The following is a 71,844-nucleotide window of genomic DNA, read 5'->3' as shown; positions in this document are numbered from 1 at the left end:
GCTATGAAGAAGCGTGAGTTTCGTAACCTACGCCAAGGAGGACGCGCCGTAGGCCAGTATGTGGAGGAATTCAGTAAGTTAGCACGTTATGCACCAGATGACGTTGCTACAGATGCTACCAAGCAGGAGAAATTTTGGGAAGGATTGAATGATGAACTGAGTATGCAGTTGATGGTAGCAACCTTCAACAACTACCAGGAGCTGGTAGATAGAGCTCTCATGATTGAAGGGAAGCAACAGCAGATTGAAACCGTAAGAGGAAGTATGGACAAGGGAAGTACAATTCTGGAGCCCAGCAGAAGCCACGATTTACCCCGAAGCCGGGAGGACAGTTTCAGCATACCCATGGAGGAGGTAGTTCGCACAACCATAATGGCTCCAAGAATGGTAATGGGAATGGAGGAGGAAACGGACAGAACCGCACCAACCCATCTACCCCAACCAAGAGAGATCTAAGTCACATTACTTGTTTCAAGTGCCAGAAGACGGGACATTATGCTACTGATTGTCCCGAAGCCCAAAATGGAAATGGCAATGGAAGCTCTGGGAAGAAGCCGAACCCGTTCAACAAAGGACATGTGAACCACGTGAGCGTGGAGGAGGTTGAAGCTCAGCCTGATGCAGTAATAGGTAAGTTTTTGGTTAAGTCATTTACTGCAACCGTTCTTTTCGATACTGGTGCATCGCATTCATACATATCAAGGGGATTCGTAAACAAGTTTAAGATGTCCACCCAAGTTCTCAAAACCCCTATGTTAGTAACCTCGCCAGGAGCAGAGTATATGGCCACCCAAGGATGTTTTCAGATACCGTTGGCCATTGGTAGGCATGTTTTCCCCTCAGATCTCATTGTTTTGGAATCGCAAGGTTTGGATGTGATTTTGGGAATGGATTGGCTATCGTTGTATGGAGGAAACATCGATTGTGCCAGCAAGACGATTTTGCTTACCACCCCGGAAGGAAAAAGGATCAAGTATGTATCCCGGCATATGCCGAAGAGGACTCAAGTAAATTCCTTATCAGGAGTAGTACAGGAGGAAGTACCAGTTGTGAAAGATTATCCGGATGTATTTCCAGAAGAGTTGCCAGGCATGCCACCAGATAGAGACATTGAGTTTTGATTGAACTTTTGCCAGGCACAGGGCCAATATCTAAGAGACCTTACAGGATGCCCGCAAAGGATTTGGAAGAAATTAAGAAGCAGATCAAGGAGTTACTGGATAAAGGCTATATTCGCCCAAGTTCGTCACCTTGGGGATCACCAGTACTTCTAGTGGAGAAGAAAGATGGATCGCTGAGGATGGTTGTTGATTACCGAGGATTGAATGAAGTGACCATCAAAAACAAGTACCCACTGCCGATGATCAATGATTTGTTTGACCGCTTGCAAGGAGCTAAAGTATTTTCCAAGATCGATCTACGATCAGGATACCATCAGTTAAAGATTCGAGAGCAGGATATACCCAAGACGGCATTTACCACCAGATATGGATTGTATGAGTATACCGTTATGTCATTTGGACTGACTAACGCACCTGCTTATTTCATGAACCTGATGAACAAAGTGTTTATGGAGTTTTTGGATAAGTTCGTCGTGGTGTTCATTGATGATATTTTAATCTTTTCCAAGGATGAAGAAGAGCATGAGGAGCATTTACGATTGGTACTTGAGAAGCTCAGAGAACATCAGTTATATGCAAGTTCAGCAAATGTGAGTTTTGGCTGAAGGAAGTTGGATTCCTTGGACATGTTATTTCTGGAGAAGGAATAGCAGTAGACCCTGCCAAGGTTGACACAGTGACAAGTTGGGAATCACCCACGACAGTTGGAGATATCCGGAGTTTTCTTGGACTTCTCAAGGATTGCTAAGCCCATGACTGAGCTATTGAAGAAGGACACCAAATTCAATTGGACTGAGGAATGTGAAGCTAGTTTCCAAGAGCTGAAGAAACGATTGGTTACCTCACCAGTGTTGATTCTGCCAGATCAACGCAAGGACTATGAAGTTTATTGCGACGCTTCTCGTCGAGGACTTGGAGCAGTGCTTATGCAGGAAGGAAGAGTTGTGTCGTATGCTTCACGACAACTTAAACCCCATGAGAAGAATTATGCTACGCATGATTTGGAATTAGCAGCCGTGGTGCATGCATTGAAAACATGGAGACATTTCCTCATCGGAAATCATTGTGAGGTGTACACGGATCACAAGAGTTTGAAGTACATTTTCACGCAGAAGGAGTTAAATCTCAGACAGAGAAGATGGTTGGAGCTCATTAAAGATTATGATATGAGATTGCATTATCACCCTGGAAAGGCTAACGTAGTAGCAGACGCGTTGAGCCGCAAGAGTCATGTCAACACCCTCATGACAGGAGAATTACCTCAGGAGTTAGCCGAGGACCTTCGCGAGCTATGTTTGGAGATAGTCCCTAGAGGCTATTTAGCGACATTGGAGATTCAGTCTACCTTGATGGAAAGGATCAGAGAAGCTCAGAAGACAGACAAGGAGATTGAAGAGATAAAGGAGAAGATGAGCAAAGGAAAAGCCAAGGGATTTCATGAGGATGAGCACGATACCTTATGGTTCGAGGACCATGTATATGTGCCAAATTTTCCGGAGATCAGGAAGTTGATTTTGCAAGAAGCCCATGATTCACCATACTCGATTCACCCAGGGAATACCAAGATGTATTTGGATTTGAAGAATACTTACTGGTGGACCGGAATGAAGAAGGATATTGCGGAGTTTTCTTATAACAACAGTTATCAAACCAGTTTGAAGATGGCCCCTTTCGAAGCCTTGTACGGAAGGAGGTGTAGAACACCGTTGTTATGGGACGAAGTTGGAGACCGTCAGTTGTTTGGACCAGATTTGATTAAGGAGTCTGAACAGAAAGTAAGGTTGATTCGCGATAGACTCAAGGTAGCCCAGTCCAGACAGAAGAGTTATGCCGATTCTAAACGAAAGGAGACAGTTCATGAAGTCGGAGACAGAGTGTATCTTCGAGTATCACCACTTCGAGGAGTGAAGCGCTTTGGAGTTAAGGGAAAGTTAGCGCCCCATTTTATCGGACCATACAGAGTTTTGGAACGTATGGGAGAAGTTGCTTACAAATTGGAATTGCCCGAAGGATTGTCTGGAGTACATGATGTATTTCACGTTTCGCAGTTGAAGAAGTGCCACGCAGAAATGGCTGAGATACCACTAAGAGATACTGTGCCACTGGAAGCGATTCAGCTGGAAAGTGATTTGACTTATGAGGAGAAGCCAGTTAAGATTCTCGAATATGCCAGCCGAGTTACCCGCAGCAAGGTTATCAAGTTTTGCAAAATTCAGTGGAGTCACCACACAGAGGATGAAGCCACCTGGGAGCGAGAGGAAGATCTACGGAAATACCACTCCCACCTGTTTTCTAGCCAACCCGAATCTCGAGGGCGAGATTCATCTTAAGGGGGGTAGGTTTGTAACATCCCAAATTTTCAATTTGGTATGTTATACATAGATCATCATTGCATATCATGTTTTATTGCATTTTACAAATCCTCGATAAATCGTAAGCAACTCAAGGACCCTCGGAGAGAGTTGGGGATTTTCTCGAATTTTCAAATTTGATTTTCAAACGAGGATTGTGGTTTTAATTATTTTTCTCTCCGGAAAAATATTTCATTTTAAATAAACGAGAGGAGAAAATATGACTTCTCCAAAACAATTGAAATACTGGAGAAAAAATGTTAAAATCATTATTTGGAATTTATTTGGATTTTATTTGCAATTTTTATTAAATTAAAAATATTGCATGTTTTAATATATTTATTTTGGATTATAAAAATGTTCACCCTATTCTAGATTTTCTAACTAGACGGGGAAAATTTATTTCATATTTTTCTGATTTTTATTTATTTTTCTACGAATTATTTTCCGTGGAACTTATTTAAAAAAAACGCGCGACGCCCGCTGGGCCGAAGCCCAGCCGAGCGCCGGCCCGTCCGCGCCCTCTCCTCTTCCCGCACGGGATCGCCGCCGTCGCCGTGTCCGCCATGGACACGAGCCGCCGCCGCCTCGGGTTGCCCCTTCCCCAAGCCGCCGGACCCCCCCCCCCTCTTTATATACCCCCCCCCCTCTCCTTTTTCCTCTCACCGCCGCCGCCGGAGTAGCCCCGCCGCCGCCCGCATCTAGCCTCGCCGCCGCCGCCGTTTGCCTCGCCGCCGCCGCCGCCGGGAGTCGCCAGAGCAGCCGCCCCCCCCCCCCTCCCCGATCCCCGAGCCCCGCCGCCAAGCCCCGCGCCCGCCGGAGCCCGCCCGTCGAGGTACTGCCGCCGCCCGTTTCCGTCGTTGCCGGTTTTCTGTATAAAAAAAAGAAAACCCTTCGCTTTAAAAAAACCTATATCGGTTTTTTTCGGTTTTATTATTTTGCGAGCGTTTACCGAACCGTTCGTTTTAACGAACGCGTTCGTCGGTTTTTCTCTGTTAACGAACGTCCGTTATTTAACCGTTCGTCCGTTTTTCTTTTTCGTCGGATTTTCTCGTTATTTTCTCAGATTCGATTTCTGATCGAATCTTCGATTCTGTTTAACTTCTCGCTCGTTTATCGGAATCAGGCAATTCAAGCGCCTAGAGTTTCGTCTTGAAATTCTCTTTCCGTTTAACCTACTTAAACAAGTTTTTGCTACAGTGAAATTTGACATAGATCCAGATTAGCAAACGAAGTTTCTTTCTTTCACTGTTTGACTTTCGTTGCTTCTTTCGAGTTGATTCTTTTTGCAAACCGGAGTTCTTAAGTTGAACTGTCTGGTTGGATCTTTCATTCGAATTTTACCTGTGCATTAGATGAGTACTGATTGTATGCTTGTTTGTTTGCGATAGAGTACCCGGAGTGTGCCGCTTGTTACTTCGAATCGCTAGGTTTTGCGGATCATCAGCAAGGCAAGTAACACTTTGATCATACCCCGTTCATACCCAGTTTTAATTGCATTAGATCTATTTCCTCAAACACTTGCACGATTAGGATCTAATTAAATTTTGGGAACTGGGAAGTAGTTGAGGTAGTACCTATTACCTGTTTTCTTATCAAACCCTTGGGAGTTACTTCTACGTTGCTATAATATTGCCATGCTATGCTCGTAGACGTGGATTGGGTTTGAGAGATATTCATGATAGATGTGAGATGTTATTAAATGGTTCAACTTAAGGTGGCAACTAAAACTCACATCTGGGTGGATTGAGGCACCTGGAGAACCAGTGTTGTCTGTATGTATAAGGTCCGCCACCCAGGCTCAAAGGGATCATAAGATTATTCATGCTAGAAACTTTCGTGTGCAGCCACAAGCTATTATGGGCTCTAGCATAGCTGAGTAGGTTACAGGATCTCTTGAAGAGGTGGACTAGCAGATGTAGGGGAAAGTAGGTGTACCGGTCCATCCAGAGTAAAGAGTGATTGTTTCTGAAAGACTGTGTCTCGGTCATCCGTTTCTCAAACATCATGCAGTGCAAGAATCAAGCGGAGGCGATCGAGTCTTGTGGGGAAAAGTGCGCAAACCTCTGCAGAGTGTACAAACTAATCATGGTTAGCCGTGTCCCCGGTTACGGACAACTTGAGTATCTAGTACCTGGATTATCATTTGAATCTCATCACCGTGATACTTATAATTAATTTTGTTGGGTTAATGATGACACTTAATTGGGATTGAGTTGGAGGTACCTTCTCAATGTTTCAACCACCATGATAGTTAAATAAAATTTATTCCTTTGAAGTAGGATAAAATTGGCTTTTCGCAAAACTGTAACCATAGAGCTTTCCACCAGCCATACATGCATATAGTATAGCATTATTATTGTTCATTGCTCTCTATGTGTTACATTGCCAGCATATTCTATGTGCTGACCCGTTTTCGGGCTGCAACGTTTCATGTTGCAGACTTTTCAGACGACGAGTAAGGTGCCTTAGGTCGTGGTCTTATACTCAGTGATGCCGCTGGAGTGATGGACTCACTTATCTTCCAAGTCTTCCGCTGTTATCGTTATTAGATGGCCTTAAGCCATGCTTATCATACTTAATCTCTTTGGAGATATTCGATGTAATAAGTGTGTGATTGCTACTCTGCTATAAATCCTCCATTTGTACTGTGCGTGTCAGCATTACTGATCCAGGGATGACATTGGTGCACAGCAGCACAGGCCATTTGAGGTCTGGTCGCTACACTGACAGGGAAGCTTCGGGAGCTAGTTGATGCAGTGGCGAGGAGAGGTGTTGGTATCATTTGCGTTCAAGAATTCAAATGGAGGGGACAGAAGGCGAAGGAGGTGGAGGATACCGGCTTCAAGCTGTGGTACATGGGGACGGCTGCAAACAGAAATGGCGTAGGCATCTTGATCAATAAGAGTCTCAAGTATGGAGTGGTAGACGTCAAGAGACGTGGGGACTGAATTATCCTAGTCAAGCTGGTAGTTGGGGACTTAGTTCTCAATGTTATCAGCACGTATGCCCTGCAAGTAGGCCACAATGAGAACACCAAGAGGGAGTTCTGGGAAGGCCTAAAGGACATGGTTAGGAATGTACCGATTGGTGAGAAGCTCTTCATAGGAGGAGAACTCAATGGCCACGTGAGTACATCTACCACAGGTTTTGAAGGGTGCATGGGGGCTTTGGCTATGGCATCAGGAATCAAGAAGGAGAAGATGTCTTAAGCTTTGCTCTAGCCTAGGACATGATTATAGCTAACATCCTTTAGAAAGATAGAATCACATTTGGTGACTTTTAGTAGTGGCCAACACTCTAGCCAGATTTATTTCATCCTCTCGAGAAGAGAAGATAGGCGTGCGTGCCTAGATTGTAAGGTGATACCTGGAGAGAGTGTTGTCCCTCAGCATAAGCTGGTGGCTGCTGACTTCTGCTTTTGGATTTGTGTCCAGCGGTATAAGCGTGCCAAAGTCACTAGAATAAAGTGGTGGAAGCTCTAGGGGGAGGTAGCTCAGGTGTTCAAGGAGAGGGTCATTAAGGAGGGCCCTTGGGAGGAAGGAGGGGATGCGGACAAATTGTGGATGAAGATGGGGACTTGCATTCGTAAGGTGACCTCAGAGGAGTTTGGAGTGTCCTCGGGAAGGAGAAGCAAAGATAAGGATACCTGGTGGTGGAATGATGATGTCCATGTATGAGATTATGATTGCACGATGTATTGCTTTTGGTGCATAGGCACGTATATATGATGTACAAAGGTGGGCCACGGACCTCAACTATACAAGGAGCTAGGAGGCGGGCCCAATACACAATAGGCACATACCACGTATACTCAACACCCCCCCCCCCCCCCCGCAGTCGAAGCGGCACCGCGGCTGACGCAAAGACTGGATCGGAACTCCTCAAATGACGCCGTAGGCAAGCCCTTGGTCATGATATCGGCAAATTGTTCGGAAGTAGGGACGTGTAAAACACGAATATGGCCAATGGCAACCTGTTCCCAAACAAAATGAATATCCAACTCAATATGCTTGGTCCGTCGATGATGCACTGGGTTAGCGGAGAGGTAGACCGCCGAGACGTTGTCGCAGTTGACCATCGTGGCACGGTCAACAGGACAAGAGAGCTCCTGAAGCAGCTGGCGAAGCCACGAACACTTGGCGACGGCGTTGGCCACCGCACGATACTCAGCCTCAGCACTGGAACGAGAGACCGTAGGCTGCTGCTTGGACGACCACGAGATAAGTGAGTGTCCAAGGTAGACACAATAGCCCGAAAGTGGAGCGATGAGTGTCAGGGCAGCCCGCCCAGTCTGCATCGAAGTAGGCGGTGAGGGTGGTGTCGGCGGAGGCGTGAAGCGTGACGCCAAGATCCATAGTGCCACAGATATAGTGGAGAATCCGCTTGACGGCAGCCCAGTGAACGTCTTGAGGGGCATGCATATGAAGACACACCTGCTGCATGGCATACTGGATCTCCGGTCGAGTCAGAGTGACATACTGGAGAGCACCAATGATGGACCGATAGAAAGCAGCATCCAAAGCAGGAGAACCATCCGTGGTAGAAAGCTTGGCCTTCGTATCAACAGGCGTAGCGGCGGGCTTGCAATTAAGCATGCCGGCGCGCTCCAAGAGCTCGTGAGCGTACTTCCGCTGATGAAGGAAGAAGCCATCCGGACGGTGCACCACCTCGACACCGAGGAAGTAGTGCAAAGGACCCAAGTCCTTGATGGCGAACTCAGCGCGAAGACGAGCCGTGAGCTGACTGAGGAGACCAGCCGTACATGCTGTCAGTATGATGTCGTCGACATAGAGCAGCAAGTAGGCCGTGTCAGAGCCCTGATGATAGACGAAGAGCGAGGTGTCCGAGCGGGTAGAGCGGAACCCAAGCTGGTGGAGAAACGCCGCGATGCACTTGTACCAAGCGCGCGGAGCCTACTTGAGTCCGTACAAGGACCGCGAAAGCAGGCACACGTGGTCGGGAAGCGCCGGGTCAACAAACCCGGTGGGCTGCTGGCAGAAGACCTGCTCCTCCAGGTGACCATGGAGGAAGGCGTTGGAGACGTCCATCTAGTGCACCGGCCAAGCACGGGAGACCGCAAGGTGGAGAACCGTGTGTATCGTGCCGGGCTTGACGACCGGAGCGAAGGTGTCGGTCAAGTCGATGCCAGCACGTTGTCGGCAGCCACGAATGACCCAGCGCGCTTTGTAGCGATCAAGGGTAACATCAGGACGGAGCTTGTGTTTAAAGACCCACTTCCCGGTAACCACGTTGGCGTGCCGAGGACGGGGAACAAGCTGCCATGTCCGGTTGCGCAACAGAGCATCAAACTTCTCTTGCATCGCAGCCATCCAGAGCGGGTCACAAAAACCGGCTCGAACGGAGGACGGCAACGGCGACGGCTCAGAGGTGGACGCCGCATGGACATAGTCATCCGAGGCGTAGCGCGAGCTCGGGCAAAAAACGCCCGTACAGGCGCGGGTGACCGGACCGGCCACAGGCGCCGGGGGCGCCAAGGGGGCCGCGGGCTCCCGCGGGGGCCGGGAGCGCCGGGGGGGGGGGGGGCGCGGGCGCCTGGAACACCGGGGGCGCCAAGGGGGCCAAGGGTGCTGGGGGGCCGCGGGCGTCGGGGGCGCCGGGGGCGCCGAGGGGGCCGCCGGCACCGGGGGGCCACGGGGGCCACGGGCGCCAACGTCGGGGGCGCCAGCGCCGCGGCTGGAGGAGGCGCCGCATGCAGGGGGCGCGCCTCAAAGCCAAGGGCGGGCCAAGAGAGGCGCGCAAGCGCCCTGGGAGAGGCGTCGAGGAGCCCGCGTCACCGTTGGCGGGAGGAACAGCCAGGGGTACCTGGTGAAACGGAAACACATGCTCATCAAAGTAAACGTGCCGGGAAGTGAACACACGGTGGGAGACGGGATCGTAGCACCGATATCCCTTGGAGTTGGAGGGATAGCCGATGAAGATGCAAGCGACTGAACGAGGTGCGAGTTTGTGAGGAGCGGAGTCGGTAGTGCTAGGATAGCAAAGGCACCCGAAAATACGCAAGCCATCATAAGAGGGGGGCGTACTGAAGAGAAGATGGTGAGGTGCATAGTTCCACCGTGGGTGGCAAGGGCGAAGGTTAAGGAGAAGAGAAGCAGTAGCGAGTGCGTCCGGCCATAAACGAGGCGGCATGTTAGCATGGAACAGAAGTGTGCGAACGCAGTCGTTCAGAGTGCAAAGGACACGTTCGGCTGGGAAGTATACAGGCATGTGAGACGAAAAACTGTGCTGTGGTGCGACAGAAAAGTGCGGAAAGCAAGGTTGTCGAACTCTTTGCCATTGTCAGTCTGAAGTGCAAGGATGGGACGCCCAAACTGTGTGCTGACATAGGAGTAAAAAGCCGTCAAAGTGGAGAGTGCATCTGACTTTCTGCGCAAAGGAAAAGTCCACACATAATGAGAATAATCATCAAGGATAACCAGATAATATAAATAGCCCAAATTACTAGGAACCGGAGAGGTCCACACATCGCTATGAATCAACTGAAAAGGAAAAGAAGCTATGGTGGTGGAGTTATTAAACGGGAGACGAACATGTTTGCCAACACGACAGGCATGAAAGGTGTGATCCTCTATCTTATGGCAACTGAAACTGAAACTCCTAAGAATATGACGAAGTGTGACGGGGTTGGGATGACCCAAACGAGCGTGCCAGAGATCGACGCCGGCGGAGAGAGCAACCGGTGCGGTGGTGGAGGTGGACGGCGAATGCACCGGATAGAGCTCGTCGAGGTTGTCACATCGGTGAAGTACCATCCAGGTTCGAGCGTCCTTGACACAAAACCCAAGCTCGTCAAATCCAACAGTAACAGGATTTTCACGAGTTAAACGACGAACGGAAACAAGGTTCTTAATAAGATGAGGTGACACAAGTATGTTGGACAAAGTCATAGGCATGGAATTGGAAGGAAAAGAAGTGTGCCCGACATGTGTGATAGGGAGTGTGGAACTGTCGCCGACAATGATGCGGCGGTCGGTGGTCACGGGAGTGAAGGAAGCAAGATTACCAGGATGAGCAAACATGTGAGCCGTAGCCCCGGTGTCCATGTACCAATCATCACCTCCGGTGTAGTTTTTCGACGTAGGAGCGTCATGCAGTACCGGAAGGAGCACCAGGTCCCAGGGCGCCGGCGGCAGGGCCGGCGAGGGGGACGGAGACGCCATTGGGAGGCCGTAGCCACCGCTCAGCAGCGGCGGTGGGTACTCTCCAAATGGTATGGGAAGTAGCCCTAGCTGCGACTGCAGTGCAGGGTAGGCCGGATGGCCCACCGGAAAAACATGCTGGCCCACTGAAAGATGCTGCAGGTGCGGGGCGCCGTCTGGCTGTAGCCTAGCGGGCGAGTGCTGGCCTGCTGATGACCCCCACCAGTACCCGGGAGCCCCGTACACGGGCGCGTCGAACGCCCCGCGCAACAGCAAGGGGTCGACGGGCAGAGTCGGCGCCGGCGATGGGGCGGTGACATACGCCAGCGGGTGCAGCGGAGCTGAGCCGGGCGGCAAGTCGGCATGGGCCGGCGGGGCGACGCCGGACGCGCCGGAGGTGGCGGCCACGCGGTCCAGCAGCGGGGCCACGCCGTAGGGCGCTGGCGGCGCAGCCGCGCCAGCGGCGGGATGGCAGAGGACGCCATCAGGTCTGGCGGGCGGCCGGAGTGGAGCGCGCGGGGGAGATGCCGCCTGGCGGGCGATACACACGATAGCAGCGACCTAGCAATGCGCGTGGCTAGCGAGGCGCGAGGGGCCGGCGATGGATGGGAGCTGCAGATGGGATGGCTCGGGCTGAAGTGCTCGGGCGGCTTGAGGCAGGCAGCTGCACGTGGACCTGCGGATATGTGTTATGTGCATGGACGACCAAGACGGGAACAAAAGCGGGTTTCCAGATCTTGAGACGAGGCTTCAATAGATCAAGTGGAACTCATAATAAAGGAATCAACAAATCCACGTGATTCTGATCACCGGCGGACCAGCGGATAGCAGCAGCACGCGGACCTGTGGATGAGAAGGGACAGCCGCGGCACAAGAGCAGGACCTGCTGTGGTGAAGGCACCGGAGAGCAGCGCCGGCCAAGAGAAGAAGCGCGGCGGCCGGCGGCTGGAGACTGTGGGCCGGCGGATGGATCAGGTAGAAGCGGCGGCCAGCGCGGAGGGCTCGCGAGCGGCGGCGGGGGGGTGGCGGCGCGGAGGAGACGCGCGGCGGCGGCGTGGAGGAGACGCGCGGCGGCGGCGACGACGGAAGCGAGAAAGAGACCTAGGAAACTGATATCATGTATGAGATTATGATTGCACGGTGTATTGCCCTTCGTGCATAGGCACGTATATATGATGTATAAAGGTGGGCCACGGACCTCAACTATACAAGGAACTAGGAGGCGGGCCCAATACACAATAGGCACATACCACATATACTCAACAGTCCAGAAGGCGATTAAAGAGAAGAAAGATTCTTTCAGACGCCTATACCTGGATAGGAGTGCAGACAACATAGAGAAGTACAGGATGGCGAAGAAGGTCGCAAGTTGAGCTGTCAGTGAAGCAAGGGGTCAGGCGTATGAGGACCTCTACCAACGGTTAGGCCTGAAGGAAAGCGAAAGGGACATCTATAAGATGGCCAAGATCCGAGAGAGGAAGACGAGGGATATATATTGGCCAAGTCAAATGCATCAGGGACGGAGCAGACCAACTCCTAGTGAAGGACGAGGAGATTAAGCATAGATGGCAGGAGTACACATCGACAAGTTGTTCAATGGGGAGAACGAGAGTTCTACCATTGAACTGGACGACTCCTTTGATAAGACCAGCATGCGTTTTGTGCGGCGAATCCAAGAGTCTGAGTTCAAGGAGGCTTTAAAAAGGATGAAAGGAAGCAAGGCGATCCGCCTGTTTGTATCCCCATTGAGGTGTGGAAAGGCCTCGGGGACATAGCGATAGTATGGCTAACCAAGCTTTCCAACCTCATTTTTCTGGAAAACAAGATGCCAGAAGAATGGAGACGGAGTATATTAGTACCAATCTTCAAGAACAAGGGGGGTGTTCAGAGTTGTACTAATTACTATGCAATTAAGCTGATGATCCATACAATGAAGCTATGGGAGAGAGTCATTGAGCACCGCTTAAGAAGAATGACAAGCGTGACAAAAAATCAGTTTGGTTTCATGCCTGGGAGGTCGACCATGGAAGCCATTTTCTCGGTACGACAACTTATGAAGAGATAAAGGGAGCAAAAGGACTTGCATATGATGTTCATTGACTTGGAGAAGTCCTATGATAAGATACCGCGGAATGTCATGTCGTGGGCCTTGGAGAAACACAAAGTCCTAGCAAAGTACATTACCCACATCAAGGACATGTACGATAATGTTGTGATGAGTGTTCGAACAAGTGATGTCGAGACCGATGACTTCCCGATTAAGATAGGACTGCATCATGGGTTAGCTTTGAGCCCTTATCATTTTTCCTTGGTGATGGATGAGGTCACAAGGGATATACAAGGAGATATCCCATGATGTATGCTCTTTGCGGATGATGTGGTGCTAGTTGACGATAGTCCGATGGGGGTAATAGTAAGTTAGAGTTATGGAGACAAACCTTGGAATCGAAAGGGTTTAGGCTTAGTAGAACTAAAACTGAGTACATGATTGCGGTTTCAGTACTACTAGGTGGAGAGGAGAAGGTTAGCCTTGATGAGCAGGTGGTGCCTCAGAAGGACACCTTTCCATATTTAGGGTCAATGCTGCAGGGGGATGGGGGTATTGATGAAGACGTGAACCATCGAATAAAAGCCGGATGGATGAAGTGGCGACAAGCTCCTGGCATTCTCTGTGACAAGAGAGTGCCACAACAGTTAAAAGGCAAGTTCTACAGGACGGCAGTTCGACCCACAATGTTGTATGGCGATGAGTGTTGGTCGACTAAAAGGCGACATGTTCAATAGTTAGGTGTGGAGGAGATGCATATGTTGAGATGGATGTGTGGCCACACGAGGAAGGATCGAGTCCAGATTGATGATATACGAGAAAGAATTGGGGTAGCACCAATTGAAGAGAAGTTTGTCCAACATCGTCTGAGATGGTTTGGGCATATTCAGTGTAGGTCCCGAGAAGCTCCAGTGCATAGCGGACGACTAAAGCATGCGAAGAATGTCAAGAGAGGTCAGGTAGACCGAATTCGACATGGGATGAGTGTTGGGGAACGTAGCAGTTCAAAAAAATTCCTACGATCACGCAAGATCTATCTAGGAGATGCATAGCAACGAGACGGAGAGAGTGTGTCCACGTACCCTCATAGACCAAAAGCGGAAGCGTTATGTTAACGCGGTTGATGTAGTTGAACGTCTTCACGATCCAACCGATCCAAGTACTGAACGTACGGCACCTTCATGTTCAGCACACGTTCAGCTTGATGACGTCCCTCGAGCTCTTGATCCAGTAGAGGGTCGAGGGAGAGTTCCGTCAGTCCGACGGTGTAGTGACAGTGTTGGTGATGTGATCCGCGCAGGGCTTCGCCTAAGCACTACGACGCAATGACCGGAGGAGTAAACTGTGGAGGGGGGCACCGCACACGGCTAAGAAACAACTGTTGTGCCTTTGGGGTGCCCCCCTGCCCACGTACATAAAGGGGGGAGGAGGAGGCCGGCGACCTAGGAGGGGCACGCCAAGGCAGGAGTCCTACTTGGACTCCTAGTCCAGGTAGGATTCGCCCCCCCCCCCCACCTTTTCCTTCCAACGGAGGGGGAAAGAGGGAAGGAGAGGAGAGGAAGAGGAAAGGGGGGGCGCCCCCTCCCCTTCCTATTCGGACTCCCCTTGGGGGCGCCTCCCCCTTGTGGGTTGTCCCCTCTTCTCTCCCATGGCCCATGATCCCCATGATTTCCCCCCGGGAGGTTCCGGTAACCCCTCGGTACTTTGATAAAATACACGCATCACTCGGAACCATTCCGATGTCCGAATACAACCTTCCAATATATGAATCTTTACCTCTCGGCCATTTCGAGACTCCTCGTCATGTCCGTGATCTCATCCGGGACTCTGGACAATCTTCGGTCACCAAAACACATAACTCATAATATAAATCGTCATCGAACGTTAAGCGTGCGGACCCTACGGGTTCGAGAACTATGTAGGCATGACCAAGACACATCTCCGGTCAATAACCAATAGCGGAACCTGGATGCTCATATTGGTTCCTACATATTCTACGAAGATCTTTATTGGTCAAACCGCATAACAACATATGTCATTCCCTTTTGTCATCGGTATGTTACTTGCCCGAGATTCGATCGGCGGTATCATCATACCTAGTTCAATCTCGTTACCGGCAAGTCTCTTTACTCGTTCCGTACTACATCATCGCGTAACTAACTCATTAGTCACATTGCTTGCAAGACTTATGGTGATGTGCATTACCGAGAGGGCCCAGAGGTACCTCTCCGATATACGGAGTGACAAATCCTAATCTCGATCTATGCCAACTCAACAAACACCTTCGGAGACACCTGTAGAGCATCTTTATAATCACCAGTTACGTTGTGACGTTTGATAGCACACAAAGTGTTCCCCTGGTATTCGGGAGTTGCATAATCTCATAGTCAGAGGAATATGTATAAGTCATGAAGAAAGCAGTAGCAATAAAACTTAACGATCATAATGCTAAGCTAACGGATGGGTCTTGTCCATCACATCATTCTCTGATGATGTGATCCCGTTCATCAAATGACAACACATGTCTATGGTTAGGAAACTTAACCATTTTTTGTTAACGAGCTATTCAAGTAGAGGCATACTAGGGATACTTTGTTTTGTCTATGTATTCACACATGTACTAAGTTTCCGGTTAATACAATTGTAGCATGAATAATAAACATTTACCATGATATAAGGAAATATAAATAACAACTTTATTATTGCCTCTAGGGCACATTTCCTTCAAGGAGTCCGTTAAGACAGACCTGAAGCATTGGAGTATCACCAAAGAACTAGCAATGGATTGGGGTGCGCGGAAGCTTGCTATCCATGTGCCAGAGCCATGAGTTGATCGCGAGATCTTATGGGTTTCACCTTTAGCCTACCCCTACTTGTTTGAAACTAAAGGCTTTGTTATTGTTATTGTTGTTGTTATACAAGCGAACCTTATTTGTGGTCAAGCCAGTGGACTTTTTTATTTCAAAATAAAGGTTCTTGTCTTGTGAAGAACGATGAACAGGCTTTCAATAGACGTCTGAATTTTTAAAGTATGGTCGCTATACTAATGCAGAAAACGCTAGTGGTGGCATGCCAAAAAACACCTTGATAGCTTGACGCCCACACGTCATCAATATGGTGGCACTGATAAAATATACTTGTGGCATGTGGATAGCCCCACGCCACCAATAATGGATTGTTAGTGGCATGCCAAATGTAAGAACACCACCAATATAATTCCTAAACTAGTGGCGTTGTGGTGTTAGACACACCACCAATGTATTTTCCAGTGGAAAAAATGCAACATCAAGGCTGTGACACATATCTGAGGTAAAACTGACCAATAATCAGTTTAACACATTGCCAAAGATATATAAATCACAACTTCGTTCATCATTTAGAAACAACTCTATGTATGTTCAAGGAAACTAACTAGTTCTGGCGGCAATAATGGTCGTTCGGTGGTCTCAGAATCTCGATGTAATTCTTATTATGTTTGAGATGCTTCGTACTTTCGATGAACTTTTATAATTGATCTGATTCTTTTCGCAAAAGGAAACTAGCTAGTTGGTTCATCATCAACACAAACAAACTATGCAGTTTTAAGGAAGAAGTATCACAAACCGACAATCAAGGCACACACACCTGCATTATTTTAGATGAGGTCGATGATAGTCAATGATGATCATCATCCTCAATTTGTTACGCCTGCTATTCCCAATCAATATGATACCGCCCATTGGGTGATACAGTGCTCCTGGAGTGCTCCTGGAGTGTGCTTGGGGCGTTAGATCTATAGGGAATGGACTGGATCAATATGCCCCTGGTTGCATCTTGCCTCTCAAAAGAATCATGGGTTTGCAAAAATCCCATGTCTTTCCTTCAAGCCGTGGACTGACTAGCTAGGTGCAGTACAGTATTTGGTCATAGACGTGTTGACTGACTAGGTCTTGATAACTAAATATTGAAATATCAAAAGGCTTCAAATAATCAATATGGAATTAGGAAATATGCTATTTATAAATTCAATTGGCAACTCCAAGTGGGAATGATTAACACAACAAACACATAGGACACATAAAAACAAGAAAATCAAATGTAAACACTTTCAACAAATATTCTTCCTACAAGCGTGCAACACTTCATTAGAAAATCAATAAAATTACGCAGCCGAGTCGTGTTGTTTCCCTCCAAAAAGCGGGCAACACTGTTTAATTTATACAAAGTTACAAAACACTGGTACAAAGATCCCTGCACTTTTTGCCACATACATCCTTGCACATCAAGAACAGGCAACAATAGAATTTAACTGAATAGTGAAGAAGAAATAGAAATCAGATAGCTGAAATTTAAGAGAAGTTTACTCCTATTTGGTTAAGAGCAATTTTGATTTGCAGGGTTGGGAAGAGTATGAATAGAAGAAAATGTACATGAATAGGATGCCCTGTTGACTGAAACCTACGCCACGTAGCAAAGCAGAGGAATTTTCCACGAAGTCCTAACCTAATGCTAGTTTTCATGTGAAATTGAACTAAGAAGTTCCTATAGGATTGGTTCCTGAGGAATGCAGTCCCTTGAATCAAACAACATGTACATGAAAAATTCCAGAGGGTCTCAATCCTTTAAAATTTCTATGCAAATCATGTAAATTAATTAAGGCCCTAAATTTTACAAGATAACAATTGAAAGTCAATAGAAGTTGAGTGGCTAAATTTTATGAAACATAACTCAATACATTATTGGTTCAAGCACACTTTAGACAAATGAAACAGAGGAAGTAGATAGCCAGAAGGGCATATAGCAATTCCTGACACGAACCTCCTGAAAAGGGGCAAATACACTTTCTGAAAACTTATGAAAACAATGCTTCTGTACCTGCGTGCACACTATGCCACCCTAGTTTTGAAATTCTCTTCACATGCAGTCCATAACTCACCACATGTAGGTATGATACTAATATAAAAATATGATTAAGCAATTATCGCAATGGCAGAAAAACATATGCGCAGAGCTATAATTAACTCCCAAGACTGTTCAAAGCATAGCCACACAGAAAAAACATCAAGTTTCCACAACGAAAGACTTAAGCATTACATTACATGATCCCATTAAAGGTCACCTAAGGACATAAAAGTGCACACGATAACATACTATTAGTAGGATAAAGATGAGCAGAACAGAGGCAGGTTGGTTGATCACAAAGATTAGCAAGCCCTGCTGAGGTTGATCATACAGCTTCAGGAGGAAAAAACCATGTCAGGCCCCACTGGCCGGCTTGGCGCTGCGGTACTGCAGGATTCCCTGAAAGTAATGGCATAATCGTCGCATTTCTCACGTTATATATGCCAGCATCACGAAGAGGGTCTGCAGAAGCCTCCGGACAAGGATAGTCGCAGATGAAGTAGATGCAGTCCTCCTGGGATCCACTGCTTTCTCCAGCAGGCAGGGACTTCGAGCTTTGCTTGCCAAGAAAGAGCGCATGGCCACCCAAATCACTCACCAGTCTCCACTGACCAGGGTTAGTGCGCAAGTCTGCCTCAAGGACATTAAATCCAACAGTTTGAGAATTCCTAAAACCCTGTGACTTTGTAAATCGTTGCACCATCAGTAGCCTACCACCACACTCCACTAAATGCTGCCAAAGTCCATAGAACTCCTTTTTAGTCAGGTATGGAGGCGTTCTGTGATAATCACCCATAGAGTCAATCAGGCATTCCATGTTTGGCTTACTACCAAGGTTCTCGCTGAAATCAACGATGAAAAGCTTGAAAAACTCAGACACCACGTACAGCCTTCCATTGAAGAACGCAAGGTCCGCTAATATTGTTGGGTCCTCAGTTCTTGTGCCTCTGAACGAGTAAGTGACGGAAGGTGGTTGGATAATACAAAGATCAAGAGAATAACCATTGCCAATGATCAGCGCAGCAGCAAAGGACTTTGGTGATGCGTCCAGGGACGAGGGAGCCACCAACTTATAGGAAACAGCTGGGAAATGACCAAGTTCAGCATGGTTATCTATCTCGCTCTGCCAAACAGTGACTAGATTAGGAAGCTCCAATGTGGTCTTGGAGAAAGGGTTCACCAATGAACATGCACCATCACTGCTCATGAGGAATAGCCTGTTGTCAACGGAGCCGTGCCCACGAGCACCATCGGGTAGAGGCATGCGGTGAACCTCACTGCCTGGGATGCTTAGGAAGGTTCCATCGGGGAGGGTGAGCCAAGGGAATGGAAAGGGAAGGGTCTTCGATATACTATTAGAGCGCCATGGGTGACAGACTGCCCTCAGGCGAACACGGTCCGCTAAGGAAGGGAGGCGCTTCAGGACAAGGCCCAAGAGTTCCGGCACAAGATCTGACCAAGGTCCAAACTGTGCAGCCTCCATCATGCAAGTCTACAAAACAAGATATATGATTCATAGTATAACAGAGTAAGAAATTGTAATGCATATCCTTGCTGAACTACTCTAATACCAAAGGCCATCACAAAGCAATAGAAGTTCAGAGTATAACAAAAATACGAAGATATCGTGGAAACCAGCAAAGCAATCCATCAGTCCTAAAATAAAAGTATATTTGAACAACTAGCTTTGCAGTTCATGGTTATCACATATGACAACGGCAGAAAAGCACCTAAATTAGTTTCTCATGTCCAATGGTTTGGCACTAATAAGCTACTCATACTCAGGGTAGTCCATTCTCTATTTATTTTTTCATATGAGGAAGCAGTTTTCTGTTATACGTCTAACAAGAAGTGACATTTTGTACAAGTACAGGGTGAAGTGATGACAAATGGGAATTTGAGCCAAGTTTAACCATTCCTGAAGATTCGTCTCCTTAAACTCCATTATAGAACTTAGAACAGCTCAAAAATACTAGACCCACTGGTTCCTAAATATAAGATGTTTCGGCAGTTCTATTTAAACTGCCAAAACATCTTACATTTAGAAATAGAGTTAGTACCTTACATTTGTAGTTTTTGGATCAGATAAAATAACTCTGTTACCAAGGTTTGATCACCTAACAGAAATAATGTTGATCGGCCTTTTTTATCCAAAACAAAAACACTTTGGTTAGGGAAAGTACCTATCTGGAACAACAATTAAAAGGTAAGTACAGATCTACTAAAAAAACATCCCCCAACCCCGCAGATTAAATCTAGGAAACGGATCGAGCCAAGTATTCAACTACTCATACATTTCGTTTGCAGTTTTTACATCAGACAAATGCAGATCTACCAAAAGAAACAATTTCGATTAGCTAAAGGAATGGATTTCCCTGACCGGCTACCTAACGGTACAAAATCAGATATATGCCTAAGGAGGAGTTACAGTAGTAGGCCAGTATTTTTGACAGGTAAAGCAGCAATATTTCCAAGAACATGCTGGGATAATTTCAAAAGGTGAAAAAACGCACTTGCGTGAACATTGGAGTTAAGTATTGCCAAATATTTGTAGTTTTTAGATCTGGTAAAACACTATGTTGTCAAGATTTGATAAACTAAAAAAACAAATTCCAGATCGACCTTCTTTATCAAAAATAGACAAAAACAAATTGGTCAGGCAATGTTGCAATCAGGAACAATAACAAAACATTAACATCCGCCCTACCCCCAATCATGCGCACAAGAGCCAAGTATTTAGTTTAGGTAAAGAATCGATTCCCCAACCAGCTAAAAGCCCTAACTAGAGAGGTAATTGTTAAAGAATACGTAGTGTACCTATGTACGGATTGTGTATACGGCACGACCTCTGGTCTGTGCGGGCGTGAGAGTAGTGGGCATGCTGTTAGCCCACGATCGCCTGGTAGTGGCACACGAACCTCTGTAAAATTGTATATAACCTCAGCCTGCACAGCTAATGAATGTGTGTTGAATCCCATCGCTTCTCCCTCTTCCATCATGGTATCAGATACCGTCGACCAGGCCAATCCCTTTGCTCCGGTCGTCCATCCCGCTTCCGCCGCCATGGGTGACCACCCCAGCTAGCGACTCCGGTGCTCCCGTCGCTCCTGCCCCACCTCCAGCGCTCCTCCCCGCCGTGCCACCGGCTGCTCCCGCTCCGCCTGCCGCCATCGCGCCGGCGCCCGTGTCCCCGCTCCCCTCTTCGGTGCTTCAGACCATCGACATACGCCGTCACGTCCCCGTCACTCTCGATCCCCTCGCCGGCAACTACGCGCAGTGGCGCCGTCACTTCGACACCGCGATCGGCATGTTCGGGCTGCGCGCTCACCTTGACGCTACAGCGGTGCCGCGCTTTGACGATCCCGAGTTGGCAATGGCCGATCATGTTGTCGTCCACTGGCTCAACACCACTGTTGCGCCCGATCTCCTGGACGTCGTGATGCAAGAGGAGGACACGGCGCTCTCCGTGTGGACGTCGATCGACGGCGTCTTTCGCGACAACCAGCTCGCCCGGGCGGTCTACATCGACGCCGAGTACCACGCCGTGGTGCAGGGCGACCTAACGATCATGCAATACTGCACCAAGCTGAAGACGTACACCGACCAGCTGCGCGACCTCGGCCAACCGGTGACGGAAACGCGCCAAGTCTTCCATCTTCTGCGTGGGCTCGCGCGCCAGTACCATGGTGCCATCCCGCACATCACTTCGCGCAACCCCCTCCCCACGCTTCTTCAGACGTGCTCCTTCCTCCTCCTTGAGGAGCACCGTGCTGAGCAGACGGCGCGTCTCCAGGGCGCGCACACGCTTGTCACCGGGCGCGGCACTCCACCACCAACCGCTCCGCCTGTCGCCGCTCCCCCGCCGCTCCCAGGCGTGGTGGCCGCTGGCGTCGACGCGGGCGCGGCTCTGGCAACGGTGGCGGCTCCGGCACCAGTGGTCTCCCTCAGCAAGCGCCTCCACGCGTCCCCGGCTTGCCTGCACCCGTGCCCGGCGCCAACTCTTGGACTGGTCTTGTCCAAGCGTGGCCCATGCCCTGGCATGCTCCGGGTTCTGGCGTCCTTGGGCCCCGGCCCGGCACTCCACCACAGCAGGCCATGTATGCTGCTCCTGCGCCCCCGCTCCCTGGCGCGTACGGCTATGGTGGCTACGCACCGCCCGGCTACGGGCCCGTGCCCAACTATGCCACCGTGCCCCCCGGCGTGCCCCAGCAGCACCAGCACCAGGCTCTGGACATGACTTCGCTCCAGGCCGCGCTCCACAACGCCACGGTTGGCCCGTCGTCCTGCGGCAGCTCCTCCGAGTGGTACATGGACTCCGGCGCCGCTGCACACATGACCAACTCGCCTGGTACTCTCCAGTCCATGCTCCCCTCCTCTTCCTCTCATATTATCGTTGGCAGTGGTGAGCATCTTCCCATTACACACACTGGTTCTGGTTCTCTCATTACTAGCACCTCCCCCGTACAGCTACGCAACGTTCTTGTCTCACCTTCCCTCATCAAAAACCTCCTTTCTGTCCGTTAAATTTGCCATGACAATCCCGTTTCAGTGGAATTTGACTTGCTTGGTTTCTCTATCAAGGACCTGCGAACTCAGGTGGTGATCCTCCGCTGTGATTCCGATGGCGACCTCTACTCTGTGACGGCGGCCCGGTGTGCTTCCCTTCGCCGGTGCTGTCACCACCGATCGCCTGCACCAGCGCCTTGGGCATCCAGGACTCGCACAACTTCAGCATGTAGCTAGTCAGTTTCCATTTAGTTTCACAAAATCAGCGCCTCACTCTTGCCACGCATGTCGCGTTGGCAAACATGTGCGCTTGCCTTTTTCAGATTCTCTTAGCTGTACTTATTTCCCATTTCAACTACTGCACTTGGATGTATGGACATCTTCTGTTCCTAGCATTTCTGGCTACCAATTCTACCTGGTTGTTCTTGACGATTACACTCATTATGTCTGGACCTTTCCTCTCAAGAACAAATCTGACGTGCTGCCCATTTTGAGTGATTTCTATGCCTACGCGCACACTCAGTTTCAGTTGCTAGTGTTTTCTGTTCAAACTGACAACAGACGCGAGTTCGACAGTCACGCTTCCCGTGCACTCCTTGCTTCCCACGGCACCGTGCTCCGGCTGTCTTGCCCGTACACCAGCCAGCAGAACGGCAAGGCGGAGCGCACTCTTCGCACCCTCAATGACAGCGTGCGCACACTGCTCTTCCATGCCTTGCTGCCGCCACGTTTTTGGGCCGAAGCCCTGAACACTGCCACCTACCTGCTCAACAGATGCCCCTGTCATCGCACCTCGCCACGCACTCCACATGAGCTCCTGCTCGGTGTGGCACCCGATTACGCCTCGCTTCGTGTTTTTGGCTGCCTGTGCTACCCCAGCACTGCTGCTACTTCGCGCCACAAACTCGACGCTCGCTCGTCGGCCTGCGTTTTCCTTGGTTATCTCTCTGATCACCGCGGTTACCGCTGCCTCGACCTTGCGTCTAAACGAGTCCTCACCTCACGCCATGTCTACTTCCATGAAGACACCTTCCCCTACGCTTACAGCACTCCACCTGTTGCTCCGCCGGCGCCTCCGCCCCTTGGCGCGCCGCCCCTGCTTCAGATCGCCCGTCAGGTTCCTTCTTCACCTGCCGTTCGACCATGCACGCCGCAGGCCGTCGGATCAGGACTGGACGGCATCGCCATCCCGTCCCCTCGCGCGCCATCTGTTGGTTCAAACACAGCCGCTGGATCGCACGCGGACGGCTCCCGCGCTACTCGATCAAGCGCGCGTTCTGCTACTTCAAACACGGCCGCTGGATCGTGCACGGACGGCTCCTGCTCCTCGTCGTCGAGCACGCCTTCCGCTGACTCGAGCGTCTCCTCCGTGCCGCCCGCTCCGGCCGGCCCGTCGCGGCGTGTGCTGACCCGGGCTCAGGCCGGCATCTTCAAGCCGAACCCCAAGTACTACGACGCTGCGGCTGCTCTGCCTTCCACTTCGCTCTCTCCCGTGCCAAGCTCTGTGCGCGTCGCCGTCCGCGATCCGAACTGGCTCGCGGCCATGCGCGAAGAGCACGCCACGCTCGTCACCAACCGTACTTGGGAGCTGGTTCCACGTCCGCCTGGCGCCAACCTGATCACAGGCAAATGGGTCTTCAAGCACAAATTCCGCACTGACGGCTCTCTGGAACGCTACAAGGCGCGGTGGGTCGTCCGCGGCTTTCATCAGCGCGCGGGCGTGGACTACGGCGAGACCTTCTCGCCGGTGGTCAAGCCGGCACTCATCCGCACTGTTCTCACCATAGCTGCTTCGCGAGGGTGGCCCGTCCACCAACTGGACGTCAAGAATGCGTTCCTGCATGGGACGCTCGTCAAGGAGGTGTACTACCTCCAACCCGCCGGCTTCATCGACGAGGCTCGGCCGCACCATGTCTGCTGTCTGAACAAGTCGCTTTACGGGCTTAAACAGGCTCCCCGCGCCTGGTTCCAGACGTTCGCCGGCTTCCTCAAGACGGTCGGCTTCACGGCGACGCGCTCCGACTCCTCCCTGTTCATCTACACCAGCGGGGTGGACACGGCGTTTCTTCTTCTTTACGTCGACGACATCGTCCTTACCGCCTCGACTCCGGCTCTTCTTCATCGCATTGTGCACCGGCTCACTTGTGAGTTCGCCATGAAGGACCTTGGCGCGCTCCGCTACTTCCTCGGCATCCAGGTGACACGCACGCAGGCGGGCTTCTTCCTCTGTCAACAGAAGTACGCCGAGGAGATCCTCGAACGCGCGGGCATGGGGACCTGCAAGCCGTCGCCCACGCCCATCGACACCAAGGGCAAGCTTCCTCAGGCTGGCGGCCCGCGTGTGCCTGACTCGTCGGCGTACCGCGGCATCGCCGGGGCTCTCCAATACCTCACCATCACGCGGCCCGAGCTCGCGTACGCCGTCCAGCAGGTTTGCCTGCACATGCATGATCCGCGGGACTGCCACCAAGCTCTCGTGAAGCGTGTGCTGCGCTACGTGCGCGGCGCGCCCGCCCACGGTCTCCATCTACGTGCCTCGTCTACACTGGATCTCCGCGCCTACACCGACGCCGACTGGGCCCGCTGCCCGGACACCCGCCGCTCGACATCTGGCTTTTGCGTCTACCTCGGCGACGCCCTCGTTTCCTGGTCGTCCAAGCGCCAGGCCACAGTGTCGCGCTCTAGCGCCGAAGCCGAGTACCGTGGCGTCGCCAATGCTGTCGCCGAGTGTGTGTGGCTTCGTCAGCTTCTCGGCGAGCTCCTCCTCCCAGTCCGCACGGCGACAGTGGTCTTCTGCGACAATGTCTCGGCCTGCTACCTCTTCGCGAACCCAGTGCATCACTGGCGCACCAAGCATGTGGAGCTTGACATCCATTTTGTACGAGAGCGCGTGGCGCCGGGCGAGTTCAGAGTCCTTCACATCCCCACCAAGCAGCAGCTCGCCGATGTCATGACCAAAGTCTTGTCCACGGGGGCAAATAGCTCCCATGCGACATCTTTGAGTTGAATTGTCTCTCATGCGACGTCGTTGGTTGTAATGGCTCTCATGCGACGTCTCCCAGCGCAGAAATAGCTCAAGCAAGACAACTCGTTTACGCGGCTAGTTGGCTGTTAGTTAGGCTGAGGTTTGGTTAGGACACCGGGGGTTATGTGCTCTGACTGGTGGGGTCCACCTAGGGCCACGTAGTCAAGAGTCAACCGTCCACGACTCGACAAGTGACTGTGTGACCGTGCTCGACTCGCCCGTGCTGGACTAGGCGAGCGGCGCCGCCGTAAGCATCTTCTCCGGCAGCGGTTTCTTCTCTGCGGTGGTGGAGCGCATTTCTCGGTAGCGGCAGAGCTATTGCGAGTGAGCCCGAAACCCTAGTCCCACTCCCCAGAATTTTGGGGGATCTGTGGCCTCACGCTGCCCCTCTGTTTCTTCGCGATTTAGAATCTCGATTGGATCCGGGGGCTGTTTCTTCTCCACGGCCCACCCGGTGGTGGAGCGCCTTTCTCGGCAGCGGCTATTGCGAGTGAGTATTTTCCAAACTCTAGTCCCATTCCCCAGTATTTTGGATAAATCTGTGGCCTCATGCTGCCCTTGTTTCTTGGCGTTTTAGAATCTCGATTGGATAGGAGCGCGGGGGCTAAATGAGATGGAGGAAGGAGATAGTGCTTCAAATCGGTAATGCCGCCCTCTTTTCTATTTTAGCTGTTATCGAACTCGATTTGGTAGTGACTGTCGCTTACACTGCTGCCGCTGCCTGCCATTGACAAAACAGGGGAGGTTCAGGTTCTGCCACCACATTCGCAATTATAGTGGAATTTTTTCCCTGTAAAGCCAAGCTCAGTGATGGAAGTGTCCAAGACATTGATAGAGATACCACCGTGAGGTTGGATGTAGAATTTGCAGATGTTGATCCCCAGGAATTGGAGAGCATGAAGGAGAAGGCCGTGGGCAATTTGGTGGAGAGAATTGGAGAGAGTATTGTTTGGGGTCCAGAACAAGAGGTATCTCTGCAACGTTTCGATGACTATAATGGTGAATATGTGAGAATTGAAGATGGAGAATCCATGGTTGCTGAAATTGATCAGCAAGAAGGGTGGGCAAGCAAACAAGTAACATTTTATGCTGAGCTAATTGATCTGCAAACTCATTCCAGAGTTGGTTATGTGCCATCAAAGATGGCTGCACAGGTGGAAGATAATGAGTGGGTTTCACAAAAGAAGATGTTGGCATTGTTGACTGAAACGACTGTAGTAGCTGAAGATACAGGGATTGATGCAGATGGAGAGGAGGGAACCCATGGTGCTAGGAAGATTGTTGTTGACTGGAATGTAGTAGAGTTGAATGAAAAAACAGATTTGGTCATTAAACCAATATCTGACATTGATATGGCCGAAATGTTTGGCATTCAAGTTGACGACAAAGATAAGGAGAAGGATGACAGTTCTTTGCCTGCTGATGGTAACACATGCCCTAGAAATGCAAATGAGGATGAAGAAGAGCTGATGAGAGAGGCTGCAGATGATGTGGATGATGCAGATGATAATGAGCTAGTTTGTTTGTATGACAAAGAGAACCCAGTTATTGAGGTGGGAAAGTTGTGGCCAAGCATGAAGGAGTTTAGGATGTCTTTCAGGACCTATGCAGTGAAAAAAGAGTTTGATGCCAAGACTATGTGGACTGATCGAAAGAAATTTTATGCTCGGTGCAAACGTTATGATGGTGGTGGCAATCCTTGCAAATGGTACTTGTCTGCCAGACTACAACCTGATGGAAGTACAGTAAGGGTAAATCAAATACCACACCAGCATACATGTATGACCACTTCACAGAGAGTTTCAAAGATGACATCACAGCTTTGGGTTACAGAGAAGATTACTCCTATTTTAGCCAAGACTCCAAACACTACTGCAAAGAGGCTTAAAGTTGACTTGGAGAAATTGTGCCCCATCCAGCTGCAATATACCACAGTGTGGAAAGCAAAACAAAGGGCCATGAAATCATTGTATGGTGACTGGGCAAATACATTTAGGATGTTGTATAGTTTTAAAGCAGAGGTGGAGAAGAGGTCACCTGGAAGTGTGGTGGAGATAGATACAGAGGTAACAGAGGATGGCAAGGTTTTATTCAGCAAGTTTTTTATGTGTTTGAAGCCTTGCATAGATGGATTCAAAGCAGGTTGTCGTCCATATTTGAGCATAGACTCATCTTTTTTGACTGGAAAGTGGAAAGGTCAGTTGGCTGCATGCAATGCTCTAGATGGACACAACTAGATGTTCCCAATTGCAATAGGAATGTTTCAATCAGAGACAGAGGCATCATGAATATGGTTCATGATGCAACTGAAAAGATGCATAGGGCCAGTTTCTCCTTTGGCCATCCACACAGATGCATGTAAAGGGTTGGAAAATGCAGTAAAAATGTTTTCCCCCATGCTGAGCAGAGGGAGTGCTTTGGACATATGTGGATGAATCTGATAAAAAAATCAGAGGAGATGAATTTAGGCGCATGTGGCCAGCAGCAAGATCCTACACCAGACAGACACATTCCTATCACCTTGGTAAGATATTGGCATCATGTAGTGATAATGAATTTGCTTCATGGTTGAACACACACCATTCTCTGTTGTGGTATAGTTCAGGTTTTAATACTGCCATAAAATGTGATCATATCAATAACAACTTGGCAGAAGTTTTAACAACAAAGTGAAGGATTTGAAAGACTTGCCTGTGCATGACATGGTGGACCAAATAAGGATCATGATCATGCGTTTGTGGGAGTTAAGAGGAAAAATTGCTAATATTTTAGAAGGGGACAAGCTTCCAGCAGTGGTACAACAGGTGGTCAACAGGAGTAGAAATTTTTCACATCTATCTGTTGAGAAATCTTCCTTGTGGGGTGCTGAAGTTAGAGATACAAAGAGTGGCAAGAGGCATGTGGTAAATACTAAGTTGCATGAGTGCACTTGCCAAGAGTGGCAACACACTGGAAAACCATGTGAGCATTTCATACTTTTTTGGCATCTAAACCCAGGTTAAATATGCACCCATATTTGCATGAGTATTATTCAGTACAAAAATACAAAGCTGCATATGCAAGTCCAATTCCTGCACTGACTGACCAATCTCAGTGGCCTGAGGTGGAAATAGAATTTACCTTGTGTCCCCCTGTCACTAGAAGAAAGGCTGGGAGGCCAAAACAGAGCAGATTCAAAGCATGGTTTGAGAAAGGTGGTTGTAGTAAGAAGGGGAAAAGGAAAAGGAAAAGAATGATAAGCCCAAAAGGGCTCAAAAAGGTAACAAAAATAGGTGCAAGTTGTGTGAGGTACTTGGGCACAGAGTTGGTTTATCCAAATGCATCTACACTCCTCAGAGGCCAAAGTATGTTTATGTTACTGTTTTTGCAAGTTTTTGATTTTGCTACTTGTTCTAGTATCTAACCAAGTGAAATGCTTTACTTTTTAGGAGGAAGCGTGCAGAAAAAGCCCCACCTCTTGTTGTTGAACAGTGCTGGCCAGTGAAAAAAGCAAGACTACATGGCTTTAGAAGGAAGAGCACTAAGCAGATAATGTTTGGTGACAAAGATATGGAGCAAACTGAAACTGTTACTGTTGAACATGAGCTAAGTGTTTCTGTTTTGGACGATGTGATGCATACTGAATCTGTTTTGCAGGCGCTAGGGCAATCTGAAACTGTTTCAGATGAAGCAACTGTTGTGCTGCCATGCGAATCTGCTTTGACAGCTGTGTTGCCATGTTTGGAGGTTGTGCTGCCAAGTGTTGAGTTGCAAACTGAAGTAGTTGAACAATGTGTGCCATCTCGAAGTGCAAACTGAAGAAGTGGGACATGGTGAGGGGCAAAAGTTGAGGGGCCCTAGTGGAGTTGGCAAGAAAACCAAGGGGCCAAAAAGCAAGAGCATCAGCATCAACAAACTATGCGCCGTGGAACCAAACGGTGTAAAAAAGGAGAAGAAATCGAGTGGTAGAAAGAAGCAAAAGAAATAGAGTCGAAATCATTCAAATTTGATGTGAAAACTTAAGTTTGTTGTCATTTGATGTGAAAACTTATGTTCTTTCATGTGAAAACTTATGTGCTATGATGTTGATTTGACTTGAAATAAAATTCAAATTTGAACCGACATTCAAATTTGAACCTATCTCCAATATTTTTGGAGTTCATTTGTTTGTTCTGTGATGTTGCATTGTTTTATGTACTACTATGCACTTTAGTTCATAAATCCAACCCTTTTTGTGAAGTCCAACTCATAGTCACTGAAAATGTTGTCCAAACAGGCTCCAAAGTAAGGGAAAACGACCCCATTTCTAAGCAAGTTTTTTTCGACCTTCTCAAAATCACAAAAAAGATTTTCTTAGCTTATATTATACCTATATAGGATCAATACGAAGTCACACCTTTTTTTGAATAAGTATTCATATTATTAATTTATTTTTGAAAAAACACCCTTTAATACAAAGTCAGCAATAAAACAAGTTTAAAAATTTTAAATGCAAAAATAACTTCAGATCCTCCTTAGTCACTCCAAAATGAAGCTAAGGTGAGGTTTTTGATTTTTTGCATTTTCAAAACCTCAAACCCTCTTCTCACTCCATTGAACTCTATGCAACCTCAGTCGACATAGTCCAATTTGTGAAGGTTTTTTCATGCAAAGATCATTAGATCAAGTTTATCATTTTGTATCATAACTATGTAACATAACAAGACTATATGCGCAGGTTTTTCATTTTTTAGATTTTTTTTGAATTAGTTATACACATTTGAATGTTCGGTCAAACCTTTCAAAACCCTGTTGACTGCCTCCAAAACCCATGTAACCCTAGCGCCAAACGTCCACCGTCGATCTAACCCTAACACCAAACTGCGGCCGTCGGATAGGCCTTCTAGAAGGATTCCGCGGGGGGCGATCCGTGGGAGCCCTGATTCTCCAATTTGATTGGCCACTATTTTTTTTCTCTAGCGAACAGATAACGTTGAGCGGGGGAGCATCTCAGTGACCGTTGGGCCGAGCGGATCGGGCCCGGCAGAGCCTGGCGTGCGTGCGCACGACCGTCGAGAGGGGGGGATGGGCTGCATGCGAGAGGGTCACTGACATGTAGGCCATCCCTGTCCCATGCATGCCATGCAACGGCGTCGCAGCCTAGCTATTATGTGCTCGTGAACGCTGGGACACAGCCTAGCCCTTTGCATGCGGGCTTGCATGCACGCATCGACGCAGTAAAGCAGCGGCAGGGGCGCAGCGTATAGGTACGTCGCATCTAAGCTATTTTTAACAAATGCATGTTTGAACCTGAGACACGGGACGGACGCGTCGGTGGTGCAGCTCCTTTTTCAGTGTCACGCGCGGATGAACGGGCCTGTTTCCCACGCGGCGTCACCGCCGATGCAAGTCCACGAAACGATGCATCTCGCCTGTGCCACCCGTGCCTCTTTGGATGCTATGCCCGCCGTTTTTGAATTAATGCCCGTAATTACTTATGCCAGCACGAATGGAGAAGAGAAAACGATTGAAGGCATCGTGTACACATTGACTATGGCTGCACGCGGCTATAAAAGGGCACCATTTCCTCATCCGTCTCACACTCATCTCTCAAGCCTCCTCCGCTTCTTCGTTTCGAGCCAAATCCACCACTCGAGCCACCATGCAGTTCTACGGCCCTACCTACCGTCGCCGTCGCACCGTGCCGGAGAGGGAGTACCCGGCCGGAGTCATCGTCGAGAATAGCCTGAGGGTGTAGGCCATCTCAAGGTGGAGGGGCCCTAGAGAGTTGACTCGCTTCTTCCTCCAAGCCGGCTACCGCCACCTCCCTCCGGGCACTCCGCCCATGTTCCACCTCCATGAGCAGTATGATGGCGACGCCAATGGCATCGTCATCGGCCTCCACGTCACCTTCACCAACCCCTACGACGCTCACCACCTCCTCGGCCAGGTGTTCTGGTGTGGATGCGAGTTTATCGCGTTCACCACCTACAACATCTTCACCAACTTCCACCACATCTTCCCCCACCCCAACGGCATGCACACCCTCCCCTACCAGATGCCGGAGAACGACAAGTGAGGGGCGCCGGCTAAGGAGGGGCCAAGGAGTTGTTCAAGTGCGAGTCTTTCAATCTATCTAGCTTGTGTTGTGTTGGTTGGGGCGTGTGTGCCCGTGTCTTCTAGCTATATGTCTAGTTTTAATTATTTTCCTTTCATGTTTTATGCACTATATGTTGTAAGGGGATGCCCCTCTATATGTTCTCTAAGGGGATGCTACTAGGGTACCCGATGCCCCTCTATCGTGCTATCTATTAATGTTTTTTCAGGCCTAAAGTTTCTCCATTGCATTTTATTTATGTGGCCATGTGAACTAAAAAAATGCACTAAAACATGATCCAATCATAAAAGTTGTTGTTAGCACGTGTCTAGTTAATTATCTTCCTTTTATGTTTTATGCACTATATGTTGTAAGGGGACGCCCCTCTATGTTGTAAGGAGATGCTACTAGGGGCACACTAGATGTCTTCTTTTTTTGAGAGGGGCACAACCTTTTTCGGTTGAAACACACGAGTAAAAACTTTGAAAACACCATAGCACAAATAAAAAAAATTAAAAATGGTGCTTGGTTGAAATAAACTAGAACCAAACAATTGCAACTTTTTTGGTTCACAAAGACTGCAAGTTAGACTGGTAACTAGAACCAACCTTTTGTTTTAGGCGAAACAACACGGGACCATACCATCGGACACGATAGCTTATGCATAAAAATAGCTCAAATAAATATCAGATGAGTTATCTCAAAAAAGGTGACTGCAGGAAACTTAAAATTTGTGAAATAACCTAAAGCCGAAAAGATATATCGATGTCAACAACCGTGTGCACTTTTTTTTGCACTAGCTACACTTCTTTTATCAATGGGCCTGGATATGTTCTATTCGGCCCTGCCTAACTTCTATATGGGCCTGGCCTTTTCGGGCAACTGTGGACGAACCTTTTTTTTTCCTTTTCTCCCTCTACCACTGAAACTGAAACTGATGACGAACTGAAGAACTGAAAAAACGGGGCCGAAACAGAGTGGAGAAGACATGCCGAATTCGTACAGCGCAACACTTTTATTCAAACATCCATATCATTGCCCCCATATCATTACGATTACAAATGATGCCCAATCTATTCACTTACGACTAATTATCATCACATAAACAACTGCGAGAGCAATTACACAAACAGCCATCAGCCCGATCAAATTGCCCTGCTTCTGCAATTCGATGAGTTTCTTCATCTGCTTGTTCAGCTTCTTCAGCTCTGCCGTCACTCGTGCATCCCCCACAGTAGCACCAATGGAATGGGCGCCCCCAATGGAATTGCCAGATCCAGGGGCCCCAGATCCAGACGGGCCCGATCCAAACTTCTCCGCCTCCAACGGTAAATCGAGCTCCCCTGATGCACCCTCCAGTTCAATCCGCTCTATGTACTCATCTAGCCACTCAAAATGGGTACATTGCTTCAATTTCTGAAATCGGAAAGATGAACCCTAAATCCCAAATCCGATGAAAAAATTATGAAATTGGGAGACAAAAAACAAAATTGGCATATTGAGAAATAAAATCTCACCTTTCCCTGCTCTGGTTTGCTCTCGCATTTCACGAATTCCCGCCCAAGGTTGCCATTCTTGTCGGTCGTTGTGACTAGCCGCTTCAGGGGTGCGGTACGTGGGCATGCAGGGCACCTTGTCATGGGCACTGCGCCATAGCGCGGCCATGAGCGGCGGGAGGCTGAAGCGGAGCTCGACATTGCTAGGTCGCGGCCCGGAACGGCGTTGCTGCGCGTCGTCGCCGGAGAAGAAGAACAACAACGGTCGGGGAGGGGGAGGAGGATGGGAAGGCCGCGGTAGGGCTCGGGTGCTGCACGGCTCGGGGCACGGCTCGGTGTCCTCTTGTACCAATGCTGAGCTGGATAAGTTAGTGGGTCCCATACTGTGGGTCCCGCTCACCTGACCAATGCTGAGCTGGATAAGTTAGTGGGTCCCATGCTGTGGGTCCCGCTCACCTGACCAATGCTGAGCTGGATAAGTTAGTGGGTCCCACGTTGTGGGTTCCGCTCACCTGATTCGAGTTTTAAACATGTGTCTTTGGATTAGACAGCAGTGTCGCACGGCAGCTATTTTTTCCAACGCAGATGTCGCATGAGAGCCATTTGAACCAATGATGTCGCATGAGAGACAATTCAACTCAACGACGTCGCATGGGAGCTATTCGCCCTGTCCACGGACGTTTTCCTCCAGTTCCGGGACAGTCTTTGCGTCGCTCCGGCCGACGCCAAGACTGCGGGGGGTGTTAGAGTATACATAATGTACCTGCGTACGGATTGTGTATACGGCACGACCTCTGGTCTGTGCGTGCGTGAGAGTAGTGGGCATGCTGTTAGCCCACGATCACCTGGTAGTGGCACACGAACCTCTGTAAAACTGTATATAACCTCAGCCTGCAGAGCTAATGAATGTGTGTTGAATCTCATTGCTTCTCCCTCTTCCATCAGTAATCAACTAAAAAAAAGAGAGATAATCAGATGGAGGAGGCACGGCGGGGTGACAGCATACCATTGAGTGATTAGTGCCCTGATCGGTGCGAGGCGAGGAGGGGTGGAAGCCGCCAGCAGAAACTTGGGTACCGCCGGGGCATGGACCCTGGCCATGGGTGGGAACAGTGGGAATGGGAGAAGCCATGGATGGAGAGTCGCTGGAGAGGTGGGGATTTCGGAGTGAAAAGGCGGAGGGACTTTATTGAGCCGTTACTCGTCTTGTGCGACGTTTGAGGGATTCTTTTTAACACATTTATTTATCCTTTTTGATTTACAGTTTTTAGTGGTCAATTTACATTTTATACTACTACTACCTTCGTCCTGATTTATTAGCCCCCTCGTATTTAGGTCATATCTTGACCATGATTTTAACTAATAAAATATAAATAATAAATAATAAACATAATATTATCAAATACTATGTTCAAATACAAATCCAATGATATAACTTTTTATGACATGTATTAACACTTTTTTAATTAAATATATAGTCAAAATTTGACACAAAGTACGAAGGGGACCAGTAATTCAAGATGGGGTAGTAGTAATAACTTAGGTATACAATTTTAATGTTTGCGCAAAACGAGAAGAACATTATTTTATTTATGCAAAACTATTTTGTATCGGCGGCTTTGTCAATCACTGAGGGCACCTTTGATTCACATAATTGCATAAATGCGGAAATTAATAATATAGAATTGTGTCCATAGGGGTAGTAATTCATTACGATTAGATCCGAGTGAAATTTAAGCATAGAGTCCTGATGGCGTGTCTCAAAAGGGTGAGAAAGTTTCACGACCTAACCGTTGTCACTGAAATCAATGCACACCCTCGACTTTCCATATCCCTTCTTTTCCATAAACAAAACCCTAGAATTTAATCACCGTACTTATAAAGTCGTATAAAATTAGCTTTAAGAAACCAACCGATCTTATCCTTGATATAGTCATACAGGTAGTAGTAGGCCAATGGAGAATGGGCCACACGAAGCCCAATACTTAAATACTCTTTTGTACACATTGCAAAAGAAGCAAATAAATAAATAATTAGGTACAACATGTATACACTATGTACGTGCAAATTTATTAATAATATACTTTCATATGTGACATAAAAAATAAAATTATGAATATGAAAATGAGCCGATATTTTTGAACCACATACGTATACGCACATACAACCATCCCTATGAACACGATATCGTCCAAAAGTCAAGGAATCTAACCATCTGAGCTACGCTAATTTGTGCTGCATTTTTTAGCTTACAAATCATAATATATTTAAACATTTTTTTAGATCATGTATACTAGTATAAATTTTCACAGAACTGTTTTTGATTTCTTTTAAACTTTGAAAAAATATTTTTCTTTATTTTTAAAATAACAGGCTTCAAGGAATCTGCTTCCCAAGACATCGCACTCATTGGAACATACGCCATCGGTACATGATTGTGTACACGGACAGCTATTGCAGGACACGGTTTTCGCCGCACCCTTTGCTGCCACTGATGCGTGTTACTAGGCGGGCGCCGCAGAGGAACGCATGCGAGTAAATATAATAAGCTGATGTAAGTAGGCTGTAAAGATTTAAATAATATATTATTGCTGAGTTGGAAGAGAGAGAAGATAAGCCAAGGTTTTTATCAGAGGGAGTATCTTGCAAGTATTAATTGAGGTTTTTTTGCACCAGTTGATGCAACGGCCAAGGTTTTCAATCCTCTTTCTGAAAAAAGAAAGAAAAAAAGGCCATCCGGTAACGCCGGCACCTAATTAAGCCACAACCTCTTACATGGAATGCAAGGTAAATGTTGATGCCCTTTTCACATCCAACATCATGTGTTCTGCTTAGTCCACAGCTATTATTTTCTTTCTGGATACTTGAAGCAATGTAGCATCAAGCCTGCATGCCTACTGTACAATCTAGTGGGTTTATGCAACCAGGTTGTTGATTTCATCTACGAGAGAGTCCACAACAACTTTGTTTGCTGCCTCTGACGGATGCCAAACGTCCCAGAACACATATGTCCGTGCGCTCGGACAAGTCCCAGGTAACAGGGAGTTGCAAAGGATTGACGCCTCCACCGTCCCTGTGCCACAGCAAGCCCGCTTCGCCTCGGTGAACCCTATAGCACGAAACCCGTACATAAGACAGATGTGGTCAGAGCTCAGCTATAATATTGTGAGAAGACAAAAAATAGTATGTCATGCATCATTCCGACCATAAATAAGTACTCCCTCTGTAAACTAATGTAAGACATTTTTGCAAACTGCAAAAACATACTATTATATTAGTGTACAGGGGTAGTAGATTTTATATCCTACCTTGCGATACAGGAGAGGTAGCGAGGTTGTACAAAGGCGCATACATGTCGAGAACCACAATCTTGAGATCATGGTACTTCTTTGATAGTGAGTCAACAGCAGCTTTCAACTTCATGTTGTAATATTGGGCGTCGTTGTTGAGCCTAGACACACATCCGCTCCTCCCATGACCATACAATGTGATCGCCATGGGAAAACAACCAAAGGGTGGCAGGGAGAAGACGCCGATGCGTCGGGCTCCCATCTCGTAAAGTTGCTAAAATCAATTCAAGATTGAGAAGAAGGTACATGCATGATTTTAACTATCTATAAATCCTTTGTTCATCAAGCTATATATAGAAGAGCTTAGGTTTGGCGTTTATAGATTACCGTCACACTGTTGTTGAACATCCCGACGAGGCGGTCTGAGAATTGTTCTGCGGTTTGGTTCGTGTCGAGGAAAGGGTTGATGTAATAGTTGTAGACAAAGTCACATGAACCGGCGCAGATGATGTAGAGTGAGCCGGAGATGATGGAGCGAGCATGGCTGCTCCCAGCCACCACCGCCAGCTTAGCTTGGTAGTCTTTGAAGTACTTCAATTGTTGAGAGACAGAGATGGCTTTCTGCAGTAAGCCATTATAATAATAAAGTGATACATATATTTGCAAGAAAGGACACTCATCGATGATACTTACAATCAGAGTCCCATGGTCATTGTAGCCAGATGCAGCAGATGCGAAGTTAGCTCCAAGAAGAAGGTTCTGTCCTGATGCTTCTGGGCTGAGATAGGCCAGCGGAGAGCCATTGAACCCAACCTTTTCAGCTGCAACCAACACACAAATCACATTGTAAACGAAAGATATACATCGTGAAGTCACATCTGTGTGACAACTGACAAGATAGTCTAGGGCTAACCTATGAAATCGATAAGCAGCTTGCCGTTGCAGAACCTTCCTGTGGCGACATGGTCTTTGAAGTCCCTGCCATAGGGAGGGAAGTTGGCTTTGGCGATGGTAAAGATGTAGTTGTTGTTGCCTACATCCACCAGCGAGTCGCCGAACACCATCAGCGCCGGAACCGCTGGCCCTTCCTCACCGCTCTGCCCCGTTGGCTGCGTCGAAAGGAAGATAGCCAGGAGCAGCAAGCACCTCGACGACATTGTAGCCTGCCAGACTTGTTGCCATTGTGGCCTGCTGGACTAGCTACTACTTTGAGTTGGAGTTGTCCAGAAGACAAGAAGATACTGCTCTAGTGTAAAGAAATAACACTTTACAAAAAGAAAACTAGCGTGATGTGCCAAATAGAACAAACAAATAAAGTGGTAAGAAAACTACAGGGCGAGTGATCTAAACGCTGGTTTCTAGCTAGCCTGGGATCACCCACACGAAACACATGCCGTCTTTACAAAAAAGAAAAAGGAAACACAGACCATGTACAACAAAAAGGAACACATACCATGTACTATAAACCAGCAACAGAGAAACAAATGTTTTTTTCTGCTTTTGGATAAGTATAAGCATCTGAAGAGGTATCGGTGCCGTGGAAGAAATAAGGAAAATACATTACGGTCGTCCACAGGAGCTTCTTCTGTTCTAGATCACCAAGCTTCAGAAAAGACTCCTGGTGTTTTGCCCGAGACCCAGATGGAGAAGGTACACATAGCAGAAGCCAAGCACCACAACACCTGGAAGAGAGAAGACGACAACCCCCAAATCGTTTTCGCGAGGGAAGGCTCACAGGCAAGGCAAATAAGACGGTTATATGGAAAATACGCAGGGCAACCATCACAGAATCTCTAGAGAAAGAACCAACACCACCGTCCTGACAAAGCGAAGGAGAGGAACCAGAAACCCACTGGCAACACGGCCCTCGCAAAGCGAAGATGACGAACCACAAGCAAGTAGCCTAGAAAAGCTCATAGATTTTCAAGAACTAGGATGGTACAAAATCTGAGCAGCCTTTTTCAGGGTAATCACTTGAAACATTCAAATCTGGCTCTGGCATTTTTACTCTAAACACAGAGTAATGGTGATTTAAACTTTTCTCCCCATGCAATCTGTAGACACTGCCCAGCGCTCCAGTGATTGGATTAGGGAAAGCGTAGAAGACACGCTTGAATCTTTGATGTACAAGTGCCATAGCACACCTTCAAATAAACAAACATGTCAGCAACCTAAACAGTAAGCAACAACCAGAAAATGATGCCATACTCTATAATATACTCCTACATTGTGCAGGGTTCCTAAACAAGGTAGATGTCAAATCCTGTGCAGAGATATGGTCTGTTTCTTCCAGACAAGTCACTCCCGCATTCTTGATGCTCAGCCTTTTCTTTATCCTGATGTTCAAGTTCAAACTTGTTAGAACATGATGGGGAGAACAACAAATATGCATCATTTTCAGTCCTGTGCTACAGTAGTTAGAGTCCAGGGGTTATTAAAGCAAAGTGGCAACCATCGAAGGCAAGATATAAGTAACAGGGCTCACCTTTGTAACTATCTTTGGCCGCTTTGCTGGTTCATTGTCGGAACAATTCTCCATATCGCCATTTAAGTTTGATTCCGTTCTTGGAGAAGTTGAAGTATGGAACAGCTTTTGATCTCTCTCGGCAGCATTTTCAATGGCAACTAGGGCAGCATGTCTTAGAGGATGCCAAAGAAAACCACCTTCAGAGGACAATGTCTTCTGCTCAGAAGACCTCTGTTTTGTCCATCCCCAAGAGTTTATACATGAGACCTCCAAGTTCAAGCAATGGCTAGCATGGGAGCTTGACAGCAACAGCCTGCCATCATTATCTTCAGTTGTTTCAGCCAAAGAGTGGGCACCATCTGCTTCCACATTGACACATCTGTTCCTTTCCAGAAAGCCGTCATGCTGGTGTGTTTCATCTGTAGCCTTTGAAATTATTTGCATACTTGATGGATCAACAATAATGGCCGTGTTGCCCACCTGGGGAAACCTCATCCATGCAGAAGTTAACAAAAAAAAGATCTATAACAAAGAACCAGCAAACTAAAACCACATAATAAAAATAAGAAAAACAATAGACATGGTATCCTTGCTAAAGTTTGAGTATATTGGACTTTGCATCAGGGTTGAAAAAAGTTCTCACTTAACACTAACAACAATATTTGGAAAATAATAATAATGAGAACCAGTAGAGTACTCTAGCAATAAATAAATAGTGCACAACCAGGAGTGATCACCTCTGATAATTCGATAGCAGTCCTCATGCAATCAAATATTGATGGTAATTCCTCCTCTTTAAATCCAGATGCACCACCAGTGCTGCAACATTAAGAGAAAAGTGCATCAGAAAGCTATTATGACATGACATTTACTATGCTTATAAGCTGCAATTCAAATTGCTTCCATTGACAAGAATCTATATGAGCAATCCTTAATTTTCCATCCGAAGTAGAGAACATTCCTATGGGTGTATGCAGTAATACTGCAAGTTACACACCGCAAATTATGATTCAGTTAGTCAATTGCTTATGACTGCTATGTCAAGTTACAAGCCTGTTTTCCTATTTTTGCCTTAATAGACCTTCCCTTGAACAGAGTACACATGTTTGGAATTGGAACTCTTTCTAGGCTGGGCACAACCTTAGTTGACAATCTGGGTTGTTAAGTACTCGTACGTCGTAGCTAAGGATAGCACTGCCAAAGACCATAACAAGGAACGGAAATTATTGCCATGCCAGCCTAAATTTGGCCTGTATGCCGATCAAGGACAGTGTGTTTCGTGCTACACAGGTGGTTTGTCCATTCGGTCAAAGCAATAAAGTGTACTCCCTCCCTTCCTAAATATAAGTCTTTTTAGACATTTCAAATGGATTACAACATACGGATGTATGTAGACATATTTTAGAGTGTAGATTCACTCATTTTGCTCCGTATGTAGTCACTTGTTGGAATCTCTAGAAAAACTTATATTTGGGAACGGAGGGAGTACAAGACAGGAGTAACCAATGGCATTAAAAAAGTAGAACACAGCAAATACATCCTATGAAAAAGAATCAAAACATACTCATGCAGGGGATGATATGAAGTTGGCCAGAGTTTGCACTGTTCCTCCCATTCCTCTTTCGACATAGCAGGATAGCTGGCAACCTGTGGAAGACATTGCAAATATCGAATATCAACATAAGACAGGCTTCACCTGTAAAAGAATCCAGTTGATTATATTTTGATACATCATGACTGATAACTATTTAGTTACGGCTTTATCTACTATCATTATTATCCACATTTTCACAGAACAAATACAACATATTTAAACAATGTTCCTGATGTAAGTGCATTCTGGACTATGTAATGCATTGCTATCAGACTGTCAACAGGTCAGACAAAGAAAACTTGGCGGTATTTGCCGCGGATACCAAACTAGAGACTACATTTTTCATTCATGATGAGTGCATGATAAATTTCACGAAGGTTACTCCATAATACGAACTAGCAGGTGCTCATTTTCATGTGCTTATTTTGGCAAAATGAAAAGCTGACCCACAGCGATAGGAGTTCAATTCCACAAGGATACTTACTTTTGCAATGAAAGGGCTCAACTGGTAAGCCTCCACTACCTTCTGCACATCCTCAGAAAACCCATTCTTAGAACTTTCAATCCCAGTGGAAAGGCATAAGATGATCGATAACTCGGATTTTTCTGTCAAAGAAAAAGAAATAAAGAAAAATTACACAGGGAACAGTGAGCACCAAAATGTTTTGACATAGTCACTGGTCACATGTTATACACAGCTGTCCACATGGTGAGTTGCTGAGATTTATATCCAATCTATAGATGGTTGCACTAGTAGAAAAGGGGGCTTTTGTCCCGGTTGGTAAGGGCCTTTAGTCCCGGTTCTTACACGAACCGGGACTAAAGGCCGTCCACGTGGACGCAGCCTGGAGCTCCACCTTTAGTCCCGGTTGGTGTTACCAACCGGGACTAAAGGAAATTTTATGATATTTTTCTTTTGAAATTTTTTTTTGCGATTTTTTTTTCAAATTTCTGAATTATTTTAACCTCTAATCTCTAATCACCACCCCTCATCACTGCTCAATTTATCCTCTAATCTCTAATCACCCCTCATCATTCCAAATCATCTAACTTCCCGGACGGTCACCCATCCTCTCACTACTCCAGCCTGAGCACGCTTAACTTCCGGGTTCTATTCTCCCTCGTTTCCAAGTCTGCACTTGTTGTTATCCTGACAATAGTAAGATGTCAATTCTATTAACCCTCAGGAATTTAGCTTGAGCATGAAGTGACACATTTCACTGTTTGAGTTTGAAACTATAATTTTAAAAAACAATAATTATTTACTAACACTAATATTTCTGGAATAATTAGTTTGACCTATTTGACCACAGTTTGACCAGATTTGACCAAAATTCAAAAAAACTGAAATAATTATTTAGTAACACTAATATTCTAGAATAATTAGTTTGACCATTGTTTGACCACAGTTTGACCACAATTTGATTTTTTTTAATTTTTTTGCCTCTCGAGATCTTAAAAGCCCCGTATCTTTTTTTCTGTTAGGTTTTTGAGGATTTTGAAAATGTTTAACAAAGTTCCCCCGGTTAAATTTGGATGAACTTTTCGAGTAGATGATTTTTCATATAAAAAACTTTTTCATCCGAGTTCGTATGCAAAAGTTATGCCCATTTTAAGAAATTCCAGAGAGATTTTGCAAATAAAGTCGAAATTCATATTTGTTAATTTTCCCAACAACTAGACCACATATCACATGGGAAACTTATTTTATTTTATTTTTTTGACATTTCCATCATTTTCTTTTGTTTTTCCTAAAACTGAAAAGGCGGTCCGGGGGGGGGGGGGGGGGGTTAGAGTTTGATGGGGACCTTTAGTACCGGTTCGTGCCATGAACCGGTACTAATGCCTCAAAGCCCATTAGTACCGGTTGGTGGCACCAACCGGGACTAAAGGACTAACCTTTAATCCCAGTTGGTGCCACCAACCGGTACTAATGGGCATCTCACCCTTTAGTCCCGGTTCGTGGCACCAACCGGGACTAAAGGGCCCAGGTGAACCGGGACTAATGCCTTAGCCGCACGAACCGGGGCCAATGCTCACATTAGTCCCGGTTCGTGACTGAACCGGGACTAATGTGAATATTGTCCTGTGACGAAAGCCCAGTTTTGTACTGGTGTTGTGCTAGCATTAGACTATTAATAGCTCTGACATGGTAAGCTTGGAAGTATATATAGATCTATACAATGGCTTCAGTGATCAAGTGCTCCACTTTACGACGTTATGAAAGTATGCACTCATAGGGAAAATAGAAAATAATAGAGAATTAGGTAAAAGTGTATATACTACCACACTCAATAAGGCGACGCACCCGATTAACATGCCGCAGATTCTCCAGTGGGCACACCTGATTAAGTTGCCTGAAATGTCACTCACACTAACAAGTCACTTCCTGTAATATTACCAAAATGATTTTTAAAGTTTGTGTCCACACAAGGCAACAACATTCACATAATAGCACTTAAGCATGGAATTGTGAAACAAAATACAATTACAAATTAAACAAAAAGTGGGACTCGAATTTTATGTTAGTTTTCTATGTAGATAAATTTACTAATCCACAATTCCACTTTTGTGAACAAAATTGCCACTTAACCAATAAAATTATTTTATTTACTTTCGAAATTTGTATCCACAAGTTGTGGTCTAAAACATGAATCCAAAAGGTTACTAAGGTGTATTAAGCAAATATGAATTGAAATTGAACTCCTCTGTATGCTGTAATCGGTCGAACACGACAGCTATTTTTTACTCAGAGTTAGCATTAAGCAAAAATAATAATCATTCCGAAGGTACACCACTGAATAAAAGCAATCCTTAAATATTAATATGTTCTTGCCATCAATTAGTTTGACAAAAAAGAAGGACTAGTCAGTAATACTGTCCACAGAATAACCTTGTTAGTTGCAATCCTCTACTGATAAATCCTAACCAAAAATATCAGCTGAATAAACAACAAATAGGAGTAAATTCATGTACCTAATGACAGCATTGGCTACCTTGGATTCAACCTTCGCAGCCACCACATCAACTGGCAACAAAAGGAAGAAAAAGAGAGAATATGATACTAGAATAGCAGCAAAAACAACTATAATAACAAATTAGTGATTAAAAGAGAAACCTGTAGAATGTGGGAGGGGAGTTAGGTAGCCGGCGACCTTGATAAGCTCCCACGCCATGGCGACCAAATTTAAATGGAAACTGAAGTCAAGAAACAAAGAACTCACGGACTGATTCTTAAGGCGAGAAATTGTTCAATCTAAAATTGCAAGTTCTGGCACTGGACCAGTAAAAAAACAATAAACAGGACGAGGAATAAATGGATTGATAAATTCAACAAATGGAGGAGGCGAGTAAGTAACCATGGATAATGTGGAGGTCCGAGTCAAAGAGTTGGCGCAGGTATCATGTGTTGAGTTAAGAGCACAGAAGCATCAACCATTTAAAAACAAAGTCAACCTAATTAACCACGCACCGGGAATGAGGCGCATCACATGACATCAGGAATATAGACGCGCCTCCTAACTCCAATTTAGCTTATCCAAACCCACTGTCAACACTAGAGTACACAGAAAATAATATTACAAACTACAGCAGCATCCTGGGTGTGTTTGGTTCTGGGGGCGGGGGCTGGGGCTGGTAACTACAAATGCCATACTCAATAGTGCAACCGGCTCCAGTAGAACCATAAAATTTTGATTTCCAGGGCTACGATTCAACAAAGCGTTGCGACAATCACAGGTTCAATTTCAATACGATTCATCAACGCATTGGGACAAAAAAGGCTGAGAGGAGCGAGAGGGGGCGGGTGACCGGCTGACCTTGTGGTTCTCCGTGCTCGGGTAGAAAATGCTCCTTGGGGCGGCAGAGGAGCTCAGGGGGAGCGCAGCGGGGACGGCCTGTCGGCCTCCCGGCCGGCGACGGCGGGCGGAGCCAAACCCTAAGCGCCTCAGAGCGTTTCTCCGATCCTTCCGCCGGCGGTGGAAACGGGGAGGGAGAGTGGGCTTTTTTGATTGAGGAGGGGAACGCAAGACAGGACAAGGACGGCCAATCTAGAGGCCCACTGGCTTTCCAGGGCCCAGCCCACGACGGCGCATGTGCGTTTTGAACGGGGCACCCCGAAATCACTAATTAAGGAGTACTCGTTGCAAAGAACACTTCATTTTTTTCCGGTCGTGACAAGTGGCGCACATGCAGCGCGCCACTTGTCGTAACCCGGAAGTTTTCCTTTTTCTTAGATCCGTTTATTCAAAATGTTTTATCTCTTAAACCGTGCGTCTAAATCTTGAATCGTTTTCACCATTGGATTCATCGCATCGAGATCTTCAACACTCAATCTCATGTTGATAGGTTTGGATAAACTTTTTTTCAAAAAAAACCGGGCGAAAAAACCAAATCGGAAGCACTGTTTTTTCCCTTTCCGAAAGAGGCACGCCCGTGCCTCTCGCGAAATCACAACCGTGCCTCTTGTGGAAGCAAAGCCGTGACTCTCGTGAAAGAAAAAAAACAGAAAATACGGTTTTTTTCGTTTCCGAGAGGCACGGCCGTGACTCTCGCGAAAACACAACCGTGCCTCTCGCGAAAGCAAAACCGTGACTCGCGAAAGAAAAAAAAAACGCGTATTTTTTCCCTTTCCGAGAGGCACGGCCGTGACTCTCGCGAAAGCACAACCGTGCCTCTCGCGGAAGCAAAACCATGACCCTCGTGAAAGAAAAAAACAGAAAATGCGTTTTATTTTTCCCTTTCCTAGAGGCACGGCCGTGACTCTCGTGAAAGCATAACCGTGCCTCTCGCGAAAGAAAAACACACGTTTTTTCGCGCAAATTTTTTTTTTGAATTTTTTATCAAAAAGCTAAGGAAGACCGGGGAAAACCAAAACGTCGAAAAAAACCCGAAAAAACTGTTTAAAAGCCGAAAACGCGTGCAGAAAAATAAAAAAAAACAAAATCCGGAGGGAGCGTCCAAAGCGCGACACGTGGCGAATGGTTGAGAGCGCGCCAAGTGGCGCTGATCGTTGCGAGGCTCCCGAAGGAGCGCTCGTTAACTAGTTGCTCTCGAGGAACCCCTATTTCTCGCGAGAGCACATCGGTCAGGCTGGCAATGGGGATTATCCATACGAGTATTAGATCCCATCCCCGTCTCCGAGACATCCTTCTATGCTTGTCCCATCCCTGTATCCGTCTGCGGGAATAAAAATAATCCTATCCTCATCCCTGTTCGGGTTATTTATCTCCATAAGAAAACCCATACATGCAATTAACAACAACCTTCGATAGCATCTCAGGATAGAAAAGTAGTATTTTAGCACAATGAATAATATGTTGTGGCTACGTTAGCGAAAATACAAAGGTTAACATGGGTGCGCGCTCACCCACCTGAATGGAAAATTCATAAAAAATACTAAACAAATTAAAAATTTCTGAAATTTCGCATACGGACCTTAGTCTATCATTCTACTCACGTGTGAAGCTTCATGATGTATTGACACCCATGATATTCTTAGTGAAAAAAATACAAATGCGAGCATACTATTCATTAAACAGTGTTTTTTAATATAGCTTCGATTAGTTTCGATTTTGTCATTTTTGCCCAGATTACCACAAATGTGATTTTCTTCGTGAAACTTCATATGCGAGTATACCGGTTGACTATGTATAAAAAATAAATTCAGATTTTTTATTTTTTTCTAGCATTTTTTTGAATTTAGTATTCATAAAGGGGTGCACGCGCACCCATGTTCACCAAACCCGCTTCCCTACGTTAGGGTTTTCTTAGGGCTTTTGGCCAAAGGGGCGGGTTGGGTGGAAATTTGGATGGGTAAGGACGGGAATTACATGGGGTATACTAATTTTAGAGCCCACGTGGGTAAGGAAGGTAACGAGCACAGGTAATGCTATCTCATCCCCATCTTGCATGATGGGTAAGGTATTTGACCCATCACCTTCCCCATAGGCTTTGAAGCTAGCGGGTAACGGTTAACCATTGCCAGCTTAACATAGGGGAAAGCCACGCGTCGGGGGAAGCCCAGATGGGCCGGCCCAGCCGTGCAGGAGGCAACGACCTGTTTTTTGGTTTTTTTTCTATTTTCTGTTCTCGTTTTCTGCTTTGTTTTTGTATTTTTCTTTGTACTTTAAAATATTCTACATATATACTATACAAAAAACACTCTTCAAAAACGCATTTGAAAGATGTTAAACAAGTATTTGAAAAATATTAAATAAGTATTAAACAATTCATTCTAGTATGTGCGATGATTCCGGACATTGCTCACCACTTCTTTGCCGAGCTCAAGTGCCAGAAACTCCGCAGCAAGTGATTCAAACTCGGAAAAGTCTTTGCCGAGTTCAGTTCTCCGCAAAGGACACTCGGCTTACACCTGTCGGGCAAAGGCGAGTTGTCGAGTTCCATCCGCCGAGCACTCGGCTAAGACTTTGCTGAGCGTCGAAGGGGGACTCAGAATAGTAAAGTTAATTGATAGGGCTAGACAGAGACCACACTTGCCACATGGCACACGGGTTTGTTGAGTTGCTGGGTATGGATCTCGGCAAAGTCCTACAATCTCGAGGGCGAACGTGTTGTACTCAGTTCGCCGTGCGACCTCCTCTTTGCCGAGAGCCAACGCTCGGCAAATGTAAACGTGTTTCATAGTTGTAAGTGCATCTAGTGCCCCTTAGTGATTTTGGTGTATTGAAGACTTATAGGTTAAAGGACTAATGTGTTTGTGAGTGTGCACATGTACTATAAGTCTATGAGGAGTTTGAGATTTACGATGAAAGTCGACCCTAAAAATGAATGTCTTTAGTTGAAGACTTTGGTTTTCTTGAAGACTTTGAAAGTGAGGAAATTGGTGTGACCTGAAAGACTTCGATATCGATGCGAGGATTATGAAGTGTAAAGATTTTTGTTTTCGTAGTTTCATTTGCTCTTTCTTGAGTCATAAAAAACACCATATTGTTAAAGGGGGTCGAGGTAAAACTAAGGAAACACTTTCCAAGTGATGCTCATCTCAAAATCCTACACCTACCCAATCCATTCGAGTGAAGCCATTGGAAATCTCATACAGTTCAGTCAATTTCTTCAGTGACAGAGACAAAGATCTTCTGTTCTCGGAGGAATTTATTCTGACTGAGGAGTTAGGAATTCGCCACTGCGGATTGCCTACAAGTGAGGAACATGATAGCCCTGAGGAATTTGAGAGCCCAAATTTCCGACCCGTTGTTGTGCTATGCGCCAGCTGTCCAAAATATTCTATCCGCCTAACGGTCATATCATTGAAGGGCATTTATGTCTTATCATGTCGGGCTGCTCCCTAGGCTATAAATAGCCGCCCCCTACAACCACTAGTTGGTTGGCTGCTTCGAGAGAAACTGACACTTGTCATTGAGAGCATCCCATCCTCCGAGGACTTTGAGCAAAAAATCATCAGTGAGGGAAAACCCAAACCCAAACACCTACAAACCCAAAGTGATTGAGCATCACTGAAGAGATTGTTCCTGTGTGGAACCGACGCTTGTTACCTTTGAGGATTATGCATCCTCCAGACGGTTAGGCGTCATGGTCTAGAGCATCCAAGAGGAATTGTGGATCGCCGAGTGAAAGATCGTGGATGTCGCCTAGACGGGGGGGGGGGGGGGGTGAATAGGCGCTTTAAAATAATTACGGTTTAGGCTTGAACAAATGCGGAATAAACCTAGCGGTTAATTTATCAAGCACAAAACCTACAACAACTAGGCTCACCTATGTGCACCAACAACTTATGCTAAGCAAGATAAACTACTATGTGATAGCAAGATATATGACAAGAAACAATATGCCTATCACAAAGTAAAGTGCATAAGTAAAGGGCTTGGGTAAGAGATAACCGAGGCACGCGGAGACGACGATGTATCCCGAAGTTCACACCCTTGCGGATGATAATCTCCGTTTGAAGCGGCGTGGAGGCACAATGCTCCCCAAGAAGCCACTAGGGCCACCATAATCTCCTCATGCCCTCGCACAATGCAAGATGCCGTGATTCCACTAAGGGACCCTTGAGGGCGATCACCGAACCCGTACAAATGGCAACCCTTGGGGATGCTCACCGTAACCCGTCAAATTGCTCGGGGTGATCTCCACAACCTAATTGGAGACCCCGACGCTTGCCCGGAGCTTTACACCACAATGATTGAGCTCCGAACACCACCAACCGTCTAGGGCGCCCAAGCACCCAAGAGGAACAAGCTCAAGGGTGTTGGGTAACATAGTTATTTCAAAAAAATTCCTACGCACACGCAAGATCATGGTGATGCGTAGCAACGAGAGGGGAGAGTGTTGCCTACGTACCCTCGTAGACCGTAAGTGGAAGCGTTATGACAACGAGGTTGATGTAGTCGTACGTATTCACGATCGACCGATCCTAGTACGAACGTACGTCACCTCCGCGATCTGCATACGTTCGGCTCGGGGACGTCCCACGAACTCACGATCCAGCAGAGTGTCGAGGGAGAGCCTCATCAGCACGACAGCGTGATGACGGTGATGATGAAGCTACCGGCGCAGGGCTTCGCCTAAGCACTGCAACGATATGACCGAGGTGGATTATGGTGGAGGGGGCCACCGCAAACGGCTAAGAACAATGTTTGGTGTGTCTTCTAGGGTGCCCCCTGCCCCCGTATATAAAGGAGCAAGGGGGAGGCCGGCTGGCCCTTGGGGCGCGCCAAGGAGAGGGGGGAGTCCTCCTCCTAGTAGGAGTAGGACTTCCCCTTTCCTAGTCCAACTAGGAAGGGGGAAGGAAGGAGAGGGAGAGAGGGAGGGAAAGAGGGGGCGCCGCCCCCTCCTTGTCCAATTCCGGACTCCTCAAGGGGGGGGGGGGGGGCGCGGCCAGCCCTAAGACCCCCTCCTCTCTCTCTCACAAGGCCCATGTTGGCCCATTAGTTCCCCCGGGGGTTCCGATAACCCCCCGGCACTCCGATAATTATCCGGTGACCCCCGGAACTCATCCGGTGTCCGAATATAGTCATCCAATATATCAATGTTTATGTCTCGACCATTTCGAGACTCCTCGTCATGTCCGTGATCACATCCGGGACTCCAAACTATCTTCGGTACATCAAAACACATAAACTCATAATACCGATCGTCACCGAACGTTAAGCGTGCGGACCCTACGGGTTCAAGAAGTATGTAGACATGACGGAGACTCATCTCCAGTCAATAACCAATAGCGGAACCTGGATGTTCATATTGGCTCCCACATATTCTACGAAGATCTTTATCGGTCAAACCGCATAAAAACATACGTTGTTCCCTTTGTCATCGGTATGTTACTTGCCTGATGTCGGGAATGTACCCCGCGGTATGACCCGGCCGGATATATGACCCGGCTGGGACTTGGCGTTTCATTGGTAACCCGCCGAAGGATTGGCGACTCACGTGTCTGGCGGCTCACTGGTCTGATGACTCACGAGCCTGAAGACTCATTGGTGACCCGGCAAGTGTTTCAGATGGATGACAAGGCCCAAGGCCCAGAAGGCCGGCTCATGTTATGGTGGGCCAGCTTAAGAGGAAAGGCATAAGGAATATTCTCCTATAAAGGAAGCAAGACTAGGACTCCACTTGTAAAGAGTAATCCTAATCCTACTAGGACTAGTCATGCACTAGTAGAAAACAGGGCTTTCGTTCGGGCATGGCAAGCCCATTAGTCCCGGTTCAGTCACGAACCGGGACCCGGTTCAGTCACGAACCGGGACCCATGGGGGCATTCGTCCCGATTCGTGAGCCCAGGGGCCGGCCGGGGCCTCGTGGGCATTGGTCCCGGTTCGTATGGACCCATTTGTCCCGGTTCTAGGCATGAACCGGGACCAATGGTCCTCGCTCCTGGCCCACAACCATTGGTCCCGGTTCGTGGCTCAAACCGGGACAGAAGGCTGAGCTTTAGTCCCGGTTTCTACCACGAACTGGGACAAATGAGTTGCCTATATATACCCCATCGCCACAGCAGAGCACTCCACAGTGCTCTGTTTTTTCTGGCCGGCGAGGGAAGGGCATTTGGGTGCTCTAGCTCACCTCCTATGCACATGAGGTGTTCGATGAAATGTCTGAACCACACTAGTTAATCTTTCTCCTCTCGAAACTCGACCTCCGAGCTCCATTTTCCCCGAGATTTGTCTAGGTTTAGCGGTCCGTCACGTCCCGTCCCCGTCTTCACCGTCGTCGATTGCCCGCGCCGATCTCGTCGCCAGCACCACCGTGGTGAGCCTCTTGTTCTTATCTTCTTTCTGAAAGAAAGAAAATTCTTACTTTAGATAGATACTTGTCTAATTTTGTTACTTTTATTATTCCTTCTTATTACATAGTGCGATGGTTTTGGTATCCGCCCCCATCGGCCCTCGTCCTGTCTATGATTCGGATGTGGTATATATTATCTTTTTATAACTATTTGGTTCATTTATTGTTTATGACAAATATGCCGACCAACGTGACATAGATTTTATTTATCTAGGAGGTGGTTGAACCGGAAATTCCAACCGACCCTATTGTCGAGAGGTTAAATTTAGTTGAAGAAGAAAACAATTACTTGAAGGAAAAAATAAAAAAAATTGAGGAGGAGAAGATGATATTGGAGTTGCATGTTGCGGATGTCGTCGATGATCACAAGATCAAGATGGATGCAATGCGCTTGAAGATTAGAAAGGTTAGAAAATATGCCATTCATACCGAGGTTTGGTATCATTATGCCGTTGGATCAATTGTTACCTTGGTTGCGATTATGATCGCATTTGTTTTCGCATTGAAATGTTTTACATAGTTTCAATGTATGGTTTAATTAATTAGATGCTCTGGGGAGCTATATGTTGTTAGATGAGAACTATGTATGTACTTTGGTTTTAATGTGATGATGAACTTCTATTAATTTGGTCACTTAATTATCTATTCATGATGTTCTATAATGGTTTTTGACACACTTAATTATATATAATGCACGCAGATGAACCGGCAATGGATGTACGGTGACAGACACACCTCCGAGTACATTAAGGGCGTGCATGATTTTCTCGAAGTGGCTGAGGCAAACAAGCAGAATGGTTTTATGTGTTGGCCATGCCCTACATGTGGGAATACGAAGTCTTACTCTGACCGGAAAATCCTTCACACGCACCTGCTTTACAAGGGTTTCATGCCACACTATAATGTTTGGACGAGGCACGGAGAAATAGGGGTTATGATGGAAGACGGCGAAGAAGAAGAGGACGATGACAACAATGTGCCCCCTGAATACGGTGATGCTGCAACGGGGAAGCTGCTGAAGATCAAGAGGAACCAGACGATGTGCCCAATGATGCTGCAAGGGGGGAAGCTGCTGAAGATCAAGAGGAACCAGTGCCCGATGATGATGATCTCCGCCGGGTCATTGTCGATGCAAGGACGCAATGCGAAAGTCAAAAGGAGAAGCTGAAGTTCGATCGCATGTTAGAGGATCACAAAAAAGGGTTGTACCCCAATTGCGAAGATGGCAACACAAAGCTCGGTACCGTACTGGAATTGCTGCAGTGGAAGGCCGAGAATGATGTGCCTGACAAAGGATTTGAGAAGCTATTGAAAATATTGAAGAAGAAGCTTCCAAAGGATAACGAATTTCCCGACAGTACATACGCAGCAAAGAAGGTCGTATGCCCTCTAGGATTGGAGGTGCAGAAGATACATGCATGCCCTAATGACTGCATCCTCTACCGCGGTGCGTACAAGGATCTGAACGCATGCCCGGTATGCGGTGCATTGCGGTATAAGATCAGACGAGATGACCCTGGTGATGTTGACGGCGAGCCCCCCCAGGAAGAGGGTTCCTACGAAGGTGATGTGGTATGCTCCTATAATACCACGGGTGAAACGTCTGTTCAGAAACGAAGAGCATCCCAAGTTGATGCGATGGCACAGTGAGGACCGTAAGAAAGATGGGAAGTTGAGAGCACCCGCTGACGGGTCGCAGTGGAGAAAAATCGAGAGAAAGTACTGGGCTGAGTTTGCAGCTGACCCAAGGAATGTATGGTTTGGTTTAAGCGCGGATGGCATTAATCCTTTTGGGGAGCAGAGCAGCAATCACAGCACCTGGCCCGTGACTCTATGTATGTATAACCTTCCTCCTTGGATGTGCATGAAGCGGAAGTTCATTATGATGCCAGTTCTCATCCAAGGCCCTAAGCAACCCGGCAACGACATTGATGTGTACCTAAGGCCATTAGTTGAAGAACTTTTACAGCTGTGGAATGGAAACAATGTACGTACGTGGGATGAGCACAAACAGGAGGAATTTAACCTGCACGCGTTGCTGTTTGTAACCATCAATGATTGGCCCGCTCTCAGTAACCTTTTAGGATAGACAAACAAGGGATACCATGCATGCACACACTGTTTAGATGACACTGAAAGTATATACCTGGACAAATGCAGGAAGAATGTGTACCTGGGCCATCGTCGATTTCTTACGACCAACCATCAATGTCGAAAGAAAGGCAAGCATTTCAAAGGCGAGGCAGATCACCGGAAGAAGCCCGCCATGCGTACCGGTGATCACGTACTTGCTATGGTCAATGATTTACACGTAATCTTTGGAAAGGGTCCCGGCGGACTAGCTGTTCTGAATGACGCTGAGGGACGCACCCATGTGGAAGAAGAAATCTATATTTTGGGACCTACCCTACTGGAAAGACCTAGAGGTCCGCTATTCAATCGACGTCATTCACGTGACGAAGAACCTTTGCGTGAACCTGCTAGGCTTCTTGGGCGTGTATGGGAAGACAAAAGATACACCTGAGGCACGGGAGGACCTGCAACGTTTGCACGAAAAAGACGGCATGCCTCCGAAGCAGTATCAAGGTCCTGCCAGCTACGCTCTTACGAAAGAAGAGAAATAAATCTTCTTTGAATGCCTGCTCAGTATGAAGGTCCCGACTGGCTTCTCGTCGAATATAAAGGGAAAAATAAATATGCCAAAGAAAAAGTTCCCGAACCTAAAGTCTCATGACTGCCACGTGATTATGACGCAACTGCTTCCAGTTGCATTGAGGGGGCTTCTACCGGAAAACGTCCGATTAGCCATTGTGAAGCTATGTGCATTCCTCAATGCAATATCTCAGAAGGTGATCGATCCAGAAATCATACCAAGGCTAAGGAGTGATGTGGCGCAATGTCTTGTCAGTTTCGAGCTGGTGTTCCCACCATCCTTCTTCAAGATTGTGACGCACGTCCTAGTTCATCTAGTCGACGAGATTGTCATTCTGGGGCCCGTATTTCTACACAATATGATCCCCTTTGAGAGGTTCATGGGAGTCCTAAAGAAATATGTGTTGGGAAACATAGTAATTTCAAAAAATTTCCTACGCACACGCAAGATCATGGTGATGCATAGCAACAAGAGGGGAGAGTGTTGTCCACGTACCCTCGTAGACCGAAAGCGGAAGCGTTAACACAACGCGGTTGATGTAGTCGTACGTCTTCACGATCCGACCGATCAAGTACCGAACGCACGGCACTTCCGAGTTCGGCACACGTTCAGCTTGATGACATCCCTCGAACTCCGATCCAGCCGAGTGTTGAGGGAGAGTTTCGTCAGCACGACGGCGTGGTGACGATGATGATGTTCTACCGACGCAGGGCTTCGACTAAGCACCGCTACGATATTATCGAGGTGTAATATGGTGGAGGGGGGCACCGCACACGGCTAAGAGATCAATGATCAATTGTTGTCTCTATGGGGTGCCCCCTGCCCCCGTATATAAAGGATCAAAGGGGGGAGGTGCGGCCAGCCTTGGGGCGCGCCAGGAGGAGTCCTACTCCCACCGGGAGTAGGACTCCCCCCTTTTCCTAGTTGGATTAGGACTTGGGAGGGGGGAAAGAGGAGAGGGAGAAGAAGGAAAGGGGGGCGCCGCCCCCTTCTCCTTGTCCTATTCAGACTAGGGGGAGGGGCGCGCGGCCCAGCCCTAGCCGCCTCTCCTCTCTTCCACCTAGGCCCACTAAGGCCCATTATGTTGCCGGGGGGTTCCGTTAATCTCCTGGTACTCCGGTAAAATCCCGATTTCACCCGGAACACTTCCGATATCCAAACATAGGCTTCCAATATATCAATCTTCATGTCTCGACCATTTTGAGACTCCTCGTCATGTCTGTGATCACATCCGGGACTCCGAACAACCTTCGGTACATCAAAACATATAAACTCATAATATAACTGTCATTGAAACGTTAAGCGTGCGGACCCTACGGGTTCGAGAACTATGTAGACATAACCGAGACATGTCTCCGGTCAATAACCAATAGTGGAACCTGGATGTTCATATTGGCTCCCACATATTCTACGAAGATCTTTATCGGTCAGACCGCATAACAACATACATTGTTCCCTTTGTCATCGGTATGTTACTTGCCCGAGATTCGATCGTCGGTATCTCAATACCTAGTTCAATCTCGTTTCTGGCAAGTCTCTTTACTCGTTCTATAATACATCATCTCGCAACAAACTCATTAGTTGCAATGCTTGCAAGGCTTAAGTGATGTGCATTACCGAGAGGGCCCAGAGATACCTCTCCGATAATCGGAGTGACAAATCCTAATCTCGAAATACGCCAACCCAACAAGTACCTTCGGAGACACCTGTAGAACACCTTTATAATCACCCAGTTACGTTGTGACGTTTGGTCGCACACAAAGCGTTCCTCCGGTAAACGGGAGTTGCATAATCTCATAGTCATAGGAACATGTATAAGTCATGAAGAAAGCAATAGCAACATACTAAACGATTGAGTGCTAAGCTAACGGAATGGGTCAAGTCAATCACATCATTCTCCTAATGATGTGATCCCGTTAATCAAATGACAACTCATGTCAATGGCTAGGAAACATAACCATCTTTGATCAACGAGCTAGTCAAGTAGAGGCATACTAGTGACACTCTGTTTGTCTATGTATTCACACAAGTATTATGTTTCCGGTTAATACAATTCTAGCATGAATAATAAACATTTATCATGATATAAGGAAATAAATAATAACTTTATTATTGCCTCTAGGGCATATTTCCTTCAGTCTCCCACTTGCACTAGAGTCAATAATCTAGATTACACAGTAATTATTCTTACACCCATGGAGCCTTAGTGCTGATCATGTTTTGCTCGTGGAAGAGGCTTAGTCAACGGGTCTGCAACATTCAGATCCGTATGTATCTTGCAAATTTCTATGTCTCCCACCTGGGCTAAATCCCGGATGGAATTGAAGCATCTTTTGATGTGCTTGGTTCTCTTGTGAAATCTGGATTCCTTTGCTAAGGCAATTGCACCAGTATTGTCACAATAGATTTTCATTGGACCCGATGCACTAGGTATGAAACCTAGATCGGATATGAACTCCTTCATCCAGACCCCTTCATTTGCTGCTTCCGAAGCAGCTATGTACTCCGCTTCACACGTAGATCCCGCCACGACGCTTTGTTTAGAACTGCACCAGCTGACAGCTCCACCATTCAATGTAAACACGTATCTGGTTTGCGATTTAGAATCGTCCGGATAAGTGTCAAAGCTTGCATCGACGTAACCATTTACGATGAGCTCTTTGTCACCTCCATAAACGAGAAACATATCCTTAGTCCTTTTCAGGTATTTCAGGATGTTCTTGACCGCTGTCCAGTGATCCACTCCTGGATTACTTTGGTACCTTCCTGCCAGACTTATAGCAAGGCACACATCAGGTCTGGTACACAGCATTGCATACATGATAGAGCCTATGGCTGAAGCATAGGGAACATCTTTCATCTTCTCTCTATCTTCTGCAGTGGTCGGGCATCGAGTCTTACTCAACTTCACAACTTGTAACACAGGCAATAACCCTTTCTTTGCTTGATCCATTTTGAACTTCTTCAAAACTTGATCAAGGTATGTGCTTTGTGAAAGTCCAATTAAGCGTCTTGATCTATCTCTATAGATCTTGATGCCCAATATATAAGCAGCTTCACCGAGGTCTTTCATTGAAAAACTCTTATTCAAGTATCCCTTTATGCTATCCAGAAATTCTATATCATTTCCAATCAGCAATATGTCATCCACATATAATATCAGAAGTGCTACAGAGCTCCCACTCACTTTCTTGTAAATACAGGCTTCTCCAAAAGTCTGTACAAAACCAAATGCTTTGATCACACTATCAAAGCGTTTATTCCAACTCCGAGAGGCTTGCACCAGTCCATAAATGGATCGCTAGAGCTTGCACACTTTGTTAGCTCCCTTTGGATCGACAAAACCTTCCGGTTGCATCATATACAACTCTTCTTCCAGAAATCCATTCAGGAATGCAGTTTTGACATCCATTTTCCAAATTTCATAATCATAAAATGCGGCAATTGCTAACGTGATTCGGACAGACTTAAGCATCACTACGGGTGAGAAGGTCTCATCGAAGTCAATCCCTTGAACTTGTTGAAAACCTTTCGCAACAAGTCGAGCTTTATAGACAGTAACATTACTGTCAGCGTCAGTCTTCTTCTTGAAGATCCATTTATTTTCAATGGCTTGCTGATCATCGGGCAAGTCAACCGAAGTCCATACTTTGTTCTCATACATGGATCCCATCTCGGATTTCATGGCCTCAAGCCATTTTGCAGAATCTGGGCTCACCATCGCTTCTTCATAGTTCGTAGGTTCGTCATGGTCTAGTAACATAACCTCCAGAACAGGATTACCGTACCACTCTGGTGCGGATCTTACTCTGGTTGACCTACGAGGTTCAGTAACAACTTGATCTGAAGTTCCATGATCATCATCATTAACTTCCTCACTAATTGGTGTAGGCGTCACAGGAACCTGTTTCTGTGATGAACTATTTTCCAATTAGGGAGCAGGTACTGTTACCTCATCAAGTTCTACTTTCATCCCACTCACTTCTTTTGAGAGAAACTCCATCTCTAGAAAGGATCCATTCTTAGCAACGAATGTCTTGCCTTCGGATCTGTGATAGAAGGTGTACCCAACAGTCTCCTTTGGGTATCCTATGAAGACACATTTCTCCGATTTAGGTTCGAGCTTATCAGGTTGAAGCTTCTTCACATAAGCATCGCAGCCCCAAACTTTAAGAAACGATAACTTTGGTTTCTTGCCAAATCACAGTTCATAAGGCGTCGTCTCAACGGATTTCGATGGTGCCCTATTTAACGTGAATGCAGCCGTCTCTAAAGCATAACCCCAAAACGATAGCGGTAAATCAGTAAGAGACATCATAGATCGCACCATATCTAGTAAAGTACGATTACGACGTTCGGACACACCATTACGTTGTGGTGTTCCGGGTGGCATGAGTTGCGAAACTATTCCGCATTGTTTCAAATGTAGACTAAACTCGTAACTCAAATATTCTCCTCCACGATCTGATCGTAGATACTTTATTTTCTTGTTACGATGATTTTCAAGTTCACTCTGAAATTCTTTGAACTTTTCAAATGTTTCAGACTTATGTTTCATTAAGTAGATATACCCATATCTGCTTAAATCATCTGTGAAGGTGAGAAAATAACGATATCCGCCACGAGCCACAATATTCATCGGACCACATACATCTGTATGTATGATTTCCAACAAATCTGTTGCTCTCTCCATAGTTCCGGAGAACGGCGTTTTAGTCATCTTGCCTATGAGGCACGGTTCGCAAGTACCAAGTGATTCATAATCAAGTGATTCCAAAAGTCCATCAGTATGGAGTTTCTTCATGCGCTTTACTCCGATATGACCTAAACGGCAGTGCCACAAATAAGTTGCACTATCATTATCAACTCTGCATCTTTTGGCTTCGACATTATGAATATGTGTATCACTACTATCGAGATTCATTAAAAATATACCACTCTTCAAGGGTGCACGACCATAAAAGATATTACTCATATAAATAGAACAACCATTATTCTCTGATTTAAATGAATAACCGTCTCGCATCAAACAAGATCCAGATATAATGTTGATGCTCAACGCTGGCACCAAATAACAATTATTTAGGTCTAATACTAATCCCGAAGGTAGATGTAGAGGTAGCGTGCCGACGGCGATCACATCGACTTTGGAACCATTTCCCACGCGCATCGTCACCTCGTCCTTGGCCAGTGTTCGCTTAATCCGTAGTCCCTGTTTCGAGTTGCAAATATTAGCAACAGAACCAGTATCAAATACCGAGGTGCTACTGCGAGCTCTAGTAAGGTACACATCAATAACATGTATATCACATATACCTTTGTTCACCTTGCCATCCTTCTTATCCGCCAAATACTTGGGGCAGTTCCGCTTCCAGTGACCAGTCTGCTTGCAGTAGAAGCACTTAGTCTCAGGCTTAGGTCCAGACTTGGGCTTCTTCACTTGAGCAGCAACTTGCTTGCCGTTCTTCTTGAAGTTCCCCTTCTATCCCTTTGCCCTTTTCATGAAACTAGTGGTCTTGTTAACCATCAACACTTGATGCTCTTTCTTGATCTCTACCTTCGTCGATTTCAGCATCGCGAAGAGCTAGGGAATTACTTTCATCATCCCTTGCATACTATAGTTCATCACGAAGTTCTACTAACTTGGTGATGGTGACTAGAGAATTCTGTCAATCACTATTTTATCTGGAAGATTAACTCCTACTTGATTCAAGCGATTGTAGTACCCAGACAATCTGAGCACATGCTCACTGCTTGAGCTATTCTCCTCCATCTTTTAGCTATAGAACTTGTTGGAGACTTCATATCTCTCAACTCGGGTATTTGCTTGAATATTAACTTCAACTCCTGGAACATCTCATATGGTCCATGACGTTCAAAACGTCTTTGAAGTCCCGATTCTAAGCCGTTAAGCATGGTGCACTAAACTATCAAGTAGTCATCATATTGAGCTAGCCAAACGTTCATAACATCTGCATCTGCTCCTGCAATAGGTCTGTCACCTAGCCATGCATCAAGGACATAATTCTTCTGTGCAGCAATGAGGATAATCCTCAAGTTACGGACCCAGTCCATGTAATTGCTACCATCATCTTTCAACTTTGCTTTCTCAAGGAACGCATTAAAATTCAACGGAACAACAGCACGGGCCATCTATCTACAATCAACATAGACAAGCAAGATACTATCAGGTACTAAGTTCATGATAAATTTAAGTTCAATTAATCATATTACTTAAGAACTCTCACTTAGATAGACATCCCTCTAATCATCTAAGTGATCACGTGATCCAAATCAACTAAATCATAACCGATCATCACGTGAAATGGAGTAGTTTTCAATGGTGAACATCACTATGTTGATCATATCTACTATATGATTCACGCTCGACCTTTCGGTCTCAGTGTTCCGAGGCCATATCTGCATATGCTAGGCTCATCAAGTTTAACCCGAGTATTCTGCGTGTGCAAAACTGGCTTGCACCCGTTGTAGATGGACGTAGAGCTTATCACACCCGATCATCACGTGGTGTTTGGGCACGACGAACTTTGGCAACGGTGCATACTCAGGGAGAACACTTTTATCTTGAAATTTAGTGAGAGATCATCTTATAATGCTACCGTCAATCAAAGCAAGATAAGATGCATAAAAGATAAACATCACATGCAATCAATATAAGTGATATGATATGGCCATCATCATCTTGTGCTTGTGATCTCCATCTCCGAAGCATTGTCATGATCACCATCGTCACCGGCGCGACACCTTGATCTCCATCGTAGCATCGTTGTCGTCTCACCAATCTTATGCTTCTACAACTATCGCTACCGCTTAGTGATAAAGTAAAGCATTACAGGGCGATTGCATTGCATACAATAAAGCGAGAACAATATGGCTCCTGCCAGTTGCCGATAACTCGGTTACAAAACATGATCATCTCATACAATAAAATTTAGCATCATGTCCTGACCATATCACATCACAACATGCCCTGCAAAAACAAGTTAGACGTCCTCTACTTTGTTGTTGCAAGTTTTACGTGGCTGCTACCGGGCTTAGCAAGAACCGTTCTTACCTACGCATCAAAACCACAACGATAGTTTGTCAAGTTGGTGCTGTTTTAACCTTTGCAAGGACCGGGCGTAGCCACACTCGGTTCAACTAAAGTTGGAGAAACTGACACCCGCCAGCCACCTCTGTGCAAAGCACGTCGGAAGAACCAGTCTCGCGTAAGCGTACGCGTAATGTCGGTCTGGGCCGCTTCATCCAACAATACCGCCGAACCAAAGTATGACATGCTGGTAAGCAGTATGACTTATATCACCCATAACTCACTTGTGTTCTACTCGTGCATATGACATCTACGCATAAAACCTGGCTCTGATACCACTGTTGGGGAACGTAGTAATTTCAAAAAAATTCCTACGCCCACGCAAGATCATGGTGATGCATAGCAACGAGAGGGGAGAGTGTTGTCCACGTACCCTCGTAGTCCGAAAGCGGAAGCGTTAACACAACACGGTTGATGTAGTCGTACGTCTTCACGATCCGACCGATCAAGTACCGAACGCACGGCACCTCCGAGTTCAGCACACGTTCAGCTCGATGACGTCCCTCGAACTCCGATCCAGCCGAGTGTTGAGGGAGAGTTTCGTCAGCACGACGGCGTGGTGACGATGATGATGTTCTACCGACGCAGGGCTTCGCCTAAGCACCGCTACGATATTATCGAGGTGTAATATGGTGGAGGGGGGCACCGCACACGGCTAAGAGATCAATGATCAATTGTTGTCTCTATGGGGTGCCCCCTTGCCCCCGTATATAAAGGATCAAAGGGGGGGAGGTGCGGCCAGCCTTGGGGCGCGCCAGGAGGAGTCCTACTCCCACCGGGAGTAGGACTCCCCCCTTTTCCTAGTTGGATTAGGACTTGGGAGGGGGGAAAGAGGAGAGGGAGAAGAAGGAAAGGGGGGCGCCGCCCCCTTCTCCTTGTCCTATTCCGACTAGGGGGAGGGGCGTGCGGCCCAGCCCTAGCCGCCTCTCCTCTCTTCCACCTAGGCCCACTAAGGCCATTATGTTGCCGGGGGGTTCCGGTAATCTCCCGGTACTCCGGTAAAATCCCGATTTCACCCGGAACACTTCCGATATCCAAACATAGGCTTCCAATATATCAATCTTGATGTCTCGACCATTTTGGGACTCCTCGTCATGTCTGTGATCACATCCGGGACTCCGAACAACCTTCGGTACATCAAAACATATAAACTCATAATATAACTGTCATCGAAACGTTAAGCGTGCGGACCCTACGGGTTCGAGAACTATGTAGACATGACCAAGACATGTCTCCGGTCAATAACCAATAGCGGAACCTGGATGCTCATATTGGATCCCACATATTCTACGAAGATCTTTATCGGTCAGACCGCATAACAACATACGTTGTTCCCTTTGTCATCGGTATGTTACTTGCCCGAGATTCGATCGTCGGTATCTCAATACCTAGTTCAATCTCGTTTCCGGCAAGTCTCTTTACTCGTTCTATAATACATCATCTCGCAACAAACTCATTAGTTGCAATGCTTGCAAGGCTTAAGTGATGTGCATTACCGAGGATACCTCTCCGACAATCGGAGTGACAAATCCTAATCTCGAAATACGCCAACCCAACAAGTACCTTCGGAGACACCTGTAGAGCACCTTTATAATCACCCAGTTACGTTGTGACGTTTGGTCGCACACAAAGCGTTCCTCCGGTAAACGGGAGTTGCATAATCTCATAGTCATAGGAACATCTATAAGTCATGAAGAAAGCAATAGCAACATACTAAACGATCGAGTGCTAAGCTAACGGAATGGGTCAAGTCAATCACATCATTCTCCTAATGATGTGATCCCGTTAATCAAATGACAACTCATGTCAATGGCTAGGAAACATAACCATCTTTGATCAACGAGCTAGTCAAGTAGAGGCATACTAGTGACACTCTGTTTGTCTATGTATTCACACAAGTATTATGTTTCCGGTTAATACAATTCTAGCATGAATAATAAACATTTATCATGATATAAGGAGAAAAATAATAACTTTATTATTGCCTCTAGGGCATATTTCCTTCAATATGTCCGTAACCACGCTAGGCCAGAAGGAAGCATCTCCATGGGCCATCAAACAGAGGATGTCATTGGGTTTTGTGTTGACTTCATTCCTGCCCTTAAGAAGATAGGTCTCCCTAAATCGCGGTATGAGGGGAGACTGACTGGAAAAGGCATGCTAGGAGCGGACTCAATAATATGCACGGACGGGCATTCTTGGTCTCAAGCACACTACACAGTTCTACAGAACTCTACCTTGGTGACCCCGTATGTCGATGAACACAAGAACAGTCTGCGCTCCAAACACCCGGAGCAGTGTGACGACTGGATTACATGTGAACACATCAGGACTTTCAGCAGTTGGTTGGAAACACGTCTCAGAGGTGACACCACTGTTTGTGATGAGTTGTACTCGTTCTCCAGGGGACCAGCTTCGACTGTATTGACTTACAAAGGATACGAGATAAATGGGAATACATTTTACACGATCTCCCAAGATCAAAAGAGCACCAACCAAAACAGCGGTGTCCGCTTTGATGCAGCAACCGAGAGGGGAAAGGACACGTATTATGGTTACATAATGGACATATGGGAACTTGACTACGGACATGATTTTAAGGTCCCTTTGTTTAAGTGCAAATGGGTCAATCTGTCAGAAGGCGGGGTACAGGTAGACCCACAGTACGGAATGACAACAGTGGATCTGAACACTCTTGGGTACACTGACGAACCGTTCGTCCTAGCCAATGATGTGGCACAGGTTATCTATGTGAAGGACATGTCTACGAGACCGAGAAAAAGAAAAGATAAGGAAGCGAATACATCATACGATGAGCCAAAGCGCCACATAGTTCTTTCAGGAAAAAGGGACATTGTGGGAGTGGAGGGCAAGACAGACATGTCTGAAGATTATGAAAAGTTTCATGAAATTCCTTCCTTCAAAGTCAAGGCTGACCCAAGCATCCTGATAAACGATGAAGATTATCCATGGTTACGGCGCAATAAGCAAATTACACAAGCGAAGAAAAAGTGAAGACTTTCTCCCGCAACTATTATGATGATACCATGCCAACTTTGTAACAGATGAGTATGATACCATTGTCTGTTTTGTACACGAAGTGCATCTAGTTTTTGCCGTAACCCTCTCAACTTTCTTGCACATGCTATGTGGATGAAATGATGATACCAATGCCAACTTTCAACCTTTTCAGAGTTCATTTGAAATGCTTTTCAATTTTAGGGTCTTATAGCTCAAAATAATTAGTAAATGCATGAAAACTGGTGCATGAAAAATAACAAATAAAATAAATAAGTAATTAGAAACAAAATAATATAAACTTTACTAAAATATATAAGTAGAAACAAAATAAAATAAACTTTAATAAAATTTATGAAACTAAAATTAACAAAGTATTTTCTGTTCAAAACATTACAAGAAACCTCTAGTATTATTGAAACTAAAATCATATAAATTGATGCAACTAAAATTATCGAAGTATTTTCTGTTCAAAATCATTAAAAGCAAAAAGAATTTTCATTAAAAAAAATTTGATAGAAACTTTAATAGCAAAAAGAATTATCATAAAGTAAAATAAATAAGTAATTAGAAACAATATAAAATAAAATAAATAAGTATTCTGTTGTAAGTAGAAACAAAATAAAATAAATAAAGCAAAAAAGAAAACAAAAAACTGGGAAAAAAATAAAAAAATATGCCACCTACTGGGCCACCACGGCCTGAATACGACTAGAAACCCATCAATGGGCCAGGATTCAGGCCCACAGAAGACCCAGCAGGCCCACAGGCGTAGCAGTGCAAGATTAGGCCCGTAAGCCTGCAATGGAGAGGAGCTCGAGAGGGTTGGCGCAGCAGCGCTTATAAACCACTCTCGAGCTCTCTCAACTAGCGAGGTGGGACTAAACTTTGGCCGCGACGCGGGCAGCACATGTCCTTTGGTCCCGGTTGGTGGCACCAACCGGGACTAAAGGGGTGTATTGGTCCCGGTTGGTGCCACGAACCGGTACCAATGCACCCCCTTTAGTCCCGGTTGGTGCCACCAACCAGGACCAAAGGCCGCCGCTTCCCGCCCTTTGGGCTGCTGAAAAGAGACCTTTGGTCCCGGTTGGTGGCACCAACCGGGACTAAAGGGTGCATTGGTCCCGGTTGGTGCCACGAACCGGGACCAAAGCTCTTGGTATATAACCAACACTTGTGAAAATTTTCATCTTCATCTCGCAGTTGCTCCTGACGACCCCTCGACGACATCGACGCCGCCCGCCGCCCCCACCGTCGCCGTCGCCCGCGCCCGTCGTCGCCGTCGCCCGCGCCCGTCGTCGCCGTCGCCCTCGCCGTTGCCGCGCCCTCGCCCGACGTCATCGCCGCGCACCGTCCCGGCCCCGACGCGCGCCGCCCCTGCCCCGCGCCCTCGTCGTCACTGCACCCTCGCCCGTCGCCGTCGCCCGCGCCCTCGCCGTCGCCGCGCCTCGCCCGACGTCGTCGCCGCGCGCCGTCCCTGCCCCGACGCGCGCCGCCCCTGCCCTGCGCCCTCGCCGTCGCCGCGCCCTCGCCCATCGCCGTTGCCTGCGCCCGTCGTCGCCGTCGCCGACTGTAATGATGTTTTAAATATATTTTTTAGATATATGTATTATTTTATGTATGTTCATATATGTATGTATGTATTTTTACATGTTTTTTTTATGTATGTATGTATTTTTTCAACTGTAATGATGTTTTAAAAATACATATATGCAAAAGTTAGATTTTTAGAAAGGAATTTGAATAGGTTTTCAGCAAGGAATTTGAATCTATTTCAAATTTCATTTGAATGAAATTTGAAAATTTTGAACTATGGATCAGAAGGTTTTTGGTGAAATGGAGTGTGGGTACTGTCATGAAGTTGGAGTAATTTTTGTGGTTGTAAAAGAGTTAGGAAAAGTTTTATATATGCAAAAGTTACATTTTTAGAAAAGTTTTATGTATCTAGCTAGGAAAGGAAGAAGAAGAAAAAGAAGGAGAGGAAAAACGAAAATAAGAAGAGGAAGAAAGGAGAAGAAGAGGAGAGGAAGAAGAGGAGAAATAAATAAGAAGAGGAAAAAAGAAGAAAAAGAAGAGGAGAAGAAGAAAGGAATAGAGGAGAAGATCGAAGAAAAAAAGAAGAAAAAGAAGAGGAGAAGAAGAAAGGAATAGAGGAGGAGAAGAAAAAATAGATATCTATTTTTTCTTCTCCTCCCTTTCTTCTTCTCCTCTTTTTATTTCTTCTTCGTCTTCTTATTTTTTATCGGGTATGTCGTTGTCGATATACCCCCTCCCCGATAACATTATTTTCCCATGTATGTATGTCGTCGTTGTCGATATATATAACTCCCTCCCAGATAACTTCGACATGATGGACGGTCGATATTTATACCCCCTCTCGACCGTGATAACTTATACCACGGGAGCACCCCCCGGCCCTCTCGCTCGACCAAAACTCTCGAGGACACCCAAACCCTAGAAAAAAATGATGTCGGTCTCCTACCCCCTCCCGCCGCGCCCTACCCTTGAAGCGTTGCCGAGGCCACCCCAAACCCGGAATAAGCTAGGTCTACATTTGCACTAATATATCCACCTGCTGTCATGTTTGTGTAATAATTGCCATGTTGTAATATTTGCAGAAACAATGGAGCACGGACGAGACGAGCAAGCAGAAGAGGTGTTGGGGGACATAATCTTAGCCGGAGGTGATATCTTGTCGTATCTTAACGGCAATGATGGTCTGGAAGAACAGGGTGAAGAAGCAAGCTACGGTGATCGAAGAGTGGAGGAGGAAAGACATGATTATGATGGCTCCGGTGACCCAATGCTGGTGCAAGAAGGAGCCCGTGGTGACGGCTCCGGTGACCGAACAGATTCCGGCCAGGTAAATATATTAGTTAAGCCTGTGCTGACTAGCTAATTGATGCATTCATTGTTTTGGTATGTACACATATTAATTAACACTTGTCTTTCTTCTTTTTTCTAGCCCTCCGGATCGAGCACAACTTCAGTAAAGAGACGAGGCCCGAAGAGAAAGTTGCGCTCGGATGAAAGGTTTGAGATCACAACAATCGCGCGTGACGGCGAACCGATTGAACCCATCCGGACAAAGGATGCATTTGCTGCTCAGTGCGGGGTTCTAGTTAGGGACAAGATCCCGATCAGCATCCACCAATGGTATAAGCCTAAGAAGGAAGACCCTGAGGTGTCTTATGTCAATGATATGCAGAAAGATGATCTTTGGACTGAGCTGAAGGCAAATTTCACCCTACCGCCAGAGGAGGATCTGGAGAAGCCAATTAAAGAGCAATTAATCAAGTCTCATGCTCTTAAGAAGATGGCAGACCTATTCAGGAGGTGGAAGAATGAGCTGAAAACGTTTGTCGACAAAGAAGAGACACCAGAATTCATCGGCCGATATGAGAAGATCAGAGATCACTGGCCCGCATTTGTGGCCCACAAGACATCGGAAAAGAGTAAGAAGATGTCAGCGACAAACAAGAAGAATGCTGCGAAGAAGAAGCTTCACCATCGCACGGGGTCAGGTGGCTACCTCAAAGCCCGGCCTAAGTGGGCCAAGGCTGAGAATGATCTGCTTGATAAAGGGATCGAACCACAGACAATGAACTGGCCAGACTGTTGTCGGACTTGGTTCTTCGGGGCTGGTGGAAAATTGGACCCTGTATCAGGGAGGTGCGTTTGGACGGACGAGATTTTGAGAATACCAGTCAAGAGGCTTCAGCAGTATATCGATGCAGCGCAGGAAGGGACGTTCATTCCAGACAGAGAGAACGACGAGCTCACAATGGCCCTCGGGAATCCTGAGCACCCTGGACGGACACGAGGCATGCCAAGCTCCGTTCCGTGGAAGGCTGGTTTTCCGGACGCATGCGGTTACAAAATCCAGGAGAGGAGGAAAAAAGTGGAGCAGACCCAAATTCAGAAGCTGCACGAAAGGGTTCAAGCGCTAGAGGAACGAGACGGCAATCGACATGCCGAAACTACCCCCGAAGCTACCCCGCCATCTCAGCGGAGAAGCAGCGTGGCTTCCACCGAGCTGCTTCAGCCGGAGCATGTCTTGACGGCTCCTGCTAGCTACCCCGTGGATGCTATCACGGAGTCTCAACATTGCCACCTTATGACGCAATGGCAGAACTTCAAAGTCAAGGTGGCTGTTGGCTCTGTTTTACCTCCTGAACCCGGCGCAACCTACCACTGCCGGCCGATTCCAGAAGGATATGCTAGGGTGATGGTGGATGAAATAACGGAGGGATTTGAGGACCTCCGGCTTGACCACCCTACCGGTGAAGGGGAGACTTGGCTAGGTTTTGCTCTGAAGACTCCATGCCTATGGCGGAAGGAGGTCATCAACCTTCCGAACTGGACGCCTCCAGCGAGTAAGGGCACTCCGCCTCCTCCTCCGCCTCCTCCACGGCGAGTGATCAGGGCACTCAGCCTCCTTCTCCGGCGCGTGGCGGCACTCCGCCTCCTCCTCCGGCGAGTGATCAGGGCACTCAGCCTCCTTCTCCGGCGCGTGGCGGCACTCCGCCTCCTTCTCCGCCTGCGCCGGCGCGCCAGAGCAGCCAGCCTCCTCCTTCTCCGCCTCGTCAGCAAGGGCGGAAGAGACCCGCTGCCGCTCCGGCTGCTCCGGCGCGTCATAGTCCTTCTCCTCCGCCTCTTAAGCAAGGAAAGAAGACAGCCGCAACCTCTCCGTCTGCTCTGCCGGCGTCTAGCAGTACAGCCAGAGGCGGGAGGCAATGCAGATTCAGTCCTTCTCTGAAGACTCCAGAGAAGTTACCATACGAGAGGACCGAGGAGGAAACCACAAAGATCGTGCGAGCCGAAGTGATGAACTTCTTTGAAGGGGTGAAAGCAAATAAACATCCACCTCCGGAGGAGAAGGTAGATCCGGTGAAAGCGAAGCGCACTCTGGCTGCCCTGACAAAACCACCAAAGTCTCCGCCGAGAGGCAACTATGAGCGCATTATTGCAAAGACATTTGCCGAAGCGGAGCGGTCGGGAAGTACTGTCAGTGATCAAAGGTTAAAAGAACGACAAGCTGGGAAAAAATTGCCCAGCTCGGCGAACAAGCGAACCAATCATGCCCCCCGCTCAAGGTGTCTAGCGACATCGTCGTTAATGATCCGAGGATGGTGCCCGGTTATAGCAATCTTGGAGATTACCCGCCCGACGATGTACATTATGATATCTTGGAGGTGGACGAACACAAATACCATTACGGGAAGCCTCTCGTCAAACATGAAAGATCTCTAACAACGATGATGCGAAGATTACATGATTGGTACATGAAAACCTGCAGAGAGTCTGGGGGGAGGGATACTTTGACGCTGAGAGTTAAACCGGAGCATGACCTCATTGGAATTGAACTGTTGAATGTTCCATTTGAGGAGTTCTTCCAGTTTTTCAATCAAAAGGCCCTCGATAAATCAACGATCACTTGCTACTGTCTGTAAGTAGTACTACTTCTGTCATTAAGTCTCTCTATATAGGTCAGCTCTTTCATTGCATGTATTTATAATTATCCTCACTATATTATGCAGATTGAAGATCGCCGAATTGAAGAAAAGACAAATCGGTGATATTGGGTTCATTAACACAAATCTCATAGATGCAACTCAGGTTAAATATCATGCCGAAAATACCGAGGCCAACTTGCTACGATCGTTGGTAATAAATGAAAACAAAGATATAATACTCTTTCCTTACAACTTCAAGTGAGTGTTACTGTCTTGTGCATATTCGGTTTCCCTTATTAGTCTAGGTTATAGTAATGTATTTGATGACTTATGCATGCGTGCAGCTTCCACTATATTCTCCTAGAAATTAAGCTTGAGCAGGGAGTAGTAACCGTCTTAGACTCGAGACGAAAAGATCCCCAGGACTATGCGGACATGACTCAAATGCTCGAGAAGTAAGTTAAATCGATCATTATCCACCATATCAGCAACTTTGTTCATTTCCTGATATCAAGTAATTGTTTTCTTTGTCTGGCAGGGTTTGGAGAAAATTCACCAAAAAAGCTCCGGGACTGCCGAAGAAGCTGCTATTTAAACACCGAAAGTAAGTACTATAGTAGCATGTTCCGCGCATCTCCTAGTGATTCAAGCGCTAGTTTCATCAATACCATTTAGCATGCTTGCTTATCAGTTTGATTGACCTGTATTTCTTGTAAAGTGGTTGTGGCAGGAACCCGGGAATAATTACTGTGGATACTACGTTTGCGAGTCCATCCGCTACACGACCTGTGAGCGGGGCTACTCTGACGAACAATATGAAGTGCATAAGCAATAATATTCACAATTTTATTTTATTACCATCATTTGTGTTGAGTTTCATTTATTCATATATATATGTATTAACCCCTTCTTCAAATTAGATGTTTCGGAAGCGGGATGAACTCCTAGCACCAGATCGTATGCGAGCAATTCAAGAGGAATTGACGGCATTCTTTCTTGACCACGTGATCGCTGAAGACGGAGAATACCATGTGGACCTTGACTTCGTATATAATTAGGAGATTATATTGTAAGAGATAATTATTGTATATATGTAGCCAGTAGTGTCGGATAGATATACGAGAACTTGTTGTTCGACCAATCTCTCGGAGAAGGAGAGGTGGTCGATATCACTTCTCTCTGTATGCATATGTTCATGACGATCTTCTGTTTCCTTCATTTTCTTACTAGCTAGCGTGTCTAGTCCTCTCTATACATATATAGTACGTAGCGTCGACCAAGCACGGAGATAAGAGAGGACACTTCTCTCTATTAATTAGCTAGCTAACACAATATATGAAACACCTAAATTAACCCCCCAAAACCCCCAACCCTCCCCCCCTTCAAAAAAAACAAAAACCCCAGCCCTGAAATGCTGACGCGTGGATGCCTATTGGTCCCGGTTAGTGCCACCAACCGGGACAAAATGCCCTCCTGCCTGGGCTCGCCGCACCGACCACGTGGAGGCCCATCTGTCCCGGTTCGTGTAAGAACCGGGACTAAAGGGTTAGGGCATTAGAAACGACCCTTTAGTCCCGGTTCAAATACCGGGACAAAAGGCCCACCGGGACAATAGGCCCTTTTTCTACTAGTGATGTAACCCGCCCCTTCAACATATATAAGGAGGGGCAGGGCACCCCAAGAGGGACAGAAAATAATCGCTAATGCTAGACACAACAAAAGGGGAGCCGGCTTATGCGGCAACTCCCTCATGAGCATAATGAGACCTAGCCACAAACAACATGTAGGGCTATTACCGGATGATGTTTCCCGGGGCCCGAAGCTGTCTAAATCCTCGTCTTGTGTGTTGATCCGCCTCGCGTCTCTCATCCCGATCAACCCCTCTGAAGGTACCACATAGATGCGTTGGCCTCACGACTTAGTCCCCATCCTAGGACATCTGCCGTGACAAATCCACGACAGTTGGCGCCCACCGTAAGGCTCGCGCACGGTGATGTTGAGTTCTTGGAGGGATCTCTGAGGGATCGAGAAGTTTGCAATTCATCAGATGAAGAAGATTCAAGAAACTAAGGTTGCATTAGGTGTGCCGTCACACAGTCGCCGAGTTAACGAAACCGACAGGCGAAGCAATCGAAAGTCAGATCAAGTCTTTTTGAGTGCTTGCGCGTCGGCGAGACCGACAGGACTTCCGTCAAAGCGTCACCACGATTCAGGAACAAGGACATATTTTTCAGTCTATAATAGCCGGGCTTTGCTACATCTACGTAGAGTTTCTACGTAAACCTACGTAAAAGCTGACTTGTCAAGATTTAATTGGAAGAAAGATTTGCCGGGCCCCCACCCCATGGGAATCAGGGGGGCGAGAGGATTAGATTAGGAGGGTTAAGTAACTATGTAGGTTGGTTACGTAGGTGTAGGATTATTGATAATGGCCGTATTACAGGGTCACTTCAAATCCACATGCAAAAGAAAAGCAGAAAGAGAAGAAGAGACAGTACACGCATAGTCATTGAGACGGACAGACTTCAAATCTGAGCCCTACGTGATCGAGTCGCTGTCACCGCCTTTTGTCTATGTGGGTTTCCGTCTCGATCCCCGCGGCCAAATCGCCAGGCCACGCCTGAGAGCCGCTTGTTGTTTTTGATTTGTCATCACCGCCGAGCACGGCTGGATTTTTCCTGCTGCGGCACATGCACTGCAATAACCGGGTCAGATGCCGAGAAGATAAAGTTTCGGAAAAACAAACATCTTCCGCTGCCGTTCCCTAGCATGTCCGACTGGAGACTGCAAATTAATTGGCAAGTACTCCCTCCCTTCCAACATCTATTTTGGAATGGATGGAGTACGTCTATACGTACAAGCAAATACTATTTCTCAATGGCCAGAATCACCACTACTAGGAAAAGGGCTATAGATGATATGGCCACTAATGGCGCACCAGACATGTGGTGCGCCATTACTATATACTAATGGCGCACCATGTGTTGGTGCGCCATTAGTGTGAAAATACTAATGGCGCACCACATCCACGGTGCGCCATTAGTAAATTTTTTTTAATTTTTTCAAAACTACTAATGGCGCACCGTGGGATGGTGCGCCATTAGTAGTTCAACTAGTAATGGCGCACTATCCCACGATGCGCCATTAGTAATTATGTTTCAAATTTTTTTCAATTTTTTTTATTTTTATTTTTTAAACTACTAATGGCGCACCGCGGGACGGTGCGCCATTAGTAGTTTAACTAGTAATGGCGCACCGTGGGAGTGATGCGCCATTAGTAGTTGAACTACTAATGGCGCACCACCCCCACGGTGCGCCATTAGTAACTTGGCCCATTCCACCGAATG

At 46.8% G+C, this 71,844-nt stretch overlaps 3 protein-coding genes across 4 annotated transcripts; all 3 read right to left on the bottom strand.

The window, feature by feature from the left end:
* Positions 1–17,888: 17,888 nt before the first annotated feature.
* On the bottom strand, positions 17,889–19,046 carry LOC141026806 (probable F-box protein At1g44080). The gene has a single exon (XM_073503662.1). It carries the CDS (start codon positions 19,044–19,046, stop codon positions 17,889–17,891), a length of 1,158 nt encoding a protein of 385 aa, XP_073359763.1.
* A 16,321-nt stretch (positions 19,047–35,367) lies between these two features.
* Positions 35,368–37,176, bottom strand: LOC109763753 (GDSL esterase/lipase APG). Of its 2 annotated transcripts, none has more exons than XM_020322614.4 (5): positions 36,849–37,176; positions 36,629–36,756; positions 36,323–36,556; positions 35,954–36,209; positions 35,368–35,754 (listed from the first exon to the last, which is right to left on the bottom strand). In XM_020322614.4, exons 1-5 carry the CDS (start codon positions 37,090–37,092, stop codon positions 35,561–35,563), a joined length of 1,056 nt encoding a protein of 351 aa, XP_020178203.1. In that variant the 5' UTR covers positions 37,093–37,176; the 3' UTR covers positions 35,368–35,560. The 2 variants fall into 2 exon arrangements, with proteins under 2 accessions (XP_020178203.1, XP_040252713.1); XM_040396779.3 differs by having other exon boundaries at positions 36,323–36,526; positions 36,849–37,152.
* A 230-nt stretch (positions 37,177–37,406) lies between these two features.
* On the bottom strand, positions 37,407–43,998 carry LOC109763754 (tRNA-specific adenosine deaminase TAD3). Its single transcript, XM_020322615.4, has 10 exons — positions 43,815–43,998; positions 43,115–43,194; positions 42,973–43,024; positions 42,283–42,353; positions 40,481–40,602; positions 39,967–40,049; positions 39,140–39,221; positions 38,421–38,882; positions 38,162–38,271; positions 37,407–38,079 (listed from the first exon to the last, which is right to left on the bottom strand). The coding sequence occupies exons 2-9, from the start codon at positions 43,170–43,172 to the stop codon at positions 38,176–38,178; spliced, it is 1,026 nt and encodes a 341-aa protein (XP_020178204.3). The 5' UTR covers positions 43,173–43,194; positions 43,815–43,998; the 3' UTR covers positions 37,407–38,079; positions 38,162–38,175.
* Positions 43,999–71,844: the final 27,846 nt, after the last annotated feature.

The sequence above is a fragment of the Aegilops tauschii genome, chromosome 7 (genome assembly GCF_002575655.3).
Source record: "Aegilops tauschii subsp. strangulata cultivar AL8/78 chromosome 7, Aet v6.0, whole genome shotgun sequence".
In the NCBI taxonomy this organism is placed as follows: Eukaryota; Viridiplantae; Streptophyta; class Magnoliopsida; order Poales; family Poaceae; genus Aegilops; species Aegilops tauschii.
This window is presented reverse-complemented; position numbering and strand designations above follow the sequence as displayed.

Excerpts from the sequence above, each read along its gene's own strand:
- LOC141026806 (XM_073503662.1), bottom strand. The coding sequence starts at position 19,046 with ATGGAGGCTGCACAGTTTGGACCTTGGTCAGATCTTGTGCCGGAACTC.
- LOC109763753 (XM_020322614.4), bottom strand. The coding sequence starts at position 37,092 with ATGTCGTCGAGGTGCTTGCTGCTCCTGGCTATCTTCCTTTCGACGCAG. Across the intron at positions 36,210-36,322 it reads TGTTCAACAACAGTGTGACG|CAACTTTACGAGATGGGAGC; the intron begins GTAATCTATAAA and ends AATTGATTTTAG. Across the intron at positions 35,755-35,953 it reads TACCTCTCCTGTATCGCAAG|GGTTCACCGAGGCGAAGCGG; the intron begins GTAGGATATAAA and ends TTCGTGCTATAG.
- LOC109763754 (XM_020322615.4), bottom strand. The coding sequence starts at position 43,172 with ATGGCGTGGGAGCTTATCAAGGTCGCCGGCTACCTAACTCCCCTCCCA. Across the intron at positions 43,025-43,114 it reads TCCCCTCCCACATTCTACAG|TTGATGTGGTGGCTGCGAAG; the intron begins GTTTCTCTTTTA and ends TTTTGTTGCCAG. Across the intron at positions 38,883-39,139 it reads CTGCTATCGAATTATCAGAG|GTGGGCAACACGGCCATTAT; the intron begins GTGATCACTCCT and ends AGGTTTCCCCAG.